Below are 72,089 nucleotides of genomic sequence, written 5' to 3' on the forward strand. Positions count from 1 at the left end.
AAAAAACAAGGAAACAACACATTCAAAGGAACAAAATAATTCCTCAGCAACAGATTCCTATTAAAAAGACATCTATGAAATGCCCCAAAAATCTCAAAGTGATGATATTAAAGAAACTCAGTGAGATGCAAGAGAACACAGTGAACAATATAAGGAAATCAGGAAAACAATTCATGATCTGAATGAGAAATTTAACAAATAGATATTACAAAAAATCAGGAATCCTGAAAATGAAGAATTTGATGAATGAAAAAAAAGATCCAAAAGAGTTTCAACAATAGACTAGATCAAGCAGAAGAAAGAATTTCTGAACTTGAAGATAAGTCTTTAAAAATAACCCAGTCAGACAAACGAGAAAAATAATTTTAAAAAGGGGCAAAGCCTATGTGACATAGGAAAAACCATGAGGTGACCAAATATTTAAATATTGGGAGTTGCAGAAAAAGAAGAAATGGGCAGTCACATAGAAAACCTATTTAATAAAATAATAGCTGAAAATGTTCCAAGTCTTACAAGAAATATACACAGCAAGATATAGGAATCTCAAATATAGCCAAATATGTTCAACACAAAAGGGTCCTCTTCAAGGCATATTGTAGTCAAACTGCTACAATTCAAAGACAAAGAAAATTCTAAAAACAGCATAAGACAAGAGTTAGGTCACATATAAGAGAATCCCCATCAGAACAACAGTGGATTTCTCAACAGAAACCTTACAGCCCAAGAAAGATTGGGATAATATATTCAAAGTGTTAAAAGAAAAAAGCTGCTGCCAAGAATACTACACTCAGCAAAGCTACCCTTCAAAAATAAAGGAGGAATAACGTCTTTCCCAGATAAATAAAAACCTAGGGAATTCACCACTAGGTCTGCCTGAGAAGAAATGAATAAGGGAGTACTACACCTGAAAGCAAAAGAACAATATCTATCATCATGAAAACAACACATTTTTACAAAAACATATAAAACTTACTGGTAGAGAATCCTGTAAAAGAAATCAAGGTATCCAGGTTCTCTCAACAGAACTGACTAGGCATCTGGCATGACCTATGGAGAGGAAGAAAGAACAGTGTGGTGCAGTGGCTCACCTGAGAGCCACATGAGGCAGGGGAACCCCCACACCCTAACCAAGAGAGGTGGTGAGTGAGTATGCTACCCAACCTCAGAAACCGTGGTTTCTTCACAGAATTGTACAACCCATGGATCAGAAGATCCCACTCATTAACCTACACCACTGAGGCCTAGAGTCCCAACCATGGAGCCATGCAGATTCTCAACAGCCTCTCAGCTAGAATCTGCTTAAGCCTGTTGAGTTCCCAGGGAAAGGGCAACCAGCATCACAACTGTGGCTGCCTCCTGTCTAAGCCATTTGAGCACCTTGGGGGAGGGGCAGCAGCCAACACTGGGACTGATACCTGCCTAACACACTAAACTCCCAGGGCAGGGAAAGGGCCGCAGCCATCTCTATAGCTGCAGGCCATGGTTTTCCGCTGCTGGAGCCAGGCAGGCTAAATGTCTTGGTCCCAAGAGGTATCCCCCACAGCCCAAGACACTGGCTGTGCAGACTGCAGCCACAGTGTCTCTTCAGGCCTGACCCTGACCCATCCATACTCACTGGGTGGGGGCTCCCTGCAGGAACTCCAACAAATCCAGCCAGAGGCTCAGGGACAGAACTCTGATCTCCCTGAGCCTGAGTCCCTAGGAAGAGGGGTGGCCACAGTCTCTGCAGACCAGCAGACTTAGTCTTCCCTCCTGCTAGCTCTGAGGAATCCAGGCAGCCCAGACAAGTGGGTTTCCCCCCAATGAAGCACACCACCTCCACCAAAGACAGCCAAATTGCTTTGTTAAACAGGTCCTGCTACCCATGCCATCCAACTGGGTGAGACCCTACAACAAGGGTTGTCAGACACCTTATACAGGAGCTTTCCTACTGGCATCAGTTTGGTGCCCCTCAAGGTCAGAGATAACAGAGGAAGGAGCAGTCACCCATCTTTGCTGTTCTCCAATCTCGTTGAGTGGCATTTCCAGGTGTGGGAAAGAACCAGATAAATAGGGCATGAAGTTAACCCCCAGTAAACCTCAGCAGCCCTATAGAAGAGGGATTTGACCATTGCAAGGAAAACAGACAAAAAGCAACAACAGAATTAACAACAACAAAAAAGTCCCCACAAAAACCCCATCCAAGGGTCAGAAGCTTCAAAGATCAAAAGTAGAAAAACTCACGAAGATGAGAAAGAATCAATGAAAAAATGCTGAAAAATTAAAAGGCCAGAGTACTTCTCCTCCTCCAAATGATTGCAACACCTCTCCAGCAAGGGTGCAGAACTGGACAGAGGATGAGATGGACGAATTGACAGAAGTAGACTTGAGAAGGTGGGTAATAACAAACTCCACTGAGCTAAAGGAGCATGTTCTAATCCAATGCAAAGAAGCTAAGAACCTTGATAAAAGGTTAGAGGAGCTGCTAACTAGAATAACCAGTTAAGAGAGGAACAGAAATGGCCTGATGGAGCTGAAAAACAGCACAGGAACTTCATGAAGCATACACAAGTATCAACAGCCAAATCAACCAAGTGGAAGAAAGGATATCAGAGTTTGAAAGCCACCTTGCTGAAATAAGGCATGCAGACAAGATTAGAGAAAAAAGAATGAAAAGGAGTAAACAAAACCTCTGAGAAATATGGGCCTATGTAAAAAGACTGAAACTATGATTGATTGAAGTATCTGAAGGAGACAGGGAGAATGGAACAAAGTTGGAAAACACACTTCAGGATATTATTCAGGAGAACTTCCCCAACCTAGCAAGACAGACCAACATTCAAATTCAGGAAATACAGAGAACACCACAAAGATACTCCTCGAAAAGAGCAGCCCCAAGACACATGATCATTACATTCTCCAAGGTCAAAATGAAGGAAAAAATGTTAAGGGCAGCCAGAGAGAAAGGCCAAGTCACCTACAAAGGCAAACCCATCAGACTAACAGTGTACCTCTCAGCAGAAACCCTACAAGTCAGAATAGACTAGGGGCCAATATTCAACATTAAAAAAAAATTCAACCCAGAATTTCATATCCAGCCAAACTGAGCTTCATGAGCAAAGGAGAAATAAAATCCTTTTCAGACAAGCAAATCTTGAAGGATTTTGTGACCACTGGGCCCGCCTTGCAAGAGCTCCTGAAGAAAGCACTAAATATGGAAAGGAAAAACAGTACCAGCCACTGCAAAAACACCAAAATATAAAGGCCAATGACACTATGAAGAAACTGTATCAACTAGTGTTCAAAATAACCAGGTAGCATCATTATGATAGGATTAAATTTACACATAACAATATTAACTTTAAATGTAAATGGCCTAAATGTCCCAATTAAAAGACACAGACTGGCAAATTGGTTAAAGAGTCATGACCCATCGATATGCTGTATTCAGGAGACCTATCTCACATGCAAAGACACACATAGGCTCAAAATAAAGAGATGGAGGAAAATTTATCAAGCAAATGGAAAGAAAAAAAAAAGCAGGGGTTGCAATCCTAGTCTCTGACAAAACAGACTTTAAACCAACAAAGGTCAAAAAAGAAAGAAGGTCATTACATAACAGTAAAGAAATCAATTTAACAAGAAGAGCTAGCTATCCTAAATATATATGCACCCAATACAGGAACACGCAGATTCATAAAACAAGTTCTTAGAGACCTACAAGGAGACTTAGACTCTGACACAATAATAGTGGGAGACTTTAATACCCCAATGTCAATATTAGACAGATCAACAAGACAGAAAATTAAAAAGCATATTCAGGACTTGAACTCAGCTCTGGATCAAGTGGACCTAATAGACATCTACAGAACTCTCCATTCCAAATCAACAGAATCTACATTCTTCTCATTACTACATGGCACTTATTCTAAAATCGGCCACATAATTGGAAGTAAAACACCCCTCAGCAAATGCAAAAGAACTGAAATCATAACAGCCCCTCAGACCACAGTGCAATCGAACTAGAACTCAGGATTAAGAAACTCACTCAAAATCACACACTTACATGGAAATTGAACAACCTGCTCCTGAATGACTCTGGATAAGCAATGACATTAAGGCAGAAATCAAGAAGTTCTTTGAAACCAATGAGAACAAAAAGACAACTTACCACAATCTCAGAGACACAGCTAAAGCAGTGTTAAGAGGGAAATTTGTAGTAGTAAATGCCCACAGCAGAAAGCTAGAAAGATATCAAATTCACACCCTAACATCACAATAAAAAGACCTAGAGAAGCAAGAGCAAACAAATCCAAAAGCTAGCAGAAGACAAGAAGTAATTAAGATCAGAGCAGAACTGAAGGGGATAGAGACACAAAGTGCCAAAAAAATCAATGACTACAGGAGGTGTCTTTTTGAAAAAATTAACAAAATAGATAGACCACTAGCTAGACTAATAAAGAAGAAAAGAGAGAATAATCATATCAACAAAATAAAAAATGATAAAGGGGATGTCACCACTGACCCCACAGAAATACAAACTACTATCAGAGAATACTGTAAACACATCTATGCAAACAAACTAGAAAATATAGAAGAAATGGATACATTCCTAAACACATACTCCTTCCCAAGACTAAACCAGGAAGAAGTCAAATCCCTAAATAACAAGTTCTGAAATTGAGGCAATAATTAATAGCCTACCAACCATAAAAACACCAGGACCAGCCAATTCACAGCCAGATTCTACTACAGGTACAGAGAGGAGTTGATACTATTTTTTCTGAAACTATTCCAAACAGTTAAAAAGGAGAGATTTCTTCCTAACTCATTTTATGAGGCCAGCATAATCCTGATACCAAAATCTGACAGAGACACAACTAAAAAAAGAAAACTTCAGGCCAATATACCTAATAAACATCGATGAGAAAATCCTCAATAGAATATTGGCAAATCAAATCCAGTAGCACATCAAAAAGCTTATCTACCATGATCAAGTCGGCTTCATCCCTGGGATGCAAGGCTGGTTGAACATATGCAAATCAATAAACATAATCCATCACATGAAGAGAACAAACGACACAATTTCTTAATCCAGTCTGTCGCTGATGGACATTTGGGTTGATTCCAAGTCTTTGCTATTGTGAATAGTGCTGCAATAAACATACGTGTGCATGTGTCTTTATAGCAGCATGATTTATAATCCTTTGGGTATATACCCAGTAATGGGATGGCTGGGTCATATGGTACATCTAGTTCTAGATCCTTGAGGAATCGCCATACTGTTTTCCATAATGGTTGAACTAGTTTACAATCCCACCAACAGTGTAAAAGTGTTCCTATTTCTCCACATCCTCTCCAGCACCTATTGTTTCCTGACTTTTTAATGATTGCCATTCTAACTGGTGTGAGATGGTATCTCATTGTGGTTTTGATTTGCATTTCTCTGATGGCCAGTGATGATGAGCATTTTTTCATGTGTCTGTTGGCTGTATGAATGTCTTCTTTTGAGAAATGTCTGTTCATATTCGAGAACAAATGACAAACCCACAGGATTATCTCAATAAATGCAGAAAAGTCCCTCAATAGAATTTAACAGTGCTTCATGATAAAAACTCTAAATAAACTAGGTATCGATGGAATGTATCTCAAAATAATAAGAGCTATTTATGACAAACCCACAGCCAATATTATATTGAATGGGAAAAAGCTGGAAGCATTCCCTTTGAAAATCGGCACAAGACAAGGATGCCCTCTCTCACCACTCTTATTCAACATAGTATTGGTAGTTCTGTCCAGGGCAATCAGGCAAGAGAAAGAAATAAACTGTATTCAAATAGGAAGAGAGGAAGTCACATTGACTCTGATTGCAGAAGTCATGATTCTATACTTAGAAAATCCCATTGTCTCAGCCCCAAAACTCCTTAATCTGATAAGCAACTTCAGCAAAGACTTAGGATACAAAATCAATGTGCAAAACACACAAGCATTCCTATACACCAATAACAGACAGAGAGCCAAATCATGAGTGAACTCCCATTCACAATTGCTACAAAGAGAATAAAATACCTAGGAATCCAACTTACGAGGGATGTGAAGGATCTCTTCAAGGAGAACTACAAACCACTGCTCAAGGAAATAAGGGAGGACATAAAAAAATGGAAAAACATTCCATGCTCATTGATAGGAAGAATCAACACCATGAAAATGGCCATACTGCCCAAAGTAATTTATAGATTTAATGCTATTCCCATCAAACTGCCATTGACATTGTTCACAGAATTAGAAAAAAAACTACTTTAAATTTCATATGGAACCAAATAAGAGCCTGTATAGCCAAGACAATCCTAAGCAAAGATAACAAAGCAGGAGGCACTATACTACCTGACTTCAAAAATACTGCAGGCCTACAGTAACCAAAGCAGCATGGTTCTGGTAAAGAAAAAGAAATACAGACCAATGTAACATAACAGAGACCTCAAAAATAACACTTCACATCTACATTCATCTGATCTTCGACAAACCTGACAAAAACAAGCAATGGGGAAAGGATTCTCTTATAAGTGGGAGTTGAACAATGAGAGCACATGGACACAGGGAGGGGAACAACAAACACCAGGGCCAGTCGGGGTGTGGGGGGCCAGGGGAGGGAGAGCATTAGAACAAATAGCAAATGCATGCAGGGCTTAAAACCTAGATGATGGGTTGATAGGTTCAGCAAACCACCATGACACACATATACCTATATAACCTACACGTTCTGCACTTGCATCCCAGAAGTTAAAGTAAAATAAAAATAAAAGATCAGAAACAAAGCAAAGATGTCCACTTTTATCCCTCTTATTCAACATAGTACTGAAAGTTCTACACACTGCAATGGGGCAAGAAAAAGAAAGAAATGAAATCCATACATATTGAAAAAAACCTTACTGATAGAGCAGACACACAAATGAGAAAGAAATCAAATGTTACACGGCAGAAAACCACCAAATTACAATGTTAAACGTTAAGAGAGAATAAAAGAACAAAGAACATACTAAAAATCAGAAAAGAATTAGCATATATGACAGCAATAACTCCTCACCTATCAATTATAATCTTGAATGTAAACAGATTAAATTCCCCACTTAAAATGTATAGACTGGTTGAAATGTGTAAAAAAACATGACCCAACTTATGCTTCCCGGAAGAAACTCATTTAACTTGTAAGGACATGTAGACTGAAAGTTAAGGGAGAGGAATATTTCATGCAAACAGATACAGTACATAAAACAGAATTTAAATCAAAACCAGCAACAAAAGGACAAAGAAGGTCATTATAGAATGATGAAAGGATGGAGGGGGCGGAGCAAGATGGCCGAATAGGAGCAGCTCCAGTCTCCAACTCCCAGCGCGAGCGACACAGAAGACCGGTGATTTCTGCATTTTCAACTGAGGTACTGGGTTCATCTCACTGGGGAGTGCCGGACGATGGGTGCTGGTCAGCTGCTGCAGCCCCACCAGCGAGAGCTGAAGCAGGGCGAGGCATTGCCTCACCTGGGAAGCGCAAGGGGGAAGGGAGTCCCTTTTCCTAGCCAGGGGAACTGAGACACACAACACCTGGAAAATCGGGTAACTCCCACCCCAATACTGTGCTTTAAGCAAACAGGCACACCAGGAGATCATATCCCACACCTGGCCGGGAGGGTCCCACACCCACGGAGCCTCCCTCATTGCTAGCGCAGCAGTCTGTGATCTACCGGCAAGGCAGCAGCGAGGCTGGGGGAGGGGCGCCCGCCATTGCTGAGGCTTAAGTAGGTAAACAAAGCTGCTGGGAAGCTCGAACTGGGTGGAGCTCACAGCAGCTCAAGGAAACCTGCCTGTCTCTGTAGACTCCACCTCTGGGGACAGGGCACAGTAAACTAAACAAACGCAGCAGACACTTCTGCAGACACAAACGACTCTGTCTGACAGCTTTGAAGAGAGCAGTGGATCTCCCAACACGGAGGTTGAGATCTGAGAAGGGACAGACTCCCTGCTCAAGTGGGTCCCTGACCCCTGAGTAGCCTAACTGGGAGACATCCCCCACTAGGGGCAGTCTGACACCCCACACCTCACAGAGAGGAGTACACCCCTGAGAGGAAGCTTCCAAAGCAAGAATCAGACAGGTACACTCGCTGTTCAGAAATATTCTATCTTCTGCAGCCTCTGCTGCTGATACCCAGGCAAACAGGGTCTGGAGTGGACCTCAAGCAATCTCCAACAGACCTACAGCTGAGGGTCCTGACTGTTAGAAGGAAAACTATCAAACAGGAAGGACACCTACACCAAAACCCCATCAGTACATCACCATCATCAAAGACCAGAGGCAGATAAAACCACAAAGATGGGGAAAAAGCAGGGCAGAAAAGCTGGAAATTCAAAAAATAAGAGCGCATCTCCCCCGGCAAAGGAAATGATACTTTTATTCTGCAATAAGAAACAAAAGGTCTCTAGTGAATGGTATGTTCAGTAATGGTTACTTTTCTAAGAAAATGGATGACAAACATTTAACTTAAAATATGTTTAATCAACATATATTATGCATCAAGAGAACTGTCATTATATCTTCTTCCAAAGGTAGTAACTACTTGAGGAACAATGTGTCAATTTATTACACGCAAATGCAAAAGTTGTGTTGACTTCTCATTTTGTGAACAGATCTTTTAATTTAGATAAAATGACATTTCTTTGAATTTAATGATACTAATTTTGAATTCCACATTTTTGTGTATATGTTTTAAAAGAGGAGAAATAGTTGTTAATACTTTGGCTCCATTACCAAAATAACTTAGCAAATAGTTACCAAAGATAGCTTAAAATCACTATAATTAGATGATTAAAACAGAAAAGCAGTTCTTTTCAACTGATTTGATATTATTTTCATCAAATTCTTGAATAATTATAATAATTTTATGAAAGTTTATACTGAGGAAATGGAAACACCTAGCCTCTATAATTCAGGAAAAAATTCAACATTGAGGACAGTACTGTTGGTTATGTGGTGATAATGACAAACACACATATTGATAGAGCAAAATATTGTAGGAAGATCGAGGTTTTACTAAATGAAGAAAGATGTGTAGCAGAAATATAATCAGAATTGTTTGTGTAACATACATAATTCATAATCATATAATCATGATAAGGTATTTTGCAAACCAAAATAGTTGTTGCCCAGATTTACACACACAAAAAAACACACGACATACACATATATATGTACACAATATACATCTACACATATATGTGTGTATAAATAAACATATGTGTATATATACATATACATGTCACTACACTGTAGAAGTTAAAATATTGGTAACTTTTAGTTTTTGTGGGTGGTAGCTTCACAAATGTGAAAGAAAAGGAAAGAAAAAAAGACAAAGGATGGGCAGGGAAGGACATAACAGGACAGGAAAGAAAAGGGAAGGAAGAGGGACAAGCAGGGATCAATAATAAGGGTGTCTTGTAAACCAAGGACTATGATGAATTTGTACATCTGAAATTCATATTTAAAAGGTTTTAATGCTTTCTTTTCTACCTGTCTGAGATTCTCTCTCTATGAAAACTGATCAAATGTTGGAAGGTAAGTTTCAAGTGCGCAGAGAGGCCATGGGAGATGGCAAGAAGGAAGTTGGTGAAATAAATTTGGGGTACACGGGCTTTTAGGTCCCTCAGGGACTCTCGGGCGGTGATGTCCAATAGAGAGTTGGCAAAGTTGATATGAGACACGGAGAAGGGAATAGCCTGGAGATGTAGATCTGGGAGTCATCGGTGCTTTCTGGAAATGAATGAGATCACACAGGGAGAGACAACTTGAGGACTGAGGAGAGAGGAGGCCCAGGACAGAACCCCAGGAACACCGCCACTCAAGGTGGCAGCTCAGCTTCCTGGCAGGCGTCACTACCCCGGGCTCTGGAGTCAGGCAGAGCCAGTATTGAAAGTGGGCTGTGGAGTTCTGGGGCTGAGCCCTCTTGGCAAAGTCGGGTACCCTCTTTGATCAGCTGTCACACCTGGCGATAATGGGCATCAGAGAGAGATGCCTTGCGAGGATGCTGTGAGCTGCGTCAGGTAAAGCACCTGGGGTCAGAAAGCCACCCCTCCTCCTCTTCTCCGCGACCCCACTTTGCTACACAAACGCACCGAGACTCCGACAGTCCCCAGCCTCCGGTCCCTCAGGGATGGAAGATGAGGTATGTCAGGCAAGAGGGGGCGCCGAGCTCCAGGGTGAGGTGTGTCGGGCAAGAGCTGGGCCGAGCTCCAGTGACGCGGCGCTCACGTGATCCGTCGGACGCCTACGTGGGCACCAGCCCCCACGCCAGCCCGCCAGCCAGCCCAGCGGTCGGGTCCCGGCGCCCGCGCAGAATAAGCTGTCTGAGCTGCCCAGACTGCTGGGGAGCAGCGAGCCGGCTTCCGCGAGCCGGAGGAAGCACAGGCGTGTCCTGGGTACCCGCAGGTCAGTGTGAAAGCGGGCGCTGTCGGCGGCCCCTGGGACAGGGGTGGAGGGGGCTGGCAGTAGGATTGGGGAGGGAGCGGAGAAGGAATCCTGTAGATTGGTGAGGAAGGGGATGCCTGCGGAGCGGACCGGGGTGGGGACAGGGGAGGGAGAACTCCCGAAGCGAGCCTGGCTCGCCTTCACGACGCCCCCTTGCACTGAGTCATCCATCCATTTTTAGTGCTAGAAATGAGGGGTGGGGGTAGCGACTCCGCAGTGCGACAGTGAAACGTAGACATATTCTAGAAATAATCCCTTCTCACAATCTACGCCCATAGAAACACTTGATCTCCGCAAAAATGGGGTGGCGCTGGGGCAGGTTGTCTCAGGGAAGGGGGACACAGAGACAAACGCAGTTTGGAAAGCATCCTGGTTTGGTGCCCGAGGCCTGGAAAGAAATGGCGGTTGGGGTGCGGGGGATGTAGGGGAGAAAAACGTTGGGTGAACAGGGCCTGGACTCAGGAAAGGGAACCGAGTCCCCTGTGAGCCCGCTGAGCGCGCAGTCCCTGCCCCTGTCTCCTATCTGTCCGCAGGTCTGCGCGTCTGTTGTTCCCAGCGCTCTAAGAGGCCTGAAAAGGAGGAGCAACCTGTCCAGAATCCCCCGCAGGTTCGTGAAAGCAGGGGGCTGCATGGACAGGGGCCCACAAGGGTTGAGAGTGTGAAGGACCCAGCTAGGGCCGAATCGGGGCCCCTGCCCTTCCACCCACCCACATGAACACACACCTTACCAGGCTGAACCAGTGCAGAGAAGGTGGCAGGGCCTGTCAGGGAACAGCTGGCTCACGTGTGTGGGAGGAGTGGCAGGCTATGTGGTGGGCAGAAGGCCCTCTTGGAGGTCCGGTCAGCTTAGGGGAACCCTCACCAGGGGTGAGATGCAAGTAGTATCCAGACCTGCATTCCACGCCAGGCCCTCAGTCTCCCATGTCTCCTCTTTGTCTCCCCTTCCCTCAACCCGCATCCCCCAGGAAAGGAAAAGGAGGGGAAATCTCGACATGGAAAAATTCTTCAATGAAAATGAAGGAATGCTTTGGAACCAAGGAAAGATAGAAAATGAAGAACAGCCACCGGACGAGGGAAAGCCAGAAGTAGCTTGTACTCTGGAAGACAAGACGTTAGAAAACGAGAGAAAGACAGAAAACAAGGGCAAGACAGGAGATGAGGAACCGTTAAAGGATAAAGAAAAGCCAGAGAGTGCAGGAAAGGCAAAAGGAGAAGGAAAGTCAGAGAGGAAGGGAAAGTCAGAGATGGAGGGAGGATCAGAGAGAGAGGGAAAGCCAGAGAGAGGGGGAAGGGCAGAGGGGGAACGAGAGCCAGACAGTGAAAGAGAGCCAGAGAGTGAGGGAGAGCCAGAAAGTGAAAGGAGGTCTGCAGGAAAGCGCCCAGCTGAGGATGATATACCCAGGAAAGCCAAAAGAAAAACAAACAAGGGGCTGGCTCAGTACCTCAAGCAATATAAGGAAGCCATACATGATATGAATTTCAGCAATGAGGACATGATAAGAGAATTTGACAACATGGCTAGGGTGGAGGATAAAAGGAGAAAAAGCAAACAGAAATTGGGGGCGTTTTTGTGGATGCAAAGAAATTTACAGGACCCCTTCTATCCTAGGGGTCCAAGGGAATTCAGGGGTGGCTGCAGGGCCCCACGAAGGGACACTGAAGACATTCCTTACGTGTAGTGTCCCTGGCAGGCATTTATCAGGCCATATGTTTTAACCTTATGGTAATACTTTGCTTTAGTTGTTCCTCCTGCTACCAGTAGCCTTTTGACCCACCTGCCAGTGCTTGCTTGCTCTGTTTCAGTAGCAGATTTTCACACCTGTGCATTTCAGAGACGTCATGATTCATGGAAAAATAAAGCAGCTTGTAATATCATCTGCAGAATCTGTCTGTTTTTGTTAAATACATGAAAGGTTAACAGTGGTTTTCTGAGTTGTGAGCTAGCAGGTGATTTCATTTCTTTGTTTTCTTTCTTTCTACTAATCTTTCTTTTCCCAGAGAACACAAATTACTTTTCTCACAAAAATAATAAAATATTTTTAAAAATCAGAACACAGTATGTAAAAAACAAAGAGAATAACTGTCCAGTGAACTTATGAAGTTCAGTAGAGACACTTAAAGTTCTTGTTGTCAGAACTTAAAACGATAGGTAAAATTCACATTACCTACCTGTGGGACTCATCTGGAGAAGTCAACCTGGGGTTATTACAGATCCATTGCTCTAATGGACAGTCTTGTTGTTTGTCAAATGGAGATAATACTTCGCTTTTCAGAACTGCTGAGTGGGTTGGATGAGGTAGAGAATATATGTGTTGGGTTGACATCTACCTTCTCCCCTGCTCTAGCAGAAAAAATACCCCCTCAGACACTTGGAAGAGAACTAGGGTAAATCTTACCTGTATCCAGGAATAAGTCTAGGAAACTGAAAGGTGGGTGCCATCCTCTCTTAGACAATGTCATGTCCACTGGGCACTGCGCTCCTTCTTATAAATCTTGCACCCTCCTAAAGCTCCCATTGATGCTGATGGGCTGAAGTTCTCAAGATAACAAGGTCTGGTTGATTTCCCTGGAGTCCCCAGTGAGCCAAGCCTACTGACCCCATTCCACGACACCTACGAAAATGTGGATAAAGTCCCTTTCCTCACTTTAGAGTTATACTCGCCCAATAGGGTAACACCTCAGTGATACTTCAGTCCCTGGGGGATTTCAGATTTTTAGTAAAACAATTGTTTCTATGCTTGTTGGTTTGGAAGTGTTTGCATACAGCCATCTTTCCACCAGATTCAAGGATAGAAGGCTGGGGTAAAATTTGAGTGACACACATTCATCTGTTCTCATCTGTCAGTGACTTGTATGCTTGACTCATCTTTCCTTAGAGGAATTTCTCTTCTAGGAAAGTTCTTCCAGGTCTCACCTTACCAGTTTAACACCCCTACCCACATTTGTAATTTTTAGAGCAATGCTACTCAAATAGTGGTTCATGGACTAGCTGCATCAGCATCAACTGAAAGATAGAAATGTAGAATCTCAGATCCTCACCCCAGACCTACTGAATGAGAATCTTTTCTGGTTTTAATAAGATCTGCAGGTGATTCCTGTACAACTTAAAGTTTGAGAAGCAAGGTTAATGAGGAAACTCTCAGTCTTCCCAATTCCACCTTCTCATGATACATGTGCCTAGAAGGATAAACACATGTGCTTCATAGGATGCACATCACATACTTTTAAATGGACCTGTGTTTGTCAAACTGAAGTTTCACCTTCCTACATTTGCAGAGTTTAAAACAAATTCAGCAGGTCAAGACCTGCAATATTTTTAAATGAAATAGGATATAATAGATTCAACCAGAACCAGATAGTAAACATCACATTATATGGCAGGTAGGCAGGATTAATATTATTTTCTGAAATTTGTATTTCAGTTATGTATATTTGAACAATATGTTTCTGACTGTGGGGTGAGGTTTTCTAAAATTGAGGAACATTGGACTCTGCTTGTCAAAGCACAACCTGTTCTTTATCCTGGTATCCCTAATGCCTAGCACAGTGCCTGACAAGTAATAGGTTCTTGATAAATTTGTAAATAATAATACCTGAGTCAAGAATTCTTGTCCAAGATCATTCCCTGTCTACATAAATAACTGTGGACTCTATATCTCTAGCAGCATTTACTTGCAATTCTAAAAGGAACACCATGGAGAAGGGTTTGTACCACGAATTTAACCTTATCTCATTTATTAATGCATTTTTAAAGTATCCTAGTTTGTCACATGTCAGAATCACCTTAAGACTTCACCAAAAATGTGAACTTATAATCCCCACATCAGATCCACTAGGTGGAGCTCTATAATTTCCATCTTAAGCAGGCTGCCTAGGTGATTCTGATTCATAATAAAGGCTAATCACTACTGATTTATATATTCATTATGATCTCGATCATATTAACTGTAAACCATAAGTTAAGCAGAAAAAAAGATTTTACAGTGTCTCTTTTTTGGTGGGGAAGGTGAAGGCTTTTCTAAGTTCTAAAACAAAGGTTAAGAGTAAAAATCCATAAACTCAAGGTTTAATATATTTATTGCATAGAACCTGAAAGTATCTTTAGAGCAAACCACACCTATAAACAAAGGCAAAGTCAAAGCATATCATAGTATAGTGTATTTCCTCCTCCAGATGCCATGATAACTGTGGCAGCTGAACAGTTCCACTGCTAAAGAAGTCTCTTGGGACCCCAAATGGTGATGATTGCAAATCTACAGTTCGTTGGAGAAAAAAAAAAAATGGATGCAACATAGCAGCAGCATTAAGGGGAAACATCATAGTCAAAAGCTGTCTAATAGTAAGGGATCTGGAGTGGCCAGGTATGAGCTTTGATTATCTTCCCTCTTTATAATAGCCCTGGCAGGATGCACTTCTCTTTTCAGATCATGAACCATTAATGTATGCATAAAATACTTTGAAACCAGAGAACGCAAAATAGAGTCTCAGTCCAGGTTTCTGGTGCATTACTGGTTGTGTAAGCATATTCTTGCTATGTAGCCAGTCTCAACGGCAGAGCCTTTGGCAATGTGGTTCACTGAGACTAGATTTAAATGATCAATCTCACTATCATAAATAAAACTAACAGGCTGGTAAAAATCATCCCAAATTCCTCAGACCCATGATTATCAAACAGCACTCTTAATCAATATGTTTTATGCCTTTACCATGGGTCAATGCCACGCAGGCACATTTCTTATTTTGATAGAAAGCTCAGGCAAATCTCAGCCCTGCTGGAGTTCACCCTCACAAAATAATATGCTTTTTATCCTCCTCCTTACCATATGCATAAAGCTGCAGGCACAATTCCTAATAAGTGCTGTTAACATGGCCCTCACTCATTTGTGGATATCTCCTCATCTTCCTATCCCAATTCACTCTCCATTCTTCTTTACCCTGCTCTGTCTCCCAAGGGACTCTGACCTATATGGACCACATCAAAGGGCTCCCTCATCCTCTGGGAGCCAGCAGTGGTGAGTGCAGTCAGGAAATTTGTTTCCCAACTTGTTCCCTGCAGTGTTGTCAGATGCTGGTGGAGTCCCTTCTCCCAAGATTCCTAGGCTCTGCACCTCCAACTTTTAATTACCCCTCTTTCCCTCTGTGCCTCAGGCCTACTTCTGGTAATCTCACCTTTAGTAGCCATGGTGTATTGCACTACTCACTTTTGTTCTCTAATACCCTTCCCATACCTTTGTCTATTCTCCTTTATTAAGAACTGCCCTCAAATTTTCCACTGCAAATATACCCCCTGTTTCCTGCAATGTACTTTTCAGGTATAGTAACAGATACAGAAAGTCACCCCAGGAATTGGGTTCCTTGTAAATTTGAGGGAAAAAAATAACCTACTGACAACAGGGTTGAGAACAGTAGGGAGAAGGCGATAGGAGAGGTTCACAAGTACGTGGTATGTAGTAGTATGATGATAACTCATACACCACTGGTGGCATGAAATGAAGTGCAAGTGAAATCCAAATCTTTGAGAAATCAAATGGTTATGCTACTTAAGTACTAAAACAAAAATAATTACCAAAATGTTTCTGGAGTCATCTGTGTTCATCTGACAACCCTAGAGAGTATGCATGGAAAAAAGAGGACATTGGAAGTTACAAAAATACAACAGAGAACATATATACAGCACCAGAAAGCCTCTAAGGCAGGGTTGAAGGAATCCCTCATCTTAGGGTAGATATAGCTGTGAACCAAGGCTAGGTCTTCGTGGTGTTGCAGTTCTGCTGCCAATTAAATGCTCCAAATGCAGTCGCTTTTACAATAAAGTAAGGACACTAGTAGAGAAGGAATAGAACTGTGATATATGGGATAGCAGCATTTGTGAAGACATACTCCGAGGCATTAAGAAATGCATTCGTGAGAGGGTCAAGAGCATCTTTGAAGATTTCTGTGGGCCTGTGCTTTGTAGGCTGGAGACGATGGTGGAGAATGCTGCAAGAGAATTGTCCTACCTCATCTTAATGTGAATTATGGAATCCCAGAGCAGTGGAAGTCAGGTGGCAGGGCTTATTTATCTAAGACAAGGTGAGTGGACCTACCACAATAACCACAGGATTTGAATGGTAATTAGTGAATTTTTGGCCCACAGGGATTTGTGGTGATAGCTAATCAGAGCATTCTTTAAAATGAAATAATTGGGCCACCTATTGGATACTGCTTGACATATTCAGGCAGAAAAAAATCTCTAGGTCTGCAAGAAAGTCTAACTCAAGATGCTGTAGTATGTTTTCTAAACTTCTTACTCAACTGAGGGGAAGAAAGGGTACCTCTAAGGAATGATCTTGCAGCCACTGGTGTATACTGTGAATCTTACATCAAACCTTTCCCAGTGGGACCTACAGACACTTTTCAGAGTGACTGTGCACTAAGGAAAATAAAATACCAAAATCTTCTGAGAGTTATTAGCTAAAGGCTCAGAACTGAGGCTAATTTCTGGAGACCTCAAACTGTATCATAACAAATAATCAGATTGGGGAGCTTGTGAGATGCTGTGTAGAGGAAATAAGCCAATAACTGCTCTATATTTGGAAAGTAACTCCTGGGTGCTGGCTGGTACCCAACATCTGACTATGTTATTCCAAGTAACTATGCATCTAGAAATATTATCATGAACTAACCACTGTTTAGTTCATCAAACTACATAACTAGATATGCACAGCAGAATTCTATTTTAAGATGAGAATTATACGTAACTGACTGAATTTAAACATGACTAAAAGGCACAAGAAAACTACATAAGCAAGAAGTTCAGACTCGCAAGGTACTGTCTCCTACTGCTTGGCCACCTCCCTATCAACCTACATTTGTGGCCTAATGGAACATTCCCTGTAACTAGAGAATACAAAAGTATGGGTCTGTTTTATAGATGAATGTGCATGGCATGCTGGAACCCACTGGAAGAGAAAGGCTGCTGTACTACAATCTCACTCAGGAAAGACAGCAGCAGCGGGAAATCTTACTAATGGGCAGAAATTTCAATGATATAACTTGTTCACTTGGCATGGAAAGAGAGACAGCCTGATTCATGAGCAATAGCATGTGAGTTGGCTGGCTTTTCAGGGACTTGGAAAGAACAAACTTGGAAAATTAGTGATGAGGAGGTTTAGGGGAGAGGTATGTGCGCGAACCGTTCACAAGGTAGACAGAGTGCCAAAATATTTGTTTCTCAATTAAATAATTACCAGAGGGCATCTACTATGGAAGAAGTTCTTAATAATTAGGAGAACAAGAAAAATAACATTTTTAGCAATGGTAGATCACCTTGTTTCAGAGCAAACCCTCCCATGAAGATCTACTAGGAAAGCTGAACAGTTTCAAACAATCTGTTTGAAGACATTGGGGAGCTAACAAAGTATTGAAGACTTGTGTGACCAAAATTTTAAAGACAAAATAATTCCACATATATGAAACCTAGACTTGGTATAACTTTTTTCTTTGAGACATTTGTTGATAGGAAAGTTGAGGATATTAGGCTGAGAAGCAGTGAAGTTTTGAGCAGTTTTAAAAGGCTGGGACACAGAAACTGAAGTTCAGGTTCCAAGAGAGGAAGGTTCCTGGTATACATCCTTGAATTTCCATTGGTACCAGGTAACGTTATGCTCTAGAAATAAAGATGAATGGAAAATAAACTTATTTTCACAATATCTAAAGCCTAGCTTTAAATAAGGTCAGTCCCAACTTGAATTAAGATGATCCATTTCTGTCTTAACTGGGGACCTCAGACCTACAGTATGCTGACTTAAAAATGACAGAATTTGTAAATTTGGAAAGGAGATTTTATTTTTTATAAAGAGTTACAGTCTTCAAGGTGGCCGTTCTGACAGTCTGGGAAGCATAGCCTCTGGCAGAACCTGGAAACAGGCACTTTGAGGGAGGAAGGGGTAAGACAGGAATTTACGCTGGATAGGTTGGCTAAGCATACATATTCAACAGGTTATAGGAGATATGAATATAATTCAGTGAGTCCTAATGCATGCCTATTGAATAAACATGCATGTTATATATGAACCCCATTCATGTTGGGGTGGAAACTTAACATGTAAATGTATTACAATTAGTCTCTATAAGTCGAAAGGTAAAGCAGGGACATGAAGGCACTCAAGTTCTGGCCTCTGTAAACTGGCCCAGAACCAGTCCATGGTCAGTGGTCTTCCTAACAGGAGAAAGTTACTGAAATCAGTCTCTTGTCCAATTAAAGCTGTAGTTATGGCTTGTGAAACAGGTTGTCAGTTAGTCAGTGTCTGGTAGTGAGCTACAATTGTGTTAATATTGCTTATCTCAAGGTCAGTGCTTGTGTAGCTGTTAGACAAAAAGAAAAACTTTGTAGCAGTTAAAACATAGTTTATTCTTTAAGTCCAGGAATGCATGACTTAACCCTTACCTGCCATGGCCTTAGGTCCTGTTTATAATTTTGTATCTTATTGCCACAAAGAGTCCGTTCTATTAGCATTAATGATATATATTTTTACATTAATGGTGGTCAGTTGTTTTGTCTAAACTGTAAAAGGGAGGGGGTATAATGAGACTTGTCTGACCTAGCATCCTCTCAAAGCCAGGAACTCAGTTTTTAAGGTTTCTCTGGAGTCCCCTTGGCCAAGAAGTGGTCTGTTCAGTCAATGGGGGGATTGAGATTTTATTTTTAGTTTACAAGTGCAAGAAACTAAACTTTGCCAGGAGGAATTAGCTTGGTAGTACCTTATTTTTTGTCAAGACCCCCAAATATGAACTCAGTTTAGCTGACAGCTTGATTTTAGCTTTGTGAGACCCTGATCAAGGAATTCAGTCGTGAATTCCAAAGTTCTGACCTATAGAACTGTCAGATAATAAGTAGGTATTGTTTTAAGCTGCTACATTTGAAGTGATATGTTACACAGTAACAGAATATTAATAAAAATTTTAGTACTGAAAGTAGTGAATGCCTAAATATATGAGAGTGGCTGGGGAAACTGGCAGTTGATGGAGGCTGGGAGAATTTTGAGGAACATGATGATGTTTATCCAACTGTAAGTAAAAATATATACCTTAAAGATTCTGCTGGCGAGGGGCTGGTAGTATGCGAGGAGCAAGTTACTAGAAATTGGAGGGAAAATATCCTTATATTTAGTGGCATGAAAATTAGAGAAATAGTCTCCAACAGTTATGTGGAAAGCCGAACTTGCAAGTGATGCATTGGGACATTTAGTTGTGATGATTTCCAAGCAATGTTTTGAAGTGTAGTCTGGTTTCTTCCTGCTGCTTATAGCAAAAGGTGACGAGAGAGATATATTGAGAGAATAGCTGTTAAACAAAAAGGAACTAAAACTTGAGGACGGGGAAATACCCATCCTATCCAAATGGAAAAATACACAAAATTAAGAGATTCCTTCTGATAATATGACACAGAGAAAAAGCTGAGGATGTAGTTGTTACAGTCTTTCTCTGAAACGTTAGAAAAATAAGAAAGTCAGAGCACTTAGTCACACAAAGATCATTTTCAAGAGATTGAAAGTATGACTCAAATATGCTCTCAATCAAACTAGAGAGGCTGAGTCTAGAGGTCAGAGACAGAGAAATCAGAGATTCAAAGCTTAAGAAGGTTTCAATGTGCTGCCTTAAAGCTGGAGGGTACAATGTGGCAAGGAATGCGCATAGCCTTTAGGACCTAAAACCAGCCACACTCAGCTACCTCAGCAAGAGAAAAAAATAGAGAAAGATGATCTCAAAAATATCTATCAATGTGAATTTTCTTCAATGGAGTAAAACCTAGTGTAATTTATGCAAGGCTCACCTCACAAGATTTTAAAGAAAATTATATCAGTATAAACACTGCCAACTCTAAATGAAAGTGATAGAGTACAACATGGGAGAAGGTTGTGAGATCCCCAAACTTCTCTTGATAAGAAATGATCTGATAAAACTACTCGGCTGAGAACACATGCTGCATCTAATGAAAAAGGAAGGATTACTCAGATCGCAGAGCCAAGAGCTCAGAGCACAGACCTGACAGTCCAGAGGACACATCCAAGTGAACAGAGAGTGAAGCTGAGTGCCACAAAGGATTTTTCCAGGCCTTAAAACCTAACAAAGAAGTTTTTGAGCCAGTGATCTCTTTTTATCTTCCATTTTTTTACCCGCTTTTGTCTATAACTGTTATCCTGTGCTTGTCACATCATCATAGGTTGGGAATTTTATGGGCAAATAATTTGTCTCCTCAGTTTTACAGACCCGCAGATGGGATGAAATGTCTTCAGGAGCTTTACTTAACGGATTATGCCCAAGATCCTCATCCACATCTGGTTTATATAATTTAGATGATGACATGTTTACTTTTGAGCTCATGCTGTAATGGGATGAGATTTTGGCGAATCTTGGGAGAAGTTGACTGTATTTTTACATTTGGTAGGGAAATAAATTTTGGGGACCTGAAGGCAGACTATGGTAGGCAGAATTCTAAGATGGTTTCCACAAGTTACCAGCCCACAGTGTGTTATATATATCTTCCTCCAGTTACTCAATCCAATACTAATCTATGTGTTACTGTAAACAGATTTCAAAGATATAATTAGGTTCCCAGATCAGTTGATCATAACATCCAGAGACAATCTGGGTGAGCCTAACCTAATCACATCATCCCTTTAGATGAGGGTCTAGAGTCAGAGACAGAAAAATCAGAGATTAGAAGCTTTAGAAAGAATCAATGTGCAGGTACACAGTGAAGATTGGAGGGGTTCACATCATAAGGAATGCAAATGGCCTCTAGGAGCTGAAAATGGCTTGGCTGACAGCCAGAAAAAAAAATTGGGGACCACACTCCTACAGTTGCAAGGAAGCAACTTCTGAAAGCAACATGAAAGAACTTGGACATAGATTTCCTCCCAGAACTTCCAATGAGAACTCAGTCTGGCTGAAATTTTGAATCCTCCTCAAGATATCTAGGACATCTAAAATCCTCCTCATCATTAATTGTCCAACTAATTCTCTTCAAGTACTTGACCAACCAATCTTTTAGTCATTGCTCATGAGGCAGGGTAGATTCATACCTCCAACCATTAAGCGTTCTGTACAAAATGGACAACCATATGATTCACCCAAAATCGTACGTCAAATCCTAGGGTCTTTTTTCTACTATTCTGGGTTATCCCCGAGTGGGACTACAGTGAGGCAGCCATCCACTTGCACCTACTATCAATATACCAAGAAGATACAACCAGGAATTGATACATTGTTTCATATCTCTTTTTCTAACTGGTCACAAGGATGAAGAATTCACCAAGATGCCATATATGATATATGTTGGTTGAGAGAGAGGCAATGAGTCTGATCAAGCTGCACATGAAATTTACTTGTGCCTTCTTGGTTTACTCTGGTCTGATCTTTTAAAGCCATTTGCAATTAATGGTTGAAAGCTGATGTCCACACAAAACTTTATTATTCAACAGAGTAGACAGCAATGCGTTCATTAAGAGTAGCTTGTTAGTATGGAAAATTAATACTTCATGGTCAGCTGTTATGTCTCTACTGGGTTTGATAGCACGCCAGGAGCAGATTCTCAAATGTAGACTAGTTGCCAAGAGGGAATGATTTTGCTCAAAAAACCCTAGAGGCATATACTTGAATTCTACTATTGGGGCTTTCTAAAACTCCATGGAGCCTCACTTTCTAGCATGGACACAATACAATTGGATCTGCAGGGTCATGAGGTTGAAGTATCAGAGAAGGTCACACTACAGTCTGGAACTACTGTAGATCTTTTTCTTGCTCTGGGTACCACTTAAAACAGGAAACCATATGGAGTCCAAGAACAAAATCAGTATAATAACATATTGTCTCTAAAATCTAAGGTCTTAATTCCTTCAAGCTAAGTGTAGTAAGATCATCTGCAGGTATGTACTTAACTGCTACCCATCTAGGGCAGTTTACCACCCATGATTTCCCACTCTGGCATTTCTTCTGTTCCTTTGTGAGGCTGTGCTCCTGTGGCATATACAGAACCCTCCACTGGGTTTTTTGTTTGTTTGTTTGTTTGTTTTGTTTTGTTTTGTTTTGTTTTGTTTTAATGGCACGATCTCGGCTCACTGCAACCTCCACCTCCAGGGTTCAAGCAATTCTCCTGCCTCAGTCTCCAAAGTAGCTGAGATTACAGGCACCCACCACCACGCCCAGCTAATTTTTTTTTCATAGTTTTAATAGAGACGGGGTTTCACCATGTTGGCCAAGCTGGTCTCAAACTCCTGACCTCAGGTGATCCACCCACCTCAGCCTTTGAAGGTGCTGGGATTACAGGCATGAGCCACTTTGCCCAACCCTGGGTCTTTTTATAACACAGATTCCACAGTTGTTCAGTTTCACTTTGCAGTGCCTGTCTTCCAGGGACTGAGAAGTTTCACCCCTTACAGTGCGGGAGCTCTCCTTGGTGCTGCTGAATATGTGTTCTTTAGTAAGGGAAGCTTTTACTGTTAACTGTATATAGTGAACTAATATCTCTGCTGATATTCTGCTATATATAGTACGTCCTATACAGCCTGTAAAGCCCATTACTCCTCAGTACTTTGGAGAGTGTAAGTAAACCCTGTTAGACAATTTATTTGTCCAAAGTTATTTAGGTAGACAGGGGCTAAACTTGGAGACTCAGTCATTATTATTTACATTTTTATTAAGTGCTTACTACTTGTCAGTTACTTGTGTTGGGCACTAGAAATACAAATATAAAATGGACATGCCATGTTTTGAGATGCAGAATCCAGTGCAGTCTTTCTCATTTTTTTTTACTGCAGCCCACAGTCAGAAACTGATTTTCGTCATAACTCATGGTGCACACACATACATACATACATAACTGAAACAAAGTTCACAAAAAATATTCACTCTAGTTAGAATGCTATTTGATATTTGATATTTTCTGTTTGGCTGTATTCAATTCTATTCTATCCTATTTCATTTTTTAAAAATTACCTATCTTGACCCATTGAATTGATTTCAAGATCTACTTCTCATGGGGGAAGGACAACTTCAATTTGAAAAACATGGGCTTATTTAATAATCTGTGATGTGTGTCTTATATAGCACACATATTTATATTTTTAGGCACATATTTTATGTAAAGGTGGGAGTGGGGAACCTGAAGGGTCTCTTTCTAAGCCGGTGCTTCTCAAACTTCAGTGTGCATAGGAATCTTCTTGGGATATTGTTAAAATGAAGATTCTAACTCAGTAGGTCTGAGGCAAGACCTGAGATTCTGCATTTTTAATTAGTTCCCCAGGTGATGATTATGCAGCTGGTTTATGGACCACAACATGTTCATTACAAAGGATCTAAAACTCAAATGTATTGATGGGTCTGCTCAACTGCTAAAGTGTTACCTGACAAGTTTCCTGAGAGTGAACTCAACAGAGAAAAGAGCATCTGCAGACAAGATATTAACCCATGAGAACAGCACAACCACTATCATGCAGTTATGTTTTCCTGGCCTAGCCTGCAATATCTGAGTTTTGTGAGGAGAATATTTATGTATGCAAAACAAACAAATCAGGAATACACACAAATGATCGTTTTGGCATAAAAAGAATTTGGAAGATATTAATGAGAGGCCCAAGCAGCACCAAGGTGATATCCATGTGTACCTGGTTACTATAACTATAAAGTGGAGAGAGGGCTTTACCCATTTCTATGGGGGTCATGAGTTGGTGGACATTGCTTACCAGTGATTCCAGAGAAAATGACAGGGCTTTGACACCATAAATCCTCTATCAGTAAAGGGTGCAGGACCTGGGAAAAAGGGCATAGTGCCCAGCAGACGTGGCAGTATCTAGGAGATAGTGGCATCTACTTCTTAGCTGCCTGGAAATATTCCTAGACATGGTGAGAACTCCCTCAGCCCTCCTCCAATGTGTCTGATTCCATTGACTTTCCTACCACTGTAGGGGAATAGTTTAGGAGCCATTTCTCCCCTGAGTACCTGGTGGAAACCAGGCCACAACACGGCTCACATCCTCAATACCTCATCTTATCCACCAGGTAGTCCTGTGAGGCAAGTATTATCCTTATTTTACAAATGACAAGATTGACTCTTACAGCAATAGATCTGTTAGAATTTCCAGGTTGATTCATTTAGTTTTTAGTCCCAGACATAATATGAATTTTACCTGTCATCTTATGTTCTGATAACAGGAATTGTGTCTTTATTGCCTTTGTAAGTTCACCAAACAGTTCAATTTCTTATTATGTAATGTTTTCAGCTTTTATTTATTTTTTAGTATGACAAATATAATCCATATCCTTTAGTAAAGAAAAGATAGAGATGAGTGAGCAAAGTAAAAGAGTCACACATTGGGGTGCCATAGCATGATAGAGGACCCAGGAACATGTGTGCAGACCCAGCACTCATGTTAGAGGACCCAGGAACATGATAGAGGACCCAGCAACAGTGCCCACTGACCTGGCTACACCTAGGGAAGACACAGGGATGTGCACAGCAGCAGAGGAATGTCATGGAGGTACATAAAAGAGGTGGTAGGACTCATTTTTGAACACAGGTGAGACCTATTCTTTGCTGCCCTTCAGGAATAACCATTGCCTACTTTTTAGTGTACACGCTTTAAAAGTTTTCTTTGTGCAGAAATGCATTATACAAACATTTACATTTTTATAAAAATTGCCTGATACTGTATATGCGGTTCTGCAAACTGTTCTTTATTTATTTATTTTTTTACAATGTGTCATGAACATCTTTTCCATGCACATGGGTGAAAATCCTCTACTAAAATATAGAGCGCTGTAGTTGGGTCAAAAGGCTGCTGGTAATGAGGTTGACATCTAAAGCAAAAATATCAGCTTAAGGTTAAAGCATTGGGCCTGGCAAATATCTACCAGGGAAAGCAGGATTGGCAATAATCTCATCAGAGAAGTCAGAGTGGAAGGCCAAAGGCATTAAAGGTATGGGATATCGTGTAAGCCTCTTTGGCCCCTACCTCCACCCCTCACTCCCCTGACACCCCGTTGTCCCCTTGGGGAGAATGGATCCTGTACATCTCTTTGCATCCAATGAAAACCACCCATTTTCTGTTTTTTCCTTAGCTCCTCCTGAGCCCTTGACACATCTCCACTTTCTCTCATCATCTCCTCACTGCTCAGATGCCTTTCCTGTAAGTTCTCCTGAAAGTCCTTGGGGGAATCGTCTGTTCCCCTGTCCGTTTTTCTTTTTGCTTTCCGGGGCACATAATCTCCAGCCGGGCGCTTTTCGGCGGCCCGTGGCTGGCTCTCTGTCTTTGCCTGGGAGGCTGGCTTGTCCTCGCCTTGTGGCTTGCCCTCACCTTCGGACTTGCCCTGCTTTTCCTGGCTTCCCTTATCTTCCGGTTGTCCCTCATCACCTGGCTCTCCCTCATCCTCTCTCTTTCCCTCGCATTCTGTCTTCCCCTCCATGTCCGGCTTTTCTTCCTCGTCTGACTTTCCTTCATCATCAGGCTCTACTTCATCTTCTGGCTTTCCCTCGTTTTCCAGGTTTCTTTCATTTTTATTGTAGGGTTTTTCCATGTCGAGATTTCTCTTTTTCCTGTCCTGGGGGATGACAGTGAAGGGAAGAGGAGACAAAGAGGAGACACGGGAGACTGAGGGCCTGGGGTGGAATGCAGGTCTGAATAGTAATTGCATCTCACCCCTGGTGAGGGTTCCCCTAAGCTGGCCGGGCCTCCAAGAGGGCCTTCTGCCCGCCAGGTAGCCCATCACTCCTCCCACACACGTGAGCCAGTCATTCACTGGCAGGCCTTGCCTCCTTCTCTGAACGGATTCAGCCTGGTAAGGTGTGTGTTCACGTGGGTGGGGGGATGGGCAGGGGTCCCAATTCGGCCTTGGCTGGGCCCTCCACACTCTCAACCCTTGTGAGCCCCCGTCCATGCAGCCCCCTGCTTTCACGGACCTGCGGGGATTCTGGACAGGTTGCTCCTCCTTTTCAGGCCTCTCAGAGCGCTGGGAACAACAGACGCGCAGACCTGCGGACAGACAGGAGACAGGCGCAGGGACTGCGCGCTCAGCGGGCTCACAGGGGACTCGGTTCCCTTTCCTGAGTCCAGGCCCTGCTCACCCAATGTTTTTCTCCCCTACCTCCCCCGCACCCCAACCGCCATTTCTTTCCAGGCCTCGGGCACCAAACCAGGATGCTTTCCAAACTGCGTTTGTCTCTTAGTGCCCTTCCCCCGGAGGCAACCTGTCTCAGCGCCACCCCGTTTTTGCGGAGGTCAGATGTTTACATGGGAGAGGATTGTGAGAGGGGGTTATTTCCAGAATATGTCTACGTTTCACTGTCGCACTGCGGGGTCGCTACCCCCCCCCCCCCCCGCCTTTCCAGCACTAAAATGGATGGAGGGCTCAGTGCAAGGGGGCGTCGAGAAGATGGGCCAGGCTCGCTTCGGGGGTTCTCCCTTCCCTGCCCCCGCCCCGGCCCGCTCCGCATCCCCCTTCTCACCAATCTACAGGATCCCTTCTCCGCCCCCTCCCCAATCCTACTACCGGCTCCCTCCACCCCTATCTCAGGGTCCGCCGGCAGCGCCTGCCTTCACACTGACCTGCGGGTACCCAGGACAGGCTTGTGCCTCCTCGGGCTCGCGGAAGCCCGCTCGCTGCTCCCCCGCCGCCTGGGCAGCTCAGACAGCTGATTCTGCGCGGGCGCCTGGACCGGACCGCAGGGCGGGCGGGCGGGCGCGGGGGCTGGTGCCCACGTAGGCGCCTGGTCACTCACGTGAGCACCGCGTCACCAGAGCTAGGCCACCACCACCCCCTTCCCGCCCACCTCACCATCCATCCCGAGGGACTGGGAAGTTGCAGAAGGTGGGAGAGTGTGTGTGTAACAAAGGAATGGGAGCCATCAGGAAGAAGAGGAGGGGTGGCTTTCTGACCCCAGGTGCTTTACCTGACGCAGCTCACAGCATCCTCACAGGGCATCTCTCTCTGATGCCCATTATCGCCAGGTGTGTCAGCTGATCAGAGAGGGTACTCGACTTTGCCAAGAGCGCTCAGCCCGAGAACTCCACAGCTCACTTTCAATACCGGCTTTGCCTGACTCCAGAGCCCGGGGTAGTGGTGCCTGCCAGGAAGCTGAGCTGCCACCTTGAGTGGCGGTGTTCCTGGGGTTCTGTCCTGGGCCTCCTCTCTCAGTCCTCAAGTTGTCTCTCCCTGTGTGATCTCATTCATTTCCAGAAAGCACCGATGACTCCCAGATCTACATCTCCAGGCTATTCCCTTCTCCGTGTCTCATATCAGTTTTTCCAGTTCTTTATTGGATATCACCGCCTCTGAGGGACACGGTGCGTCAAAGCCCTGTAACACAAATTGATTTCAAAAGCCTGTGTACCCCAAACTGATTTCACCAACTTCCTTCTTGTCATCTCCATTGGCCTTTCTCCACACTTGAAAGTTACCTTCCAACAGCTGACCAGTTTTCATAGAAAGAGAATGTCAGACAGCTAGAAAAGAAAGCATTCAAACGTTTTTAATATGAACTTCAGATCCATAAATTCATCACAGCCCTTGGTTCACAACATGCTCTTCTCACTGCCTACTGCTCCTCCCCTCCTTTCCCCTCTCCTCTCCTCCCCACTGTTTACTTTCCTTCCATTGTTTTTCTCCTTCACATTTGTGAAACCACCACTAAACCCAAAGAACTAGAAAATTGCTAATAACTGTTTACTTTCCTTCCATTGTCTTTCTCTTTCACATTTGTGAAACCACCACTGAACCCAAATAACTAGAAAATTGCTAATATTCTTGTCACTACAGTGTCCTGTCATATATTTGGGTTTTGACAAGATGTTTATAACATGTTTTTGTTTGGATCTCTTTCAGATTATCCTGTTTGGAGTGTATTGAACTTCTTGGGTACATAGACTAGTGTCTTTCCTCAAGTTTGAGTAATTTGCAGTCATTCTTCCTTTGAAAATTCTTTCTGCCCTATTCTATTTCTCTTCTTGTTGAACACCCATCATGCATAGGTGTGCTCTCTTCATTTTTCACATTATTTTTATTTTTCTGCTCCTCAAACTGAATAATCTCAATTCACCTATTTTAAGTTCACTGATTCTTTTGCCTGCTCAAATCTACCATTGTGCCCCTGTAGTGAATTATAGTTATTGTACTTTTCAAATACAGAATTTCTATTTATTTTATAATTTCTACATCTTTTTTTATTTTCACATCTTTGCTGATATTCTGTATTTGCTGAGACATTCTTCTCTTTTTCTTCAGTCCTTTGTTTATGATTTCCTTTAGTTCTTTGAGCATATATAAGACAGTTGATTAAAAATATTTTCTTGTTATTCTAATACATGGACTTCTTCATGATAGTATCTAATTATTTCTTTCCTGTGTATGGGCTATGCTTTCTTATTTCCTTATATGCCTCACAAAGTTTTGTTGAAATCTGTGTATTTTGATTCTAATATGTTAACTCTGGAAATTAGATTCTCCCTCTTCCTTGGGTTTTGTTGTTGCTCTCTTGTGGGTTATTGTTTACTTATTTAGTGACTTTTTAAACCATTTTAGCAAATTATGTACTCTTTGTCTTGTGTGGCCACTAAAGTCTGTGTTTTATTGCTTATTAACCAGCTGGTGTGTGGATGCTGTTACTTTAAGTGCCTAAAGTCAACAAAAGAAAATTGATGAATAAAAAAATACTTTCTTGGCCTGGCGCGGTGGCTCACGCCTGTAATCCCAGCACTTTGGGAGGCCAAGGCAGGTGGATCACCTGAGCTCAGGAGTTCAAGACCACCCAGGGCAACATGGTGAAACCCCGTCTCTACTAAAAATACAAAAAAATTAACCAGGTGTGGTGGCGCATGCCTCTAGTCCCAGCTACTTGGGAGGCTGAGGCAGGAGAATCACTTAAGCCCCAGAGGCAAAGATTGCAGTGAGCCAAGATCGCGCCACTGTACTACAGCTTGGGCTACAGAATGAGGCTCCATCTCAAAAAAAAAAAAAAAAAAATCTTTCCCAGTCTTTGCAAATGAACTCTGAGTTGGAGTACTTTTTTAATGCTTTACATTTTCCTTATGCAGAGCCTGAAGCTTCACCTAAGTTGAATGCTTGCATTTTCTCTGGTCTTTTCTGAATATGTGTCCCACCCTCAGCATACACATGGTCTTCTTGATTTTCCAGTATATATAAAAGTTTTTTTTAAAATGCTTGTTCTTCCACATATCTTGTTTCCCAAACTCTTCCTTCTCAGGCTTCTCGGTCTGTCCATTGCTTGTTCTGAGTGTTGTCCTTTGCTCCAGACTTCTTTGGCCAACACCTGTGATTTTAAATGCTTCTGGCAAAAGCCAACTGGAGAGCCAATGCAGCCCAAGCCCTGGGAGTCCTCCCAGTCTGGTGTAATGAAGGAAGCCTTAGTGATGAAAGTGCTGCCAGGCAGGCTGATCGCCATACCACACTTCTTCGAGAATACGGTCCAAATTCCTTCCACTGGTACTAGCTATCTAAACCAGGATAGTGGGCTGTCATCAACAGATCAATGCTGATCTGGGGCATAGAGAGTGGTAGATAGGCAATTGAAAATTTTTTCTTACCACAAATTGGCAGCGTTTATTCTTCACCACGTTTCCCTTTCATTGTTATAATTTTTTGACTGGATTCCAGAGTTCTGAGAAAGTTGATGGTAACAGTTTTTGCCAGCTCACTAATTGCTCATTATGGAGTTCCAGAGTTCCATACGCTACCATTTTTAATGATGTTACTTGTATTTCTATTTCTTTTTAAGTCAATTGGGTAGGCTGTGTCTTTTTTGGAATTCGTCCCATTCATCTACCTTGTCTCATTTTTTTGTCATGCAGTTGTTAATAGTATTACCTTATAATCTTTTTTTTACATCTGTAGAGTTGCTAATGATGACCCCTTTTTTATTCCTGATTTTAATAGTTTCAGTCTTCATCATTTTTTTTTCTTGGTGAGTGTCACTAAAGTTTTGTCAGGTTTTTTTTAAATCTATATTTTCAAAGAACAAACTTTTAGTTTCGTTGATATTCTATTCTGTAATTCATTTATTTCCACTGTAGTGATTACTATTCCCTTCCTTCTGATTTCTTTGATTTAAGTTGCTCTTCTTTCTGTTGCTTTTTAAGATGGAAGTTTACTGATATGGGATTTTTATTTTTTCAAAGTAGACATTTACAGTTACACATTTCCATCTAAATACTGCTTACCTATATCCGATAACTTTTTATGTGTGTTTTTTTTTAAGTATTTTTCAATTTCTCTCATGATTCCTTCAGGTTGAAGTATATTGGTTGATTTCCACATATTTGCAGGATTTTTGAATTTCCTTATGTTGTTCATTACAAATTTAATTCCATTATGATCAGGGAATATTATTTTTATAATTTCAATACTTTTAAGTGTATATGGGATTTTATTATTTGTTATGTAGTCTTTCCAGGAGAATGTTCCATGGGTGCTTGACAAGAATGTGTATGCTTATGCTGTTTGGAGTGTTCTTTACATGTCTGTTATTCCAGTTGGTTTTGTAGTTTTGTTTAAGTCTTCTATTTCCTTGTTGATATTCTTATTTGTTTCTTTTATTTTTGAATGTGTGGTTTTGAAGTCTCCAATTACGATTGTTAAATTGTCTTTATTTTCTCCTAATTTTTTCCTTCTATTTTGTAAGTTTTTGCTTTATGTATTTTGGAAATCTGTTTTATGTTCATATATGTTTATAATTTTTGTATAGTCCTGATGGATCAGACTTGTTATATAACACATTTTTATTCTATGATAACATTTTTTGTCTTAATGTCTTTTTCATCTGGCTCTTTTGGCTATTCTTTTCATATTATATATTTTCCATCCTTTCACATTAATTTTATTTGCTTATTTAAATATATTCTCTTTTAGATAGTATATAGTTGGATCATGCTTTTTTTTTTTTTTTTTTTACCCATTCTGCTACTTTCTGCCTTTTGAATGAAATGCTTAATCAACTTATATTTAATGCAATAATGAATAAGGTAATATTTACATCTGCTGTTTTGTTATTTGTTTTCTATTTGTTGTGTATTTTTGTTCCTTTATTTCTCCACTATTGAATTACTTTTAAAAGGATATTTTTGACGTACCATTTTAATTCTCCTTTTTCTTGTACAATGTTTTTGAGTAATTTTCTTAGTGTAGTTGGCCTAGGGATTATAATTAGTGTATTAATTTAAAACAACTGAATTTGTATCAATTCTAACTTAATTTTAATGGGATGCAAAACTTTATCTCCATTTCCTCTTTCCTCCTTTGTGATCTAGGAGGAGTGTCATAGAAATTACATCTTAGCCATTATATCTGTTTTGTATTTATTGTTTTATAAAGTTTTCTTTCTAATCTAATAAGAGAAAAATGAGTTACAGACAAATATACGTTTATAACTATTTGTATTAATTTCCTATTGTTGCTGTAACAATTACCACAAACTTAGTGGTTTTAAATAGGAAAAACTTATTCCCTTACAATACTAGAAGTAAGAAATTAAAATGCCTTCATGGGGTTTTGACCAGAGTCAGCAGATATCCACTTCTTTGTTTTTTTCAACTTCTGGAGCTGAATTTCTTGTAGTCCTTGGCTTATGTCCCCTTCATTCATCTTTTTTTTTTTTTTTTTAAGTTCTAGGGTACATGTGGATAATGTGCAGGTTTGTTACATATGTATACCTGTGCCATGTTGGCGTGCTGCACCCATCAACTCGTCAGCACCCATCAACTCGTCATTTACATCAGGTATAACTCCCAATGCAATCCCTCCTCCCTCCCCTCTCCCCTTGATAGGCCCCGGTGTGTGATGTTCCCCTTCCTGAGTCCAAGTGATCTCATTGTTCAGTTCCCACCTATGAGTGAGAACATGCGGTGTTTGGTTTTCTGTTCTTGCGATAGTTTGCTGAGAATGATGGTTTCCAGCTGCATCCATGTCCCTACAAAGGACACAAACTCATCCTTTTTTATGGCTGCATAGTATTCCATGGTGTATATGTGCCACATTTTCTTAATCCAGTCTGTCACTGATGGACATTTGGGTTGATTCCAAGTCTTTGCTATTGTGAATAGTGCTGCAATAAACATACGTGTGCATGTGTCTTTATAGCAGCGTGATTTATAATCCTTTGGGTATATACCCAGTAATGGGATGGCTGGGTCATATGGTACTTCTAGTTCTAGATCCTTGAGGAATCGCCATACTGTTTTCCATAATGGTTGAACTAGTTTACAATCCCACCAACAGTGTAAAAGTGTTCCTATTTCTCCACATCCTCTCCAGCATCTGTTGTGTCCTGACTTTTTAATGATTGCCATTCTAACTGGTGTGAGATGGTATCTCATTGTGGTTTTGATTTGCATTTCTCTGATGGCCAGTGATGATGAGCATTTTTTCATGTCTCTGTTGGCTGTATGAATGTCTTCTTTTGAGAGCTGTCTGGTCATATCCTTTGCCCACTTTTCGATGGGGTTGTTTGTTTTTTTCTTGTAAATTTGTTTGAGTTCTTTGTAGGTTCTGGATATTAGCCCTTTGTCAGATGAGTAGATTGCAAAAATATTCTCCCATTCTGTAGGTTGCCTGTTCACTCTGATGGTAGTTTCTTTTGCTGTGCACAAGCTCTTTAGTTTAATTAGATCCCATTTGTCAATATTGGCTTTTGTTGCCGTTGCTTTTGGTGTTTTAGACATGAAGAAATGGATAATTTCCTGGACACTTACACTCTCCCAAGACTAAACCAGGAAGAAGCTGAATTCCTGAATAGACCAATAGCAGGCTCTGAAATTGAGGCAATAATTAATAGCCTACCAACCAAAAAACGTCCAGGACCAGATGGATTCACAGCTGAATTCTACCAGAGGTACAAGGAGGAGCTGGTACCATTCCTTCTGAAACTATTCCAATCAATAGAAAAAGACGGAATCCTCCCTAACTCATTTTATGAGGCCAACATCATCCTGATACCAAAGCCTGGCAGAGACACAACAAAAAAAGAGAATTTTAGACCAATATCCCTTCATTCATCTTAAAAGCCAGCAGCATGATATCTTCAAATGTCTATCTGCTTCCATCATCACATACCTTTCTTTCTCTTTTGTGTCAAATTTCCATGTGTCTCCGTATAGGAACACTTGTGATTGCATTTAGGGCCCACCTAGATAATTCAGGATAATTAAGATACTTAATAACATCTCAAGATACATAATAACATCTTCAAAGTCTCTTTTTGGCATAAAAGGTAACATTCATAGGTTCCAGGGGTTTGGACAGGCATAACTTTTGGAAACCCACTATTCTGTCTACCACACAGTCTTTTATATTTACCTATTTAGTTACCTTACTAGTGTTCTTTATTTCTTCACGTGGATTAATGTTACTATCTAGTGTTTTCTAATTTCAGCATGAAGGACTCCTTGATATTTCTTGTTGGACAGTGCTGCTAGTTAAAATTACTCACTGTTTGTTATTTGGGAGTGCCTTAATTTTTCCTCAAAGTTTTAAGTAGAGTTTCCAAAGAAGTGTTAGTTAAGTCTTTTTCCTTCAACTTTCTGAAAATGTCATCTTACTGTCTTCTGGCCTCCGTGATTTCTGATAAAAAGTCAGCTGTATATTTGTGTTTTCCATCAAGTTCAAAAAGTATTTTGTCACTGTTTCTTCAAATATATTTTCCTCCACCTTTTCTTTTTCCTCTCTTTATGGAATTCCCTTTGTGCCTATGCTTGTATGCTTGATGGTGTACCATGGTTCTTTAATGTCTCTATATTTTTCTCCATTTTTCTTTATTTTCTTGTTCCTTATACTCATGATCTTCATTTACCTATCCTCAAGTTCACTGATTCTTTCTTCATTCACTTCAAACCCATTACTGAGCTGCTCTAGCAAGTTTTTCATTCCAGTTATTTTCCATTCAATGGAGAAAATGTAGTCTTTTCCACAAATGGTACTGGAAAAGTTGGATATTCTCATGCAAAAGAAAGAAGTTGTACTATTATCTCATATCATTTATAAAAATTAACTAAAAGTTAATCAAATACTTAATGTAAAATATAAAACTATGAAAACCTTAGAAGAAAAATAGGAGAAAGCTTGATGACATTGGTCTTGGCTGTTGCTTCTTCAATATGACACACAAAGTATCAGCAACAAAAAGGTACAAATTGATCAATATTTAATACTTTTGTGCATCACAGGACAGTGTCAAGAGAATGAAAATGCAGCTTACAGGACAAAAGAAAATATTTGCAGGTCTATATCTGATGAGGGATTAAAATCCAGAACATATTTTAAAATTTTCATAAGTCAGTGACAACACCAAAAATCCACATAGAACCCAATTTAAAAATGGGCAAATAAATTGAATCAACATTTCTCCAAAGATATGCAAATGGCCAATAAGCACATGAAAATATGCCCAACATCACTAATCATTAAGGAAATGTAAATCAAAAGCACAGTGAGATACCACTTCATGCCCATTAGGATCATTGTTATCAAAAAAATAATAAGTGTTGGTGAGTGCTATGGTCTAAATTTGTTCCCACCAAAATATATGTTGATATTTCATCCCCCTAGTGGTGGTGTTGGGACATGAGGTCTGGTGGTAGATGTGTGGATCATGGGGATGGATCACTCATGAATGGCTTGGTGGTACTCTGGAGGTAGTTAGTGAGTTCACACTCTGATGAGACTGGATTAGTTATCACTGGAATGGGTTAGTTCCCCAGAAAGTGGGTTGTTGTAAAGCCAGGACACCCCTTATGTTTTATCTCTTTGCACATCTCTGCTTTCCCTTTGAACTTCTCTGCAATGTTTTGACCTAATACATGGCTTGCAATAGAGGAAAAGCAGATCTGGGTGCCATGCTTCTTGTATTTCCCAGCCCACAGAACCATGAGCTAAATAAACCTCTTTTCTTTATAAATTACCCATCTTCAGGTATTCTGTTTTAACAACACAAAATGGACTAAGGCAAGTAGGATATGGAGAAATTAGAACGCTTGCACACTGCTGGTGGGAATCTAAAATTATACAGCCACTAGGGAAAACATTATGGCCTTTCTTCAAAAACTTAACATAAAATCACTATATTTCATTTCTGGGTATATGCCAAAAAGAATTGAAAACAGGCTCTGGAACAGGTATTTATACACCCGTGTTCCTAGCAGTATTATCAACAGTAGCTAAAAGGTGGAAGCAAGTCAAATGTACATCAAGAGATGAATGGATTACCAATATGTTATATGTACATACAAAAGAATATTAGTCAGCTTTATAAAGGAACAAAATTCTGCTACATGCTAAAAAATTAGTGAACCTTAAAAACATTATACTAGGTGAAAGAAGCCAGACATCAAAGGGCGCATACAGTATGATTCCACTTATGTGAGATACCTAGAAAAGTCAAATTCATATAGACAGAAAGTAGAATAGTGGTTACCAGGGGATATAGGGAGAGGAAAATGGGGACTAGGAAGCTATTGTTTATGCGTACAGAGTTTCAGTTTGTAATGACACAAAATTCCTGGAGATGAATGCCGGTGATGATTCTAAAACAGAAATAAATTGTACATTTACAAATGGCTACGGTGTAAACTTTATATTATGTACATTTTTCCACAATTAAAAATATCCAAAAACTTAACTATTTTAAAGTGAACAATGCAATGACATTTAGTACATTCACAATATTGTGCAACTACCACCTCTGTCTAGTTCCAAACCATTTCCATCACCCCAAAGTAAAATCCGTCACCCACAAAGCAGTTTTTGATTGTTACTGTCTCCCTTAGTCCTTGATAACCACCAGTATGTGTTATATCTTCTATCAATCTACTAGGACTGCTATAACAAAATGCCACAGACTGGGTGGTTTAAATAGTATAAATTTATTTTTCACAGTTCTGGAGGCTGAAAGTTCAAGATCATGGTGTCAGCAGGCTTGGTTTCTCCTGAGGCCTTTCTTTTTGGCTTGCTGATGGCTGCCTTTGCTCTTCAAGTCTCATATTCTATTTTAATTTATGTTTTTAGTTGAGAATTAAAAATTGTATATATTTATGGTGCACAAAATTATGTTTTGATATCTTTATACATTGTGGAAGTACTGAATCAAACAATATAATACATACATTAACTCACATACCAATCAATTTTTGTGGTGAGAACACTTAAAGTCCTAGCAATTTTCAAGTAGACAATATTATGTTATTAACTATAGTCACCATGGTATAATTGATTAGTGAACATATTCCTTTCTAACTGAAATTCCTTGAAGTTCCTTGAACTTTATTTACAGTCTTACTTTACTTTGCAGAAGATTTAATTTGTTTTTTACATGGTGAATGTCAGTCTTTCCCTTTATGATTTAATGTTTTAAAATTTTTATTTTAGTTTTTAAAATTATTTTTTGTGTCCATATACATCTTCTCCTTACTGCTCCTTTCCCTGAATTTAGGCGAACATTTATATTTTATTTTAGTTATTTTATTGGTTTGTTTTTAACATAATCTGGATAAAAATGTATGCACAAGTGATCCGCAAACTCTAATGTGCATCAAAATCACCTAAAGACTGTTGACAATGTAGCTATCTCAGCACCATTACCAAAGAGTGGATTTTGGATGGGGCCAGAATTATGTATTTTAAACACGCTCCAAGCGGAACTCTGAAGTATTTGATCGGCTAACAAAGTTGGACGAACACTGGCAAATATTTTCTTAAAAAGATGTTGTTGTGATTTGGGGGTATAATTCCTCCCCTAGGGTATTTCTTTCATAAGATATAAATTCTTTATAAACAAATTAACCTGGTTAGGGTAACACAATCAGGGGTAGTACAGCGAAAATAAGCCAAAGATATTTTAGCCACAAATTTCACTCACCTCTCAACTCTACATTGGAATCACCATGGGATCTTTCACACTAAGGATCTGTTGGTCCCACTTTTAATGAGTCTGACTCAACTGGTTGGAGTTGGGTCCTGAGCTCCACTTTAAAGTATCCTCAGGTATTTCAAATCTGAAGCAAGGATTGAGAACTTATGCACTAAAGACAATAGCATTAAAAAAATAAAAAGTAGTTGTCTCTTTAAGAAGGGCACCATCTAATAGGGAAATAATGCCTGATGTATATAGATTAATTAAATTCTACGTAGTGTTTTCACAGGTCTCAGATCTACCAATCAACCAACTATCCATTTCTGTATAATATAAGGTGGGGAGAGGGGTGTCTGGGATTGACTAAAGCTGGGGCCTCCACTTTAATTCATGTAAGTCCAGAGATGTCTGATTAACTAGGGTACAGTGAGTATGGAGTGAAACACATTTTTTTCTGAATTTCTAGCCAGTTCTTCAGGCAATTTTGATGCAACTGGTCTATATAGGACATGTTGATAAACACTGACATATATGTTAAGATAAGTGCATTTTTTTGGAAATTGGCATATAATGCTTCTTCTTCTGTGTTCCTTTTAAATTGCAAGCTACAGTCTGTAGGGAAAAGAAGTCCTTGCCCATAAATCATCAGAAGCTACCCCGGGTCCAGATCGCAGGATTCAACTCAGTTATAACTAACCATTGTGCCCTACAACTTATCAGGCCCTATACTAAACACTAAGGGTACCAGCATAAATGAGACAAAATATTTACTGTGAGAAGGGCACAGTTTAGTAGGAAACAGTGATGACTGTGAACAATGTTTTAAAATTGGGATTCATCTACCAGATCCCCAGTTCCTGCCATTATTTCTCATCAATCTGTAATTAGAGGTTTATTTGGCACAGCAAATCTCAAAGCAAAGGAAGAGGGAAACTTATCTGGATCCGTGTAAGTTAGTGTAGACTACTGGGGACTCCTGAAGTCAGGGTGGTGTGAACCAGAGTAGTCTTGGGAACATAAAATTATCCCTACAACTCCTGTGTATGTGCAGAATGAAACCTGTAGCAATGTCTGCACAGAAAATTGATAGTCAACGAGACTTGGCTATTTTCATCAGAGGATGGAAGAGATAATCCAATTCCGAGCACACTATCATGAGCATCACTCAAATTTGTCTGGGAGAAGGGGAAGAGGAAAGAAGTATGAGAAAACCATAAAGGGCTGTTTGCATTTACAAGCAGTGTTGGTGAAGTATCCACCTGGTTTAAGTATAACTCTAAAGCAGGGAGGGACACTCTATACATTTTTGAAAAGGCAAAATGGGGAATCAGACTACTGAAGGTTCCAGAGAAATCAGTGGGTCTTTGTCATGTTCAGGAGTCCAGTACATCTGCAGTGGTAGAAGCCAGTGGAGGGAGCAAAATGCAAGTGAAGAGGAAGATGTGCCTAATAGTTATGGCATTATGCAGAAAAGAAAGGCAGAGCAGCAGATGAATAGAAAAGCATTTAAAATTGAGCATCCCTAATCCAAAAATCCAAAATCGAAGTGCTCCAAAATCCAAGGCTTTTTGAACATGACATGATGCTACTAATGGAAAATTTCACACCTGACTTCATATCCACAAACTTTGTTTCACACGCAAAATTATTAAAAGTATTGTATAAAATTACCTTCAGGCCTGGCGCAGTGGCTCACGCCTGTAATCCCAGCACTTTGGGAGGCTGAGGCAGGCGGATCACAAGGTCAGGAGATTGAGACCATCCTGACTAACATGGTGAAACCCGTCTCTACTAAAAATACAAGAAAAAAAAAATTAGCCGGACGTGGTTGCAGGCGCCTGTAGTCCCAGCTACTCGTGAGGTTGAGGCAAGAGAATGGAGTGAACCTGGGAGGCGGAGTTTGCAGTGAGCTGAGATGGCGCCACTGCACTCTAGCCTGGGCCACAGAGCAAGACTCCGTCTCAAAAAAAAAAAAAAAAAAAAAATTACCTTCAGGCTATGTGTTTGAGGTGTATATAAAATTAAATGAATTTCATGTTTAGAGTTGGGTTTCATCCTCAAGATAGCTCATTATGTACATGCAAATATTCCAAAAACTTAAAAAAAAAAAAAACAGAAATCTGAAATACTTCTAGTCCCAAGCATTTTGGATAATGGATTTTGAACCTGTACTCACCTGGAAATCAATTGGACTTGCTGATAGGCACTCTCCTTGGAATCTTCCCTAAAAATGAAGGGCACCTGGAGGGCTGGAGCCTTGCATGTATAAACAGAGCAAGACACAGAGCTCAGTCATTACCTCATTTGATTCCCACAGCGGCCCTCCAAGGCATTTATAATGTAATGTATCTGTAATTATCAGGTACATGTTTCTAAATGAGAGATCCATAGATAATATAAGATTTACATGTCTTTAAACTGTGTTTCAAGTGTTTATTAATTGCCCCCATTTCCTATATAAGCTGATTGGCAAGTTCCTTGCTTGTTACCTTTTCTTTTTCCTGGAACATATGAAACACATGTATTCATTTTGGAAAAGTGAGAAAAAACAGATAAGCAAGAAAAAAATAAAGAAATTAAAAAGTACCAGTAACTATACAACATAGATAAAGCACATTCTGGTTTTCACTCATTCATATATATATATATATGTGTGTGTGTGTGTGTGTATTTCATATATATTATATATTTTATATATAGTGTGCATACGTACACATCTAAATGAAATAGTCTATTTATAGACTGCTTTTAAATTGCTTTGTTAACATTACAGTATGCAATAAACATCTTTCCACGACAGTTGATGAAAGTCCTCTTCTGACAGAAAAACTTACAGACTAGGTCAAAATGCAATCTCCAATCAGAAAATTGCAGAAGAATGCCAAAAGGTCCACATTAATGGTACACCAGGAAAAATGTGAATTTAGAAAGCAGGGATTTTATGATTATTAACCTCCAGATTCAAGGCATAAGGCAAAACTTATCATGATGATCATGGGGAGGGGGTCCCCTATAAGAATGCGCAGACTGTACCTCAACTGAAGTTCCCTAATTTTCCTCCTTAGCTCTCTCATCTCCTCCATGAACCGTTCCATATCATCTCCATCTCCATCTATCATATCAATGTTATCGACAAGCCTATTGGGCACATCTTCTCCAAAATCCTGGGCAGGTGGAGCCCAAACCCCTCTAACATTTCCTTCTGGCTCTTGGTCTTCACCACCTCCTAAAGAGGGAGCTTCATTCTGCACTGGGGCCTTCTCCACAACTTTGTTTTCCTTGGGGACATTTTCCATGTTGAGTTTTTTTCCTTTTTTTTTTTTTTTTTTTTTTTCTTCCTAGAAGATAAAAAACAAGAAGAGGGAGTGGATGCTTGATAGGATTCAGAGTTCTGTTTGGCAAAGGTTTTCCCACCTGAGAAACTGTGAACCCTGTAGGGGAAGCCCCAGACCCAGCGCTGCTGCAAGGCCCTCCATTTTCCCTGAAAATCCCTTCCCCAGGCCACTCCTACCACCAAAATGCAGGACGAGTTGGGGGAGGGGGACAATCATAGAGAGACCAGACTTCACCTCCCTGGGATCCTAATAAGCTCTCCAGGAGCGCCCCAGACCTCGCCCCTCTACTCCCTTCTTCCCTCATCAGACACAGGGCTGTCATTTTATGAAGACTCTCCTAAGTTTCTCCTGCACTCAACTCTGGCAGGAAGGGCTGTGAGTCACCCAGATTCTGCTCTGATCCTTGATACCCCTACACCAGAGGGCCCCAGGCAACCTCCTGCCTTCAGGGATCAGAGGCAATCTTTCTCTCTTAGCCTTGAAAACGCACTTAAAGACCTGCAGACAAATGCGACAATTACCAGGACTGATCTTTTAATCAAAGGACTAGTAATGAGAGTTGATTTAGGGTTCTCCTAGTATTAGTACCTTCTGTTTCTCCTCCATCCTGTCTCACGACTTCTTTTCCTACCCTGTGACAGGCTATCCCACCTTCCAGAAATAGGCATCAAAGATGATTATTTCCAAAACGTTTTAACCTCTTCTTTAGGCTCCCATCTCTACTGTTTCCTCCTACTGTCATCTAGTTACCATTTCTGGACTGCAGACAACTTGCCTGGCGGGGGAGTTAGAAGAGCTTGCTGAATGGATACGTAGTTTATTCACAAAGAATTTCAATCTAGGTATCCATCAGGCCTTCTCTCCACCCGATCCCCACTCCCATGCCCACCATTTTATGCATCAAGATGGACGATGAGTGAAGAGGTATGTGGGCATTGCAAACTAGGACCTGCTGCGGTCTCTGCGCTTTGTCATTCTCACTCCAGGATCTACAAGTAGCGCCCAGGCTTACACCGACCCACCTGCTGGGACCAAAACAGTTTCTCGCTCCTCGCCTCTGTCCCGCAGTCAGAAGCTCGCCCGCTCAACTGCCGCAATAGGGACCTGCTTTCCAGACCTGATCTCTGTCCCCCTCCTCTGCAGCAATTCCTCTCCTCGGCCCCTGCAGCCTATCATTTCCAGCTCTAAATGGGTAGAAGGTGAAGAAAAGATATCTAGAAGGCAGGCCTAAAACTTTGGTAGGGTCCGCCCTCCCCACACCTTGGTCACCGGCTGCACCTCCCTCCCGCGGCCCAGCAGGAAGCAGGCTATTTCCTTTCAGTCTCCTCCACCGGCCGGACTCCATCAGACATTGCCCAATGGCCGGCCTCCTAGGAGATCTCAAATGGTACCCATTCTCAATTCGGCCCCCTCGGGAGATCCTCTCCCCAGTCGCTCCATTTCTCACACTAAACGGGTGTGTATCTGGAAAGGGGTAGATAATCCAGTCCTAGACCCGCTCTGGTCTTTGCCTTCTGCAGCTCTCACACCGTTCAGCGCCCACCAACCTGTCAGGGCGCAGGGGTCGGCTTCTACCACTTTCCTCCTTTCCAGGGCAGCTGGCTCGCTTGCCTTCAGGGCAACAGCTAGCCGTCGCACGGCCAGCGATGACTACCAAACTGCAACTAGGAGAAACTAATCCACGCATTGGCTCTGGGTCTCCTAAGGCCCACGTCACTGTGAGCTCAGATTTCCAAATACCATTCACACCCGCAGTACGGCAGGAGGGTGGGGGCGGGACTGTAGGTGGGGTCACCTTTCTCTGCATTCCTGCTTTCTCCACCACTACCGCAGGCTACTACCCAACCCTCCATTTTTTTTAATGTAGCGATCCCCAAGACCAAACGGGTCATAATACTTTGTATTTGACTTGCTGTGGTTTCTGCTGGAGGTTTTAAAGAATCGCTTCTTCCTCTTCTATACCCCTAAACGCACACTTCTCTCCCCTTCACGTCCAGCAAGTAAAGCCCTAACAGTATTGTAAGTCTTGGTCCCAGATTGGACCCTGGAGTAGGGGTGGGGAGCGAGAAGCTAGGAAGTCTGGAAAATAGGCAGGAAGTGGTATTCAAAATTTTTTTCACTTAAACTACTTTCCTTTTTGTTTGCTTATTTGTTTGTTATTTTGTTTTTCATCAGCATGCATTCATTTTGTTGTTGTTTTCATAACTAGACAATACAATTATTTTCAGGAGTTCAAGATCAGCCTGGCCAAGATGGTGAAACCCCGACTCTTCTAAAAATACAAAAATTAGCTGGGCGTGGTGGCAGGCGCCTGTAATCCCAGCTACTCGGGAGGCTGAGGCAGGAGAATTGCTTGAACCTGGGTGGCAGAAGTTGCGGTGAGCGGAGATAGCGCCATTGCACTCCAAGCCTGGGTGATAGAGTGAGACTCCGTCAGAAAAAGAAAGAAGAAAGACAGAAGGAAGGAAGGAAGGAAGGAAGGAAGGAAGGAAGGAAGGAAGGAAGGAAGGAAGGAAGGAAGGAAGGAAGGAAGGAAGGAAGGAAAAAGGGTGAGTTTTCTTGTGAAGGAGCTCTATCTTCATGTCCTTCCATGAAGTGATGCATTGAGTCTAATAGAGCCTCCCTGGTGGATTTTCATGTTTTGAGAACCTGTGACAAACTGATGATCTCCTCTAAATTGTATTAGTGTAACCACAATTTAGAATAGCACCTGGCCCCGACGATTCAGGGCAATAATTTGGGGAAGCTACCCTGACAGATGAAAATATATTGTGATAGACACATAGAGGGGAACAACACTGGGGCCTACAGGAGGATGGAGGGTGGGAGTAGGGAGAGGATCAGTTTACCTATATAACAAAGCTGCACATGTATTCCTGAACTTAAAATAAAAGTTTAAAAAGTATTGTGAAATTGCAATGTTAAGATAATAGTGTACCAGAATAAATTTAGAACAAATGAACCAGAAAAGAAATTCGATTATCAAACCCAAATATGGAAAAATGCTAGTAAATGCATTGAAATACTTTGAATCAGTGGGGAAAGGTTAGATTGAAGAAATTGTGCTGGGATAATTGACTATTTTGAAAAACAATGAAGTTCCTTATCATTCTCATACACTTAAAAATAGACACTAAATGTTTGCATAAAAAGACATTAAACCATTAAAAATAGAACTTAGCATGTTATTTTTTATATAATCTTAGGATGGAAAAGTTATTTTAAAATATAGCACCAGATACTGACAAGACCAAAAGGCAATTGGCTCAAATCTGCTGGGAACCCTCCGAGTCTCAGAAATGACTTAGAGTGCTCCTCAGAATTATCCTAACTAATGATGAGAAGTTGGGATATTTTTCTACAGACTTGGCCCTTTATTGGTGGATGTCACCCAGAGGATGTTAAAATCTATGGTACTTTTAGGTTGTCCTACACCTGGGCTGAGCAGGTTCCCAAGGTACCAGAAAAAGCCCTCAGCAGAATTAGAAAACACAGGTAAGGTAGAAGGATAATATCAGTTTTATTCCCACTCCAGGAAATATACTATTCACATTTTACTCTAAATCTGTCCAAATATCTCCCTTCAAAAGCAAAGATAATACACACATATTCATTTTCTTCTTATTATTATGATTATTACACTTTAAGTTCTGGGATACATGTGTGGAACATGCAGGTTTGTTACATAGGTATACATGTGCCATGGAGTGGTTTGCTGCACCCATCAACTCATCATCCACATTAAGTATTTCTCCTAATGCTATCCCTTCCCTTGCTGCCCACCCCCAGACAGGCCCCAGTGTGTGATGGGCCCTCCCTGTGCCCATATGTTCTCATTGTTCAACTCCCACTTATGAGTGAGAACATGCGGTGTTTGGTTTTCTGTTCCTATGTTAGTTTGAGAATGATGGTTTCCAGCTTCATCCATGTCCCTGCAAAGGACATGAACTCATTCTTTTATATGGCTGCATAGTTTTCTATGGTGTATATGTGCCACATTTTCTTTATGCAGTCTATCATTGATGGTCATTTGTGTTGGTCCCAAGTCTTTGCTATTGTACATACACATTCATTTTCACATTTATAGATGTTTGGGTTGTTTGTAGTGATCATTATCATAGATGATGTTGATTGAACTTCTGTGTACATAAAATTTTCATACTAATATCAGATTTTGAAGTTTCTAGAACTGTCGTTTCTATATATGTGTGGATATTTTTCATTGTCATAGAAGTCACTCCTGAAAAATGTCCAAATTTGGTATCTATAATGTATGAGCATTCCTGCTTTCTCATGTCTGCCAATGCTTAGTATTGCCTGATGTATTAATCATTTTCACAGTACTGATAAAGACATATCTGAAACTGGTCAATTTACAAAAGAAAGAGATTTATTGGACTTACAGTTTCATGGCACTGGGGAGGCCTTGCAATCATGGTGGAAGGTGAAAGGCAAGGAGAAGTAAGTCACGTCTTACATGGATGGTGGCAAGCAAAGAGAGAGCTTGTGCAGAGAACTCTCGTTTTTAAAACCGTCAGATCTTGTGAGTCTCATCCCCTATCATGAGAACAGCGCAGACCCACCCCGTAATTCAATCACCTCCCACTGGGTTCCACGTGGGAACTGTGGGAGTTACAATTCAAGATGAGATTTGGGTGGGACACAGCCAAACTATATCACCTGTGTTTTTTTTTTTAACTATTATTGTATTTTATTTTTTCTTTTGTTTTATTTTTTATTTAAATACACTTCTCAAGGTCACCAGGTAATGTTTTCTAAACTTGACAGATCATAAGAGGCACTTGGGGTTAAGATTTTTAGGCTCCTTCTCTAAAGATCCTAGTTTAATAGTTTGGAGTCAGGTGTGAAAATCTGCATTTAAGAAGCTCCTTTGACATAATTTTTATATCAGATAGAGTTGGGAAACCCTGTTACAGGCAAAAACGAAAATGAAACAAAGGAAAAAAGTCTCCCATCATTATATAAGTGATTTTTAAAAAAAATTATCATGAAATAATTTCAAACTTATAAAATACTTTTGAGAAAAACCCCACATGCCCTTCACTGCATTTCCCAGTTCTCAGAGTTTTGCTACATTTGCTTTCTCATTCTCCCTTCATATAGAAGAACACATTATTATTTTTTTCTGAACCATTTAAATTTCAATTGAAGACTAAATGATCATTTAAAAATATTTAGTGCAATTGATTCCATATTATTATATCATTAATTAATATAAACTGAAAAAACTAAAGGAATCACAAATGGTGGAGCAGCCATATAACAGAAATTTTTAACTCAGTTAAAAATTTATAAGATAATATGGCAGCCATGAAAATGCACCACTTCGATCTCCTGCTGTGGGGAGTATTGTTGATTGATGTTTCTAGTTGCTGACCCTCTGAATCCACCAGCACATTCATGCCGAGGTCATGAATCCCATGGGTCGATCCTTGCCAATAACTGGCACTATTCAGTTGCATTTCTGTAAGTTACAGGGCTTCTCTAATCGAAGTCTTTGGCTCCATATCTCCCCTTCAGCCTAGCTGAAACCTTAGGATTATGTGACAGTCTAGGGCTCTTCCTGTCAAATCTTCCTCCTTTCCCTGCGCTCCTTCACCAATGTCAGATCTTCATTACCATCTGAACACTCTTTCCACCTTCTCCCACTCCTTCTCCTTTATCCTTCACAGGTGTCGTTCCCAATTAACCTCTTGCTCATCTATTCCCATTTGGGTTGTTACTTCTAAGAGGACAAGAGCTAACATAAGTGGTGACAGGAGCTGTCCAAGAAAAATTATGATACAGTGGAGTTTGGGATCCGACTCACTTGCTACCCAATGGGCAAATAAAACAACATCTTGAGTGGTATGCGAGCATAGAGAGTTCCTGGCACAAGATGGTGATCAAATAGCTAAAAATTTCACCAGTCCTGACCTGGAAACATATCCTGTAGATGGAGAACACCCTTGCTAGCATTCAGGCATTTGAAAAATAAGAGAGAAATGATGCCTGTCAGGCAGCCAAGTAAGCTAGCTAATAGTTGGGTAATTTTCATTGCTACTCTGAAGAGATATAATGAAAAACTGAGGGTCAGGCTGGTGCAGTGGCTCACGTCTGTAATCCCAGCACTGCGGGAGGCTCAGGTGGGCAGATCATGAGGTCAGGAGTTGAAGACCAACCTGGCTAACATAGTGAAAACCTGTGTCTACTAAAAATATAAATAAATTAATTAATTAATAATAATAAGCCGGCTGTGGTGGCAGGCACCAGTAGTCCCAGCTACTTGGGAGGCTGAGGCAGGAGAATCACTTGAACCCGGGAGGCAGAGGTTGCAGTGATCCAAGATTGCACAACTGCACTTCAGCCTGGACAACACAGTGAGACTTTGTCTCAAACAAAAAGAAAACCAAAAAACTGAGGCTCATCACCAAGCAACTAAAGCTAAGTATTAAAATCTAAGAGACTTTCTGGTAACTTATAAAGAGGTTCGTACTTCCTGCAGTGGAAGAGCAGAAACAGTTGAACAGCAGACTTGGGACAGTTGCAGAGCTTCAGAGATATTTAAATACTGAGTCAAGACAGGTATGTTATATTCATGTTATGACCTAGATTGAAAAAATCTGGGATCTGGACAAACATGAGATGGTGTGTTAGTCCATTTGCATTACTATAAAGGAATACCTGAGACTCCTTAATTTATAAAGAAAAGAGGCTTATTTTGGCTCACAATTCTGCAGTTTGTACAGGAAACATGGTGCTGGCATCTGCTTCTGGCAAGGGCCTCAGGAAGCTTACATGCATAGTGGAAGACAAAGGGGGAGCAGGCATATCACATGATGAGAGTAGGAGAAAGAGAAGGAGGAGGAAGTTCCAGGCTCTTTTAAAAAACTAAATCTTGCATTAAGTAATAGACTGAAAACTCACACATTGCTGGAAGAATGGTACAAAGTCATTCATGAGCGATCCATCCCCATTATTCAAACATCTCCCAAACTCTAATATTGGGATCACATTTCAACATGAGATTTGGAGGGGAGAAAACATCCAAACCATATCGTTCCACCCCTGGCCCCCCAAATACCATGTCCTTTTCACATTGCAAAATACAATCACTCCTTTCCAATAATCCCCAAATGTCTTAGCTCATTCTAGCATTAACTCAAAGTCCAAAGTCCAAACTCTCATCTGAAACTTGAGGCAAGTTCCTTTAGCCTATGAGCCTGTGAAATCAATAGAAGTTATTTATTCCCAAGGTAAAATGGTGGTACAGGTATTGAGTAGACATTCCCACTCCCAAAGGGAGAAATTGGCCAAAAGAAAGGAGCAACAGGTCCCATGTAAGTCTAAAACCCAGCAGGGGACATTTAACCTCAGATTTCCAAAAATAATCCTTGACTCCATGTCCCACATCCTGGGCACACTGGTGCAAGGGGTGAGCTCTCAAGGGCTTGTGCAACCCTTCCCCTGGCTTTGCAGGGTGTAGCCTCCATGGCTGTTCTTTTGGTTTGAAGTTGAGTGCCTATAGCTTTTCTAGGCTCAAGGTGCATGCTGCCAGTGGCTCTATCATTCTCAGGTATGGAGGGTGGCAGCCCCCTTCCTAAGGCTCCTGTAGCCAATTCCTAGGTGGAGACTCTGTGTTGGAGCTCCAATCCCACATTTCCCCTCTGCGTTGCCCTAGTAGAGTCTCTCTGCAGGGGCTTCATTGTTGCAGCAGACTTCTGCCTGGGCACCCAGGCTTTCCTATACATCCTCTGAAATCTAGGTAGAAGCTCCAAAGCCTCCTTCACGCTCACATTCTATGCACCTGTATGGTAAACACCACATAGGAATCACCAAGGCTTATGACTTTTGCCCTCTGGAGCAATGGGCTGAGCTGTACCTGGAGCCTTTTGAGCCAAGGCTGGAGCCAGACGGGTCTGGATGCAGGGAGCAATGTCCTGAGGCTATGTGGGGCAGTTGCACACTGGGCTCGGCCCCTGAAAACATTCTTTCATCCTAGGCCTCTGGGTTTGTGATTGGAGGGACTGTCCCAAAAACTTCTGAAATGGCTTTTAGCCCTTTTCCCCAGTATTAGCACCTGGCTCCCTATTAGTCATGTAAATCTCTCTAGAAAGTGGTTGCTCCTTAGCAGCCTGCTTGGATTCCTCTCCTGAGTATACTCTTTCTTCTCTACCACATATCCAGGTTGCAAATTTTCCAAATTTTTACACTCTGCATTCCTTTTAAATATAAGTTCCAACTTTAAGTCATTTATTTGCTCCAGAATCAAATCACAGGCTGTTAGAAGCAGCCACGCCACATCTTGAACACTTTGCTGCTTAGAAATTTCTTCCATCAGATACCATAAGTCATCACTCTTAAGTTCAACCTTCCCTCCAATCCCTATGGCGTAAGCACAATGCAGCCAAGTTTTTGCTACCATGTAACAAGGGTGACCTTTGCTCCAGTACTCAATAACTTCCTCATTTTCATCTCAGACCTTATCAGCCTGGCCTTCACTGTCCATATTTCTATCAGCATTTTGATCACAACCAGTTAACTAGTCTCTAAGAATTTCCAAACTTTCCCTCATCTTCCCATCTTCTTCTAAGTCCTCCAAACTCTTCCAACCCCTGCCTGTTACATATTTCCAAGGTGACTTCCACATTTTCAGGTATCTTTATAGCAATGCTCTACTCCACAGTACCGATTTTCTGTATTGGGCCATTTATGTTGCTGTAAAGGAATACCTGAAACTGAGTAATTTATTTAAAAAGAGGTTTACTTTGGTTCACAATTCCACTGACTGTACAGGAAGCAGGGTGCTGGCATCTGCTTCTGGTGAGGGCCTCAGGAAGCTTACAATCATAGTGGAAGGTGAAGGGCAAGCAGGCATATAACATGATGAAAGTGGGAGGAAGAGAGAGAGGAGGGAGTTCCAGGCTCTTTTAAACAACTAGATCTTATGTTAACTCATAGAAGGAGAATTCACTCATTATCACAAGGATGGCACAAAGCCATTCATGAGAGATTCACTCCGTGATTCAAACGTCTCCCACCAAACCCCAACTCCAACTTTGGGGATAATATTTCAACCTGAGATTTGAAGGGGACAAAATATCCAAACCATAGCAGGTGTGGACATTCTGGATAGATGGTCCTGAGAATGTTGGTTCTGCAGATTACTCTGAACCCTCAGAAGCTGCAGAGATGGCCCATGATTGTCTCATAAGAATAAACACTTTCCTCATGTTACAGAGGCCTCACCCAGCAATGCAACAGGTGCCATCCTCAGAAACTGCCCCTACTTCCTTGAAAAGGTTACCAGACCATTAATTAGGGCTAAGTGACAGCATGATGCAGCCAAGGGCATTCTGAGCCTGATAAGGAAGGAATTAGATTATATATTGAAGTTGTTGTATGCAAGAATTACATAGCATGTACTGGTAGGAGTTGGGGAAGCCTTGATACTGGGTTTTAATGATCCTTGATCAAGGTAACCAGAATATACTGGATAAGCAATAGTCATTGAGTTGAAAGCACTTTCTGGGAACATGGGATTTAACACTCTAGCAAGGACCCTAGGAAGTAAAGTAAACGTTCTGCTAGTGTGGTTCTTCAAAGCCTGGAGAAAGCAATGGCCCCTGCTGAGTGAAGTAGAAATGACTGAGGTATCCTGGCATCCCAGAGGGGAAGAAATACAAAGTTCCAGGGCAGGCTAGAATGACTATATTATGCAAGACCAGAAAACCCAGCCAAGGATAGTGCTTCACAAGCAATCACCAGCCCTTGATGGTCAGCCAACATGGGTGTTGCTCAACATTTACAAGCTGAAAAATACAAGAGTGTAAGACTAGGAGGCTGAAAGAGGTTTCCTCAATAAGAAGTCATGACCCTTGTTCAGTTGCTGAATCCAAGCTAATTTTTAGATCTAGAACACATTTATTAAAGTAGGAGCCAGATCTCTTGAAAAAATAACCTTGTTGCATCTCAGTAAGTTTGCATTACAATAATTATTTCAGTCCTTCCACAAAGGGAATTATAGCCATTAATTAGATGACAGTATACAAGGGGAATAAGAATACCCAGACATTTCAACGACTATTGAACACAGTGCCTGAGTCTGACATTGATATCTAGATACCAAAGGCATCATCATGGCCTCACTATTATAGTGGGAGTTTACAGGGGCCAGGTAATAAAGAAATTTCTGTGTAAAGTCTGGCTGTCTATGGATCTACAGCTTCTATATTCTTTTCCCTCACATCCTGATTTTACAATTAGGATTTATATAAATGGCATTTGGAAAACTACTGTATTGAGTCATTGTCCTGTGAACTCTCATAGTGGGAAAGGTTAAGTGGAAACTTATGGTGATACCCTTACTTCTGGGCAAGGCAGTAAATCATAAATAATACAGCATTCTCAAGGTGGAGAAAGAAATCACTGTCACTGTTAAAGACCTCATAGATACAGGAGCTGTGGTCTCTATCATATTTTCACTTGCTTTGCCAATCTTGCTTTTGCAGAAACTAATTGAATCCTAGAGAATAATAGCATACTACCACAAGTCCAGTCATGCAGTATCCTTGACAAAAGCTGCTGTACTTGATGTGGTAGCATTGCCAGAGTAGATTAACAAAACCTAAGTATGTGGTATGTAGCTTTTGATGTGGTGAATGTATTCTTTTGCATTTACTTAAAAAAAGGATCAGAACATTTACTTTCACATGGAGATAACATTCATTTATAGTTTTGCCTCAGGGTAAACAAAATATATACTCCCACAGGGCTTCACATTGACCCATTATATCCGTGATATGCTGATTGGACAGGAAGAGCAAGATGTGGTTATTACACTAGAGGTCTTTGTAAGACACATGGGCTCTATATTGTGGAAGATAAGCCCATTACTTTACAGAAATTATAATAGGTTCAGTGGTTGTAAGAATGCCAGGATATCTCCTCCAAAGTAAAAGACAAGTTACTGCATCTTGCATCATCTCCCACAAAGAAGGAAGCACAGCATATGGCAGGCCTCTTTGGGTTTTTGAAGCAACACATTTTATACCCTCTAAGTCATAAAGTAAGATGAACCCAGCAGTAGCCCATAATACGGTGGAAACAGAATATCCTAGATTAAGTCCAAGGAAAACCAGATGGCACAGGTTAGGTATACGAGCAGATAGCCCAGATCTCCCTGCTATCCACCACAGTTGCACCAGTGCCTCTCCCTTCATTTAAACCTATAGCCATATGAAAGTATGTGGTCCCATATAACCAGTTGAAGGAAAGCTCAAGCTTGGTTTACAGGATCAGCTTGGTATGTGAACGTAAGTCAAAATATGTGGTGTTACAGTCACATTTAGAGGTGGTTCTGAAAGGCAGCAGGGAGGGAAAATATTTTCCCAGTGGGTAGGACTGCAAGCAGTGCACCTGATTATCCACTTTTTGTAGAAAAAGAAGTGGTTCAAGATGGTAATATATATGCATTATTTGACAGTAGCCAAAGGTCTGGTGAGCTGGTCAGGAGCTTGAAAGGAAAAGATCAGAGAAAGGGAAGTCTGGAGTAGAGGAATGTGGATAGACATATTGGGAGTGACATGAAAAAGGAAGATTTTTGTATCAATCCTATTTTAATGTTCACAAGAAAGCATCAATTGTGAAAGAGTAACTGAAGAACTAAGTAGACAAAGCAACTTTGACCACTGACATTAACCAGCATTCATTTTGGCCTTCTCAGGACTGGTCCAATGGGCATCTCAAAGAACTAGCCGTGGCAGAAGAAATGGAGGTAATACATGGGCCCAATATCACAGACTCCTGTGTACCAAGACAATTTAGCTGATTCCCTGTGTGAATATCCAACCTGCAGCAACAGCGACCAACGTTCTATCTCAAATACGACACTATTTATAAAGACCACTTAGCAGTGAATTTATTATATTGGATGCTTTTTAATCCTGGAACAGTCACTGGTTCATGCTCACAGAAATATGTACCTATTCTGGGTGTGGATTTGCCTTTTCTGCCTGCACAGCCTCAATAAGCGTCTGGGGGATTTGGAGGTTCTTGATCGATAGTCTTGGAATCCCACACAACACAGCATCTGAACAGGATAGTCACTTCATAGTAAAGAAGGGGCACAAATGCGTCCAGAACAAGAGGATCCACTTATCATATCAAATACGGCACCATCCAGAAGGAGCTGACCTCATAGAGCACTTCTAAAGGCAAAGATAAAGCACCAATAAAAGTAAACCCTGAAAAAATTGGGTGCCATCGTCCAGGATGCAGTATATACATTAAATCACAGACCTATATGTTAGGCTTTAGATCTAATTGGAAGAATGGGATTAGGAATAAGGGGTGAAAGCAGGAGTGTGCCTACTCCCCATCATAGTGGCCCACAAGGATCACAGCAGTGGTTTGAACAAGCATTGGACTACTGATATCCAGGAACTGCCATGCAAGAAGGGGAATCCACATGTGGCAGGAGTAATTGACGATGATCTGTAGGAGGAGTAGGGCTGCTTTAGTAAAATGAGTCAGAAAGGAATACATATGAATCCAGGTGATCTACTTGAGTGCCTCCTGGTATTCTCTTGCTTTGTTTAACTGTGAATGGATAATTGAAAAGAGTTTGGACACCTCCACAATGAAAGTTTGGTTCACGTGACTAAGTAAGCTTTCAAGACTTGTCAAAATAATAACTGTGTGTGAGGGAAATTTCAAGTAGGTAGTGGAAAAGGAAGATAATAATTACCAGTTCTGGCCCAGAAACTAAATGCAGCAAGGGGGACTGTAGTGTGTCCCACTATACTCCCTCTTCAAAGTTTGCTTTCATAAAGAAAAGCCCAAAGGAATAAGTAAGGAACTGTTCCATGAAGCTGCATGGAGAAATAGATCTGTGGAGTACAAAGGTGGACTGTGGTGACTATGAAAATGTGCTGCTCAGATCGCTGGCTATAGGGAGCATACTTACTTGATGGCCCCAGCTGCTGCCCCTCGGGACCAACTATTGCATTTGCACCAAAGCCATGCTTCCCCCAGACTTCTCCTAGATAATCACTGAGTGGGAAATAGTAGTGCGGGTCAATTCCTCAGAGATGAGGAACACCTCTAACAGGCAACTTTGACTCATGGTATCCCTATCAACCTGTCAGAAACCTTAGAACTGTGAGGCAGTCTGAAAGTATTCCTACCTATCTTTAATTTTGCTTCCCCTTCTCCTTTCACAGACATCATTTCTGCATTATGATCCAAAGGCTCTTCCTGATTTATTCTGCTCTCTCCCCTTTATCCCCTTTTCCCATAATTAATCTCTTTCACAGGAATCTTATCTTGGTGTCTGCTTCTCACGGAACCTGAACTAACATAGGTACTAATAAAAGTATTATTTCGAATCACATGATTATAAATCGAGAAGCATAGCATCCAAAGAAAATCCACCAAATATCATGGCTATATTAAAAATAAAGCAGTTAGAGTTGTTTATTTTATTTAAAAGCTTACTGAATGTAGGCCAGGCACAGTTGCTTGTGACTGTAAGTCCAGCACTTTAGGAGGCCAAACCTGGCGAATTGCTTGAGCCCAGGAGTTCAAGACCAGCCTGGGCAGCATGGTGAAACCATGTCTCTACAAAAAAATACAAAAATTAGCCTGGCACGGTGGTGTGTACCTATAGTCCCAGCTACTCAGAAGACTGAGGTGGGAGGGTCACCTCAGCCTGGGAGGTCAAGGCTGCAGTGAACAAATAACACGCCACTGCAGTCCAGAATGGGCAACAGAGTGAGACCCTGTCTCAGAAAAAACAAACAAACAAACAAACAAAACAAAAAAAACACGGTTACTGAATAATTTTTTCTCTTTTCATTTTCCTTTTTTAATTTATGTTTTATTCTAAGTTCAGGGGTACATGTGCAGGTTTGTTATACAGTTAAACTTGTTTCATGGGAGTTTGTGGTACACATTATTTCCTCACCTAGATATTAAACCTAGTGTCTATTAATTATTTTCCTGATCCTCTCCCTCCTGCCAACCTCCACCCTTTAGTAGGCCCCAGTATGTGTTGTTTCCCTCTATGTGTCCATGTGTTCTCATCATTTAGCTCCCAATTATAAGTCAGAACATGTGGTATTTGATTTTCTGTTCCTGCATTAGTTTGGCTAAAGCTAATGGCTTCCAGCTCCATCTAAGTTTCTGCAAATGACATGATTGTGTTCTTTTTATGGCTGCATAGTATTCCATGGTGTATATGTACATTTTCTTTATCCAGTCTATTACTGATGAGTATTTAGGTTGATTCCATGCCTTTGCTTTTGTGAATAGTGCTGCAGTAAACATATGTGTGCATGTGTCTCTATGATAGAACAATTTATATTCCTTTGGGTGTGTACCAAGTAGTGAGATTGCTGGGACGAATGGTAGTTCTGTTTTTAGGTCTTTGAGGAATCACCACACTGCCTTCCACAATGCTTGAAGTAACTTACACTCCTCAGCAGCAGTGTGTAAGTTTTCCTTCCCCCCCTACCTGCACCCACCCCCAAGCCTCACTGCCATCTGTTATTTTTCGGTTTTTTAATAATGGCCATCCTGACTAGTGTGAGATGCTATCTCATTGTGGTTTTGATGTGCACTTGTCTAATGATCAGTGATGTTGAGATTTTTTTTTTATGATTGTTGGTCTGCATGTATGTCTTCTTTTGAAAAGTGTCTGTTCATGCACTTTGCCCACTTTTTAACAGGTCGTTTGTTTTTTCTTGTAAATTTAAGTTCCTTGTAGATGCTGGATATTAGAACTCTGTCAGATGTACAGTTTGCAGAAACTTTCTCCCATTCTGTAGGTTGTCTGTTCATTCTGTTGATAGTTTTCTTTGTTGTGCAGAAGTTCTTTAGTTTAATTACATCTCATTTGTCAATTTTTGTTTTTGTTGCAATTGCTTTTGGTGTCATCATGGTGAAATCTTTGCCTGTTCCTATATCCGGAATGCTATTGCCTAGGTTATCTTCAAGGGTTTTTATAATTTTGGGTTTTACATTTAAGTCTTTAATCCATCTTGAGTTGATTTTTGCATACAATGTAAATAAGGGATCCAGTTTCAGTCTTCTGCATGTGACTAGCCAGTTTTCCCAGCATCATTTATTAAACAGGAAATCCTTTTCACATTGCTTGTTCTTGTCAGCTTTGTAGAAGTTCAGATAGTTGTAGGTGTGTAGCCTTATTTCTGGGTTCTCTATTCTGTTCCATTGTTCTGTGTGTCTGTTTTTGTATCAGTACCATGCTGTTTTGTTTATTGTAGTCCTGCAGTACAATTTGAAATCGGGTACCGTGATGTCTCCAGCTTTGTTCTTTTTGCTTAGGATTGCATTGGCTATTCGGGCTGTTTTTTGGTTCCATATGAATTTTAACTTAGTTTTTTCTAGTTCTGTGCACAATGTCAATGGTACTTTAATAGGAATAGCATTTACTTTATAAATTGCTTTCAGCAGTATGGCCATTTTAATGACACTGATTCTTCCTATCTGTGAGCATGGATTTTTTTTTTCATTTGCTTGTGTCATCTCTGATTTCTTTGAACAGTGTTTTGCAGTTCTACATGTAGAGGTCTTTCACCTCCCTGTTTAGTTCTATTCCTAGGTACTTTAATTTTTTCTGACAATTGTGAATGGGATTGCATTCCTGATTTGGATTTCAGCTTGACTGTTGTTTGTGTATAGGAAAGTTAGTGATTTCTGCACAGTGATTTTGTATCCTGAGAATTTGCCGAAGTTGTATATCAGTGTAAGAACTTTGGGACTGAGACTATGGGGTTTTCTGGATATAGGATCATGTCATCTGCAAACAGGGTAGTTTGACGTCTTGTCTTCCTAGTTAGATGCTCTTTATTTCTTTCTCTTACTTAATTGCCTGGCCAAGACTTCCAATACTATGTTGAATATGAGTGGTGAGAGAGGGCATTCTTGTCTTGTGCTGGTTTTCAAGGGGAATGTTTCCAGCTTTTGCCCATTCAGTATGATGTAGGCTGTGCGTTTGTCATAGATGGCACTTATTATTTTGAGGTATGTTCCTTCAATGCCTAGTTTATTGAAAGTTTTTAACATGAAGAGGTGTTGAATTTTATTGAAAGTCTTTTCTGCAGCTATTGAGATGATCATGTGGTTTTTGTCTTCAGTTCTGTTTATGTGATTTACCACAATTATTGACTTGTGTATGTTGAACCAACCTTGTATCCCCGGGAAGAAGCCTGTTTGATCGTGGTAGATGAGTTTTTTGATGTGCTGCTGGATTTGATTTGCCAGTATTTTGTTGGGAATTTTTGCATCAATGTTCATCAAGGATATAAGGCTAAGGTTTTCTGTGTTGTCATTGTGTTTCTGCCAGGTTTTGGTATCAGGATGATGCTGGCCTCATAGAATGAGCTAGGGAGGAGTCCCTCCACCTTTATTTTTTGAAATAGTTTCAGCAGGAAAGGTACAAACTCTTCTTTTATATCTGATAGAATTCAGCTATGAATCTCTCTGATCCTGGGCTTCTTTTGGTTGGTAGGCTATTTTTTTTACTAACTCAATTTTGGAGCTTGTTATTGGTCTGTTCAGGAATTTAATTTCTTCCTGGTTCAGTCCTGGGATGTGTATGTGTCCGGGAATTTATTCGTATCTTCCAGATTTTCTAGTTCATAATGTGCACAGGGGTGTTCATAATATTCTCTAATGGTTATTTATGTTTCTGTGGGGTCAGTAGTAATATCCTCCTTGTTGTTTCTGATTGTGTTTATTTGAATCTTCTCTCTTTTCTTCTTTATTAGTCTAGCTAGTGGCCTATATATTTTATTAATGTTTTTCAAAAACAGCTCCTGGATTGGTTGATCTCTTGAATGGATTTTTGTGTCTCAGTCTCCTTCAGTTCAGCTCTAATTCTGGTTATTTTTTTTCTTCTGTTAGCTTTGGGATTGGTATGCTTTTGAGTATCTAGTTATCTTAGTTATGATGTTGGGTTGTTAACTTGAGGTGTTTCTATCTTTTTGAGGTGGACATTTAGTGCCATAAATTAACACTACCTTAGCTGTGTCCCAGAGATTCTAGTATGTCATATCTTTGTTCTCACTAGTTTCAAAGAACTTCTGATGCCTACCTTAATTTTGTTATTTACCCAAAAGTCATTCAAGAGCAGGTCATTCGATTTCCATGTAATTGTATGGTTTTGAGTGAATTTCTTAGTCTTAATTTCTATTTTGATTGCACTGTGGTTCACGAGATTGTTTGTTATGATTTCAGTTATTTTGTATTTGCTAAGTGTTTTACTTCCAATTATGTGATTGATTTTAGAGTATGTGCCATGTAGAGATGAGAAGAGTGTATATTCTGTTGGTTCTGTATGGAGAGTTCTGTAATGTCTATCAAGTCCATTTGATCCAGTGCTGAGTTCAGGTCCTGAATACCCTTGCTAATTTTCTCATTCGCTACTCTATCTAATGATGTCAGTGTAGTGTTAAAGCCTCCAACTATTATTGTGTAGGCATCTAAGGCCCTTTGAAGGTCTCTAAGAACTTGATTTATGAATCTGTGTGCTCCCATGTTGCGTGTATATATATTTAGGGTAGTTAGATCTTCCTGTTTAATTGAACTCTTTGTCATTATGTAATACGCTTCTTTGTTTTGTTTTGTTTTGTTTTTATCTTCATTGGTTTAAAGTCTGTTCTGTCTGAAGGAGACAGTTTTGAGCTTGCTGAACTCAAAGCATCTCAAAAGACCTTCAAGTATTACCAAGAGGTAAAATCCTTTCCTAGATTTCAGGCCTAAAAGAAAAATAGCATCTGGTTCAAAGGTTTAAGTCTATGGCAGTGGAAACTAAGTCACATATCCAGACTAGATGCAGAACTAGGGTTAGAAGTCGGGCTGTACTCCTAGTTTATGGTTCTTCCTGCTGCAAGAAGAGAGCATCTCTGGAACCATGAGGTAGCTTTCTAAGAGAATTTAGCCAACGCTTTTTCATCTGAGACTAACTTCAGTTTATTCAGCCCTTCTCAAGTCTAAACATAGGTTCTCTTAGCCTGTCAATGTAATGGTCTTTCATGATTTTAAATGCTGTTTGGGAGATTATGATCCTGTATCAATTATCTAGGTAAAAAGCAATCTACTCATTTAACCCTTTTTATTTTTATTTTTTATGTTTTGACGGAGTCTCAAGTCTGTCACCCAGGCTGGAGTTCAGTGGTGCAATCTTTACTCACTGCAACCTCTGCCTCCCGGGTTCAATCAGTTCTCTGCCTTAGCCTCCTGAGTAGCTGGGATTACAAGCACCTGCCACCATACCTGGCCAATTTTTGTATTTTTAGTAGAGACGGGGTTTCACCATCTTGGCCAGGCTGGTCTTGAACTCCTGACCTCGTGATCCACCCACCTCGGCCTGCCAAAGTGCTGGGATTACAGGCATGAGCCACCGCGCCTGCCCTCATTTAACCCTTTTTATAGTGTGGAAGGCAGTTTCACAGGGGCAATGTACAATGCTTTTGGGAACCATCTGAAAGAACAGCTATTGAGTACTCCTCCTGACTTCACTTGTGCCCTTGAACTTCTAAAAGAAGTTAAGGAGGTGAGTAACCAACCTCCCATTTGTGGATGGGAAGTCCCTGGGCATCTCAGAACCTTGGATCATCAATGGATATTAATATCTTATGTAGCATACTTTTTTTTTTTAACGTGGCCTGCTACTTAAATAGATAGAATGGGGCAGCTTCCATTTTATTTATGTAAGATGAAACTTGACAGTTGGGTGATTACTATAAAAATATATAATTCAATTAAACTAATTCTTACTGAAACCCCACTATGGTCTGTGTGTTTCAGAAGCCCAAAGATGAATAGGACATCCCTTGCCCACAAGGAACTTACATGTTTGAGTCAAAAGGCTATTTCAAGTGACCCATGAAGATTCCAAATTTGCTATTTTATCCTCAGACTTTGGAGTAAAACTATCTAAAAATGTCCTTAACCTTTATTAAGAATAAATAATCTTATTTCCTTTATTGCCGGTGGCTCACGCTTGTAACCCCAGCACTTTGGGAGGCCGAGACGGGTGGATCACAAGGTCCAGAGATCAAGACCATCCTAGCCAACACAGTAAAACCCCATCTCTACTAAAAAAAGAATACAAAAAATTAGCCAGGCATGGTGGCAGGCATCTGTAGTCCCAGCTACTCGGGAGGCTGAAGCAGGAGAATGGTGTGAACCAGGAGGCAGAGAGTGCAGTGAGCCGAGATATAGCCACTGAACTCCAGCCTTGGTGACAGAGTGAGACTCCATCAAAAAATAAGCAAGTAAATAAATAAATAATCTTATTTTCCTTCCATTAACTACCCTTTTTGTCACTGACTACCTCATCTCCTTGTGGTGGTGTGTAATCATATTTCTTATATCCCACACATTTAAAATCACATTCTTGTTTTTATTCATATTTTTACCTCATTCTACCTAAAAAATAATAATGACTACTACTACAACTGATCCCAATTAAACCTTAAATGGTAATTGTCCTCTAAACAGAAAGAAACAATACACGCTAAGAAACTTAGACACTCAGTTTTCTGCCCACCACCCCCCCCCCCGCCCCGCCCAGAAGACATAATCTGGGATGCCTTTGGCCTAAGAGTATAGTTCATTGGAGAAAGTTTGAGGTTCTAAACAGAACTTGGCTCCTTTGATTTCCTTTGTTGGGCAGACCTTGCTATCACTGCTATTACCATGGCAGAACCGCCTAAGAAATGAGATAGAAGAAGCTCTGGACACAGATCTCCTCAAGCAGGAAGCAGAACATGGAGCCCTGGATGTCCCTCATCTTTCTAACTACATTCTCAATTTGATGACTCTGCTATGTGCACCAGTTCGAGACGAAGCGATACAGAAACTAGAGGCCATAACAGATCCAGTACAGTTACTGAGGTGAGAGTCTAGATGTGCTGTCCCCCAAATCTGCCTTAGACCCTGTGCTGGAGAACTCTGAGCCAGATGCTGTGATATAGCCCCTGTCTTATCTAGCTCTTGACACTGTGCTGGAGAACTCTGAGCCAGATGCTGTGATATAGCCCCTGTCTTATCTAGCTCTTGTGTACTGACGACCTGACTAACACACCTTTTCTCCTTTCTGGATTATTGGCTTTTATTTTCCAAGGACAGTCTCCCAGGGTTCCTTTGATGATCTTTAGATCAGTTGGGTCTCCTTTATGTCATGATACTGTTAAGACATTAAGGTACAGTAATTCTTTCTCCTATAGATTGCAAATTGCCTTTTCCCAGATGTTGTCCTGTTTGTCCCAACTCAAACCTTGTGAGGGGACAGGAAAGAGGATTATCCATGTTTCACAGCTAGAAGAACCAGGACCTGGAATAGTAAAATGATCTGCTCAATGAGTTAGAAATTCAGTCACCCACATCCCAGCTACCCACATATAATTGTTAACACCTTGGTGATTTTCCTTTCACTGACTACCCTTTTTTTTTTAAGGTGACAAAATGATTACAGGCGAAAGACCTCTAATATGGTAGTTAAAGTGTCAGGAGGTATAACTGTCCTTAGTTTTGCCATCAACTCACTCTATGGCCTTGGGTCACTGGTCACAATACCGTTATTCATAAGTTGAAGTAGGACTATTTGTTTTTAAGGCTTTTTCTAACTCTCAGATACTCTGCTTTTATGGCTCCTTGCTTGGATTCCACCCTTCCACACTAGATTTCCTTTAATAGTGTAACTGTTCTGTTTCTCCCTATGGCAGGGGCATCTTCCGTGTTCTGGGCCTAATGAAAATGGACATGGTGAACTATACCATCCAGAGCTTTCGACCCTATCTGCAGGAGCATTCCATCCAGTATGAACAAGCTAAATTCCAGGAACTCCTTGATAAACAGCCCAGTATGTTTAAAATTTAAGGGCAAGAGAGGGGAAATTCGACCTCAGGTCTGCCTTCTTATAGCAATAGAGGCTATTTTCTATTTCTTGAAAAGGAAGATTCTTCCTTGGGCAAGGGGTAGGGAGAGGGAGTGTTTCTCTAAGATCGAAAGATCTACAAAATCACTTCTTTATAGACCAGGAGTATGTCTCAAAGCTGTCCTCTTTAAGCCTTGGAATCTTACGATGCGTATTTCCTTCTCGTCATAGGTCTCCTCGATTATACCACAAAATGGCTAACCAAAGCAGCCACAGACATCACTACACCATGTCCGAGTTCTCCTGAGTCACCTAGCTCCTCTCGCAGCGTGGCGTGTTCACTTCCAAACGGGGCAGGTAACAACTCAGAGCCCCTGAGTCCAACAATGGTGCTATACCAAGGCTACCTGAACCTCCTCCTCTGGGATCCTGAAAACGAAGAATTCCCTGAGGTAGGGATGTGTGTTGGGGCATTGCCTTGTTCTATGCTATTCAGTGCCTCCATTCAAACCCTCCTCTTCTGATGGGCTGTCCTTCGCTCCCTCACCAGACTCTGCTGATGGACAGAACCCGGCTCCAGGAAATGGCGTTCCAGTTGCACCAGTTAACTGTCCTGGCCTCAGTCTTGCTAGTGGCCAGAAGCTTCTCTGGTGAAATTTTATTCAGCTCATCTGAATTTGTGGATAGACTGAAATGCATCACCAAGGCCCTAACTGAGGAATTTATCTCCAGGTAAGATTCGTAGATCTCTGTTAGAGGGGAAAATGTGTGGTATTTGGGACATAGGTAATATCAATACTATTATTGCTTATTCTTCATCACAAACCACACAAAGGCCCTTGGAAACGATCTGCAAAGATTCTGGTATCTTTGATAAGTTGTATTGAGGTTTGGGATACAGAAAATAAAACTTATTTTCCAAAGAGAAGAGTGTGGAAGCCAGTTTGCTGCAAATATTCCTTATGTGCTTGCTAAAAATGCATCATTATATACTTGATTGAATGACAGTGGATTTGTGCTATGTGTATCCAGAAGTTGATCAGTTGGTCAGTGATAGTGACCATTCACTGCATGTGGGGGCAGGGATATTATACCAAAGTAAAAGGAGGAGTTGGAAGTCCAGGCCTCTTAATTTATTTGCAATTTAATTGGTGGGGTAGGAGAAAAACCGTGAAAAATATCCAATAGAGTCTTAAAACAATATTTAAATACAGTTGATGGGACTGGAGAATGCTGAGTAGATCCAAGGATGGAACCGAGCCCTTGCCCAATTTACTTTGTTTTCATCGAAGTGGCGTATGGTGCTGTATGTTTGGATCAAGTGGTGCCTTGTGGGTAACAATGAGTGTATGTCATCTGCCCGGTGGCTAATGCTGTCTTCTGGTGGCAGAGAGCCGGAATTCTTCCTGGAATAGGCCTGGTTTGTGGTATGAGGCTCTCCGGACTTTGTCCCTCTGCCAGGCCCACTCTGCATTCTATCCCTCATTATCTAGGCCTGAAGAGACTATGCTGAGTGTGAGTGAACAGGTGTCTCAGGAAATCCATCAAGGCCTTAAGGACATGGGCCTCACTACTCTGAGCAGTGAAAACACAGCATCTCTCCTAGGCCAACTCCAGAACATCACCAAGAAAGAAAACTGCATTCGGAGCATTGTTGGTAAGAATCCCCATGGTCGTCGTGCAGAAAAGTGGCAAGAATGTGGGGGGTGCGGGGGTGGGTAGACCTTACCCTGAAAGTGAGTTACCTAACCATTTAAAAATGAAAAGGCATGATCATTTGGAAAGTTGTTCGCTTTAGTTTCCTCTTCTATAATGTGCATGGTTCAAATAGATCTTTTTCAATTTGGAGAATGCATGTATGGTTTGAAGGCAGCTCTGCACCCAAGATATGTCATTCACAGGTGTTGGATACTGTCACAGTAACCCTACGAATCATTCCTGGTATTTTCTTTTTTCTCTTCTTTTCTTTTCTTTTCTTTTTTTTTTTTTCTTTTTTTTTTTTTGAGACAAAATCTCACTCTGTTGCCCAAGCTGGAGTGAAGTGGCATGATCTAGGCTCACTGTAACCTCAAACTTCCGAGTTCAAGCGATTCTACTGCCTCAGCCTCCCGAGTAGTTGGGACTACAGGCAGGTGCCACCATGCCTGGCTAATTTTTTTGTATTTTTAGTAGAGATGGGGGGTTCACCATGTTGGCCAGGTTGGTCTTGAACTCCTGACCTCGTGATACGCCTGCCTCGCACTCCCAAAGTGCTGGGATTACATACGTGAGCCACCGCACCCAGCCCGTTCCAGGGCATATTCTAAATGTCGGTCAAGATATATGAAGAAACCCTTTCTCTATCCTCTGCTTTAAGCTACCATTTGGGCCCCTATGCCTCTCCATGGAAGTGCTGTTGAGTTAGGCTGTAGGGTATGTTCCATGCTGGAATGGAAGCAGCACACTTGGCCAGCTTGCTTTGAACTTTAGCATCGGATCGTAGCCTGGATTGGGTGTATGGGCCTGAACGTGGTGCACTGGTTGCAACATGTGTTGTTACTTTCAGGTACCGGGTCTACAGTCCTCTTATTAAGTTAAATGTGCACTAGGATCTCACGTCCAGCTACATAATCTTATGAACTCCCTAGAAATTTACTACCTCAGCATCTTTTGATCATGCACTGTCCTTTGGGAGCTTGATGGCATTCCACTCCCCCAAACAAACAAAAATCACATGTATACAATTTACCCGAATGAGCGGAGAGGTCAGTGAATAACTCTGTTAACGCAAAACTTTGGTGAGCAGATAGAGCAAAGGCATTGTGAATTTCTTCTGAACCCTGTTTGTTCCTCTTTTCATTGTTTTCCCCTGCTCCCAGATCAGCGGATCCGTTTGTTTCTCAAATGCTGTTTGCTTCATGGCATGCAGGAGTCTCTGCTACACTTTCCTGGAGGCCTCATTCTCATTGAAAGGGAGTTGGCAGAACTGGGCTGGAAGTTTCTCAATCTGATGCATCATAATCAGCAGGTATTTGGCCCATACTATGCTGAGATCCTAAAAAACATCATCCATCCAGCTCAAGCACAAGAAACAGATGTGGAGCATAACTGATAGTGCTGGACCCCAGCCATGGCAACAGGCATCCAGGAGAGAGAGGTCAGCATGTTTCTGGGAGGACATCACCTGTGGTCAGTCGAACACTCAGCCCTCTTCCTTGCTACAGCCAGGACACAGGGATGCAGGGGTCAAGCATGTAAACACCAAATGGCCCAATCCCCTTCACTAATAAACTTCTGAGCTGCAAGAAAATTTCAGTTCCTCCTGTGTTCTAGCTAAAGTCAGGTTCTGCACCCTCATCCCCTAACTAGCTGAGTGAGAATCCAGTGGGCCCTCCGTTTTCCCTTCACTGGCTGATCATTCTTCAGTATGCTTGCCTGAGCTGGAATCTGGGCATCAGGTACTGGTAAGGGAAAATCCTGGGACTGTATAGAATAACGCCCCCTCAAAACTGGGAAGGAGCTAAGAGACCAAAGAATGACCCGGACAAGTTCAACTTGATAAGTAGATGAATTTATTGGGACTTACGTATGGGGCATTCCTGGGTGGCAGCAGGACAGCTCTGGGGATCTGCCCTGACACTCGTCTGCAAGCTGATTTTAAGCTAATTTTCTGGCTCTTTGCCTTCCATATGCAATGAGACTCTTTTTCTTGGTATGTTTCCCAGTACGCCCTGGGATGTTTTGGTTCTCACGGACACCTCGGCTCCTAAGCTGGGCACCATGCATGGCCTTGGATCACCACCTGGCCTTCAGGGTTCAGGCAGCAGACATACAGCCTTAAGTAATCTGGTGGGGGAGGGGGAAACTCATTAACCTGCAGTCACTAGCATTATTTTCTCCAGTGAAAGCTCATTTCCTTGAGGGCTTTGAAAACTCTTTGTGAGATTATCCAGAGAATGAATATAAGGGCTTCTGGAAGTCAGAAATTCACTGAATTGCAGATGAAGAGAAGTCATAGAACTCCATTTCTAGCACCACATTTCCTTATAATTTTCAAGGATACAGCAATAGTAAGAGTTCCCAGCTCCTGTTCCAATGTCCGGTTTTAAACAGTATGAAAACTGGGGATTGGTTGAAAGTTGATATTGTGAATATCAACTTTGTGCCAACAAGCATTCAGCTAAGGACAGGTCTCAGCTTCCATGGGATTTCTGTTTCTTTCAAGTGATTCTAGGGGTCAGGCTTGGAATCTCTGATAATGACAGTAAACCGAAGCAATTAGGTCAGTGAGTGTCGTATCAAGTTCACTCCGATCCTATTTCTATAGCTGAATTAATCTTATCTTTCCACATCTCTAGGCTTAGAACATCTCATTCTTCTTGACAGAATCGATGTGCGTATTCAAGCGTGGGGCCGCTGCCATGCTTTTTCCCACTCCTAGTCTGGGACTCCAACTGCCAAGTTATGAATATGAGCTGACTTGGCAACACAAATGATAAATGTTCTTGGTCCACAAGGACTTGGGCTTGTTTTTAAAGACTGCAGAGGTTCATCCCATCATTCCCAGGCCAACTGCAGCAGACAAGCAGCAATCTAGAAAATTAGGTAAAAAATTAGGTTTGGATTTGGACTAGGTTTGGATTTAGAAGGGACAGGGAAAAATAGAAACTTACTTGTGGGATAGACCCAAACTGGGTGAAAAAAAAAATCATATCCTCATTATTTCGGCGGATGGAAGGAGCTGAGTACAATTTACTCAGCCCAAGAAAAGTAACAGATGAGATTGGAGTTCCGTTAGTCCCAGGGGAACCACCTGATTGATTTCCCTAGAGGGTGGATACCAGATGGGTGACATAGCTGGGTAAACAGAGTGCTACTTTTACTTTGGCTGGAGATAAGGCACACAGAAAAGCTGTGGAATGGATCACTCAAGTGTTCTAATCTTGTGACTAGATAATCTCAGGACAGAGACCACGGCAGATGAATGTTTTATAATTAATAAATAGGCAGTGAGCCCGGCCTAGTTAAATTATCTAATCTGATTAGACAATACTAGTACAATTTTTAAAAAATATATTAATTTTGGGAGCCAGATTATCTTACAGACAAGTGTGTTCTGAAGCGATCCCTGTGAAGATGACTGAGTAGTTGATGGATACTGACTTTCGGCTGCAGTGAAACTTTGCTTTATACTTTATAATTAAAATCTGACTTATTTTGATTTCTTGGAGATTTTGAGTTTATTGGTTCTCTTGTGCTTCCACATGGAGGAAATGGGAATCCTGATCCTAAACAAGGAAAGATAGCTCCACTCAATTCTGTTCACCATTTAGGGATGGATGGATGCACAGTTAGATAGGTGGAACATGCACATGGTTAAAAATGACATGCAGTACAGAGAAAATTTGGTTTCTTTCCCACCCCTGTATCTCATTTGTCCTACTTAGAGAAAACTATTTCCAGGTTTTTGTGTATACTTCTAAAGATATTCTGTGCATATGCAAGTATATATTATAATTACAACTAATATTTGTGAGTGTGTATGCGCCAGGCACTCTTTTAAGCACTCTACATATATTATTTCAATTATTCTTTAACAATTTATCTCCAATCTACTTTTCCAATTTTAGAACAATGTGGTACAGAAAGCTCTAATTGAGGGTGAGAACCTGTGTTTGTTTGTTTATATATTTATTTATTTATCTGGTCTTCTTTGAGTGAGTAAGGGAAAATCATTTCACTTTCTTGGGCTTTTTCTTTGTCTTCATCTATAAAATTCAATACTTGACTAAATTACTGATTTTGTTGTTCAATTCTATAGAGTTATTTGTCGAAAAATGAAATCTTTCCAGAAAGACCACGAATAAGAGAGATCAAAGCTAGGCAGCTTGAGTTGAAGTAGAGCTGGAAGAAGGAGTTTTGAGGACTGTTTCAAAACCACTGGACTAGATCATCTGTAGAGGTTCCTGTATTATTTTCTTCTTTTCTTATGGCTGTTGTAACAAACTACCCCCTGAACTTTGTGGCTTAAAATAACATACATTTATTCTTTTATCATCCTGAGTGTCAGAAGACCAAAATCAGTTTCAGTGGGTCAAAATCAGGAAGTCAGCAGGACCAGGCTCCCTCTGGTAGCTCTAACGGAGAATCCATTGCCTTGCCATTTTTAGCTTCTGAAGCTGTATTCTTTATTCCTTGGCAAGGCAATGGATTCTTCCCTGGAGCTTCCAGAGCTCCCATTCCTTTACCATCCAAGCCAGCATCATAGCGTCTTGTGTCAGTCACCACATTGCGTCCTTCTATGTGAAATGTCCCTCTCCTTCCTTCTTAATAAGGAAACGTTCTTACATTTAGCGCCAGGCAGGATAATCTCCCCACCTCAAGATCCTTAGTCACATTTGTAAAGTCCCTTTTGCCATATGAGGTGACAGTCAAGGGTTCCAGAGACTACAACATGGATATCTTTGGAGGCCATTATTTAGCTTACCACAGCCTACCCTCTAACTTCCCAAAATTCATGTTCATTCTACATGCAAAATATATTTGCCTCACCTCAATATCCCCAAAAGTCTTGACTCCAACTAGAGTTGAAAATCTCATCTGTAAATCATCTAAACCAGGTATGAGACAGACTCTGGGCATGATCCTTCTTGAGGCAAAATTTCTTTTCATCAGTGGCCCTGCGAGCTAGAAAAAAGGTTACCTCTTTTTTATTACAGTGGTGACACGGACATAGGATAATAGTTATAGACATTTCCCGTCCCAACGGGAAAAAAATGAAAGCAAGCAAAAAGTTACGAGCTCCAAACCAACTTGAAATCCAATCAGGTAAACTCGTTTAGGTTTCAAGGCCTGGGAATATTCCTCCGTGGCTAGAGGTTCTGCCCTCTTTTTTTTTTTTTTTAATTTATTTATTATTATTATACTTTAAGTTGTAGGGTACATGTGCATAACGTGCAGGTTTGCTACATATGTATACTTGTGCCATGTTGCTGTGCTGCAGCCATCAACTCGTCATTTACATCAGGTATAACTCCCAATGCAATCCCTCCCCCCTCCCCCCTCCCCATGATAGGCCCCAGTGTGTGATGTTCCCCTTCCTGAGTCCAAGTGATCTCATTGTTCAGTTCCCACCTATGAGTGAGAACATGCGGTGTTTGGTTTTCTGTTCTTGTGATAGTTTGCTAAGAATGATGGATTCCAGCTGCATCCAAGTCCCTACAAAGGACTCAAACTCATCCTTTTTTATGGCTGCATAGTATTCCATGGTGTATATGTGCCACATTTTCTTAATCCAATCTGTCACTGATGGACATTTGGGTTGATTCCAAGTCTTTGCTATTGTGAATAGTGCTGCAATAAACATACGTGTGCATGTGTCTTTATAGCAGCATAATTTATAATCCTTTGGGTATATCCCCAGTAATGGGATGGCTGGGTCATATGGTACATCTAGTTCTAGATCCTTGAGGAATCGCCATACTGTTTTCCATAATGGTTGAACTAGTTTACAATCCCACCAACAGTGTAAAAGTGTTCCTATTTCTCCACATCCTCTCCAGCACCTGTTGTTTCCTGACTTTTTAATGATCGCCATTCTAACTGGTGTGAGATGGTATCTCATTGTGGTTTTGATTTGCATTTCTCTGATGGCCAGTGATGATGAGCATTTTTTCATGTGTCTGTTGGCTGTATGAATGTCTTCTTTTGAGAAATGTCTGTTCATATCCTTTGCCCACTTTTTGATGGGGTTGTTTGTTTTTTTCTTGTCAATTTGTTTGAGTTCTTTGTAGGTTCTGGATATTAGCCCTTTGCCAGATGAGTAGATTGCAAAAATTTTCTCCCATTCTGTAGGTTGCCTGTTCACTCTGATGGTAGTTTCTTTTGCTGTGCAGAAGCTCTTTAGTTTAATGAGATCCCATTTGTCAATTTTGGCTTTTGCTGTCGTTGCTTTTGGTGTTTTAGACATGAAGTCTTTGCCCATGCCTATGTCCTGAATGGTACTACCTAGGTTTTCCTCTAGGATTTTTATGGTATTAGGTCTAACATTTAAGTCTCTAATCCATCTTGAATTAATTTTCGTATAAGGAGTAAGGAAAGGATCCAGTTTCAGCTTTCTACTTATGGCTAGCCAATTTTCCCAGCACCATTTATTAAATAGGGAATCCTTTCCCCATTTCTTGTTTCTCTCAGGTTTGTCAAAATCAAATGGCTGTAGATGTGTGGTATTATTTCTGAGGACTCTGTTCTGTTCCATTGGTCTATATCTCTGTTTTGGTACCAGTACCATGCTGTTTTGGTTACTGTAGCCTTGTAGTATAGTTTGAAGTCAGGTAGCGTGATGCCTCCAGCTTTGTTCTTTTGACTTAGGATTGTCTTGGAGATGCGGGCTCTTTTTTGGTTCCATATGAACTTTAAAGCAGTTTTTTCCAATTCTGTGAAGAAACTCGTTGGTAGCTTGATGGGGATGGCATTGAATCTATAAATAACCTTGGGCAGTATGGCCATTTTCACGATATTGATTCTTCCTATCCGTGAGCATGGTATGTTCTTCCATTTGTTTGTGTCCTCTTTTATTTCACTGAGCAGTGGTTTGTAGTTCTCCTTGAAGAGGTCCTTTACATCCCTTGTAAGTTGGATTCCTAGGTATTTGATTCTCTTTGAAGCAATTGTGAATGGAAGTTCATTCATGATTTGGCTCTCTGTTTGTCTGTTACTGGTGTATAAGAATGCTTGTGATTTTTGCACATTAATTTTGTATCCTGAGACTTTGCTGAAGTTGCTTATCAGCTTAAGGAGATTTTGGGCTGAGACAATGGGGTTTTCTAAATATACAATCATGTCATCTGCAAACAGGGACAATTTGACTTCTTCTTTTCCTAACTGAATACCCTTGATTTCTTTCTCTTGCCTGATTGCCCTAGCCAGAACTTCCAACACTATGTTGAATAGGAGTGGTGAGAGAGGGCATCCCTGTCTTGTGCCAGTTTTCAAAGGGAATTTTTCCAGTTTTTGCCCATTCAGTATGATATTGGCTGTGGGTTTGTCATAAATAGCTCTTATTATTTTGAGGTACGTTCCATCAATACCGAATTTATTGAGCGTTTTTAGCATGAAGGGCTGTTGAATTTTGTCAAAAGCCTTTTCTGCATCAATTGAGATAATCATGTGGTTCTTGTCTTTGGTTCTGTTTATATGCTGGATTATGTTTATTGATTTGCGAATGTTGAACCAGCCTTGCATCCCAGGGATGAAGCCCACTTGATCATGGTGGATAAGCTTTTTGATGTGTTGCTGAATCCGGTTTGCCAGTACTTTATTGAAGATTTTTGCATCGATGTTCATCAGGGATATTGGTCTAAAATTCTCTTTTTTTGTTGTGTCTCTGCCAGGCTTTGGTATCAGGATGATGTTGGCCTCATAAAATGAGTTAGGGAGGATTCCCTCTTTTTCTATTGATTGGAATAGTTTCAGAAGGAATGGTACCAACTCCTCCTTGTACCTCTGGTAGAATTCAGCTGTGAATCCATTTGGTCCTGGACTTTTTTTGGTTGGTAGGCTATTAATTGTTGCCTCAATTTCAGAGCCTGCTATTGGTCTATTCAGGGATTCAACTTCTTCCTGGTTTAGTCTTGGAAGAGTGTAAGTGTCCAGGAAATTATCCATTTCTTCTAGATTTTCCAGTTTATTTGCGTAGAGGTGTTTATAGTATTCTCTGATGGTAGTTTGTATTTCTGTGGGGTCGGTGGTGATATCCCCTTTATCATTTTTAATTGCGTCGATTTGATTCTTCTCTCTTTTCTTCTTTATTAGTCTGGCTAGTGGTCTGTCAATTTTGTTGATCTTTTCAAAAAACCAACTCCTGGATTCATTGATTTTTTGGAGGGTTTTTTGTGTCTCTATCTCCTTCAGTTCTGCTCTGATCTTAGTTATTTCTTGCCTTCTGCTAGCTTTCGAATGTGTTTGCTCTTGCTTCTCTAGTTCTTTTAATTGCGATGTTAGAGTGTCAATTTTAGATCTTTCCTGCTTTCTCTTGTGGGCATTTAGTGCTATAAATTTCCCTCTACACACTGCTTTAAATGTGTCCCAGAGATTCTGGTATGTTGTATCTTTGTTCTCATTGGTTTCAAAGAACATCTTTATTTCTGCCTTCATTTCGTTATGTACCCAGTAGTCATTCAGGAGCAGGTTGTTCAGTTTCCATGTAGTTGAGCGGTTTTGATTGAGTTTCTTAGTCCTGAGTTCTAGTTTGATTGCACTGTGGTCTGAGAGACAGTTTGTTATAATTTCTGTTCTTGTACATTTGCTGAGGAGTGCTTTACTTCCAATTACGTGGTCAATTTTGGAGTAAGTATGATGTGGTGCTGAGAAGAATGTATATTCTGTTGATTTGGGGTGGAGAGTTCTATAGATGTCTATTAGGTCTGCTTGCTGCAGAGATGAGTTCAATTCCTGGATATCCTTGTTAACTTTCTGTCTCGTTGATCTGTC

General features: G+C 41.0%; 4 protein-coding genes and 1 long non-coding RNA gene across 5 annotated transcripts; 2 read left to right on the top strand and 3 right to left on the bottom strand.

Annotated features, from left to right (window-relative positions):
• Positions 1-10,325: 10,325 nt before the first annotated feature.
• On the top strand, positions 10,326-12,367 carry TCEAL2 (transcription elongation factor A like 2). The gene is made up of 3 exons (XM_005595331.4): positions 10,326-10,453; positions 11,026-11,099; positions 11,458-12,367. The coding sequence occupies exon 3, from the start codon at positions 11,485-11,487 to the stop codon at positions 12,169-12,171; it is 687 nt and encodes a 228-aa protein (XP_005595388.1). The 5' UTR covers positions 10,326-10,453; positions 11,026-11,099; positions 11,458-11,484; the 3' UTR covers positions 12,172-12,367.
• Positions 12,368-25,349: 12,982 nt separating this feature from the next.
• On the bottom strand, positions 25,350-27,159 carry TCEAL6 (transcription elongation factor A like 6). Its single transcript, XM_045384450.3, is given in 4 exon segments — positions 25,350-25,524; positions 25,526-26,071; positions 26,430-26,502; positions 27,076-27,159. Coding segments are annotated over 2 exon segments (552 nt in total). The 5' UTR covers positions 26,048-26,071; positions 26,430-26,502; positions 27,076-27,159; the 3' UTR covers positions 25,350-25,494.
• A 12,861-nt stretch (positions 27,160-40,020) lies between these two features.
• Positions 40,021-41,456, bottom strand: BEX5 (brain expressed X-linked 5). Its single transcript, XM_015444494.4, is given in 2 exon segments — positions 40,021-40,387; positions 40,390-41,456. Coding segments are annotated over 2 exon segments (333 nt in total). The 5' UTR covers positions 40,676-41,456; the 3' UTR covers positions 40,021-40,340.
• A 279-nt stretch (positions 41,457-41,735) lies between these two features.
• Positions 41,736-42,380, bottom strand: LOC135969059 (uncharacterized). The gene is made up of 2 exons (XR_010584126.1): positions 42,162-42,380; positions 41,736-41,898 (listed from the first exon to the last, which is right to left on the bottom strand). It is a non-coding gene; the product is annotated as an uncharacterized lncRNA (long non-coding RNA).
• A 15,945-nt stretch (positions 42,381-58,325) lies between these two features.
• On the top strand, positions 58,326-66,819 carry LOC102131775 (T-complex protein 11-like X-linked protein 2). The gene is made up of 7 exons (XM_015443812.4): positions 58,326-59,291; positions 60,417-60,637; positions 61,468-61,604; positions 61,851-62,071; positions 62,170-62,351; positions 63,113-63,276; positions 64,478-66,819. The coding sequence occupies exons 1-7, from the start codon at positions 59,196-59,198 to the stop codon at positions 64,708-64,710; spliced, it is 1,254 nt and encodes a 417-aa protein (XP_015299298.3). The 5' UTR covers positions 58,326-59,195; the 3' UTR covers positions 64,711-66,819.
• Positions 66,820-72,089: the final 5,270 nt, after the last annotated feature.

Source organism: Macaca fascicularis, chromosome X (assembly GCF_037993035.2).
Source record: "Macaca fascicularis isolate 582-1 chromosome X, T2T-MFA8v1.1".
NCBI classification, from domain to species: domain Eukaryota; kingdom Metazoa; phylum Chordata; class Mammalia; order Primates; family Cercopithecidae; genus Macaca; species Macaca fascicularis.

Excerpts from the sequence above, each read along its gene's own strand:
- LOC102131775 (XM_015443812.4), top strand. The coding sequence starts at position 59,196 with ATGTACAATGCTTTTGGGAACCATCTGAAAGAACAGCTATTGAGTACT. Across the intron at positions 61,605-61,850 it reads ACTCCTTGATAAACAGCCCA|GTCTCCTCGATTATACCACA; the intron begins GTATGTTTAAAA and ends TTCTCGTCATAG. Across the intron at positions 62,352-63,112 it reads ACTGAGGAATTTATCTCCAG|GCCTGAAGAGACTATGCTGA; the intron begins GTAAGATTCGTA and ends CTCATTATCTAG.
- TCEAL2 (XM_005595331.4), top strand. The coding sequence starts at position 11,485 with ATGGAAAAATTCTTCAATGAAAATGAAGGAATGCTTTGGAACCAAGGA.